Raw genomic sequence first — 72089 nt, forward strand, 5'->3', positions numbered from 1 at the left:
AAATCCTTTATATCCAAGTTAATGGAGTCTGAGACATTGTCTTACAGTACCATATCCATCACAGAATTGTGTACGTGGAGGGGGCTTAATAAGATTAACAGATAAAGTGACTTCTGGGTTGTTGATCACAATTCATGAACAGTGGGAAGGCCCTTGTGAAAACTGCCATCAGTATGTCATTCAACTCCAGGTCTAGACCAAGTCAAGCAGGATAGAAGCTTCCCAGACTGCCACAACTTATGAATATCTTGGATCTGTGGACCAAATAGGCATGATGGACTCCAGCCTCTCTGCTATTATTTTCCCCCTCACTCTCTCTGTTCCAGGCACACTCACCACCATAAATAATCAAACATTCTTAACTCGTCATATAAAACTGCTTCTGGGATGTTGCTATTCCTTCTGCCTGGAATGCTCTTCCCCACTTCCTTTAAGTCTTTGATCAAATTTCACCTTCCCCATGGGGCCCTCCCTGACTGTCCTATTTAAAATGGTAAGCCTTTGTCTTCCCCTTACCAGCATTCCCAAGCTCTATTTTTGGTCCTCCCAGCTCTATTTTTTCCTATTACTTTTATTAACTTCTAACATATTATATAATTTATATATTTAATATATTTGTTTTCTTGTTTGCCCCACTAGAGTGTAAACACCAGCCACACAAGCATTTTTTTTAACAGTTTTATTCACTGACATAGCCTCCATAATTAAACTGTGCTCGGCACATAGTAGGTACTCGGTAAGTTTCTGTTGCATGAAGAAATATATGACTGAGGACTCTGTGATGGTTAATTTTATGTCAACTTGACTGACCCACAAGGTATCAGGACATTTGCTGAAACATTATTCTGGTTGTACCTTGAGAGTGTTTCTGGATGAGGTTCACGTTTCAATCAGTAGAATGAGTAGACTTCCCTCCCTAATGTGAGTCAGCCCCATCCAATCAGTTGAAGGCCTACGTAGCCCAAATGGACTAAGACATTCCTTAATTTCCTTTTGTCTCAAATTCCTCATCTGTAAAATGGAGACAATGAAATTATAGCACCAACTTTTAGGATGTTGTGAAGATTAGAGTTACTGTAGTATTAAATGATGTATTATTATATGTAGAATGTTTAGAGTAGGACCAGGAACATAAGAAGCCCCTCATTTTAGCTTTTACGGTTCCTGTCTCAGAGCCTCAGTTTCCTGGACCCTGCAACAGGGAGGTGGCACTAGATGAGCTCTGGGTATCCCTCCCACGTTGAACACTCTAGGATTCGAAGACTCCATTTATTCCTTGGTACATCTCCCACGGAATTGGGTGGTACGTGGAGCATGGGCTTCAGTAGTCATGTGGCCTTGTCTCCCTAGAAAGCTGTCCGTCTACACCCAGACAGGCATCCTTTCGAGCCCTCTGTTCTCACTTGCTTCTCCTTCCCAGGTGCTGACTCACTGCATTGATTAAACAGTCTGCCACAGCTCAGTCCTTCCCTAGGACTGGATGTCCTAGTGGAAGGCATCCAGGTACCTTTGTTCTCTTGGGCTACAAGCCCCCCTTTCTCTCTTTTCCCCAAGAGAGATTTTAATATAAAGTATAATGTGTGTTGTTTATGCTTTCATTGATGCATGCATTTATTCCAAGACGATGCTTCCTTTGGTTAACTGTTAAAAAAACGTGATTTTATAGGAGGTTATTTTTTGACTGTGCCTACTTAAAGGAACAGAAAAGCAACTCTCTATAATTACTTTCAAATTCAGAAGACAATTCTACCTTATGAGAAGCTGAAAGAAGTGAGTGCCTTTATTTATGTCCACCTGGCTTTGAATGGGCTCCTTAAAAATGGTATTGATTCATGCTCAGAACCAGTAGAGGGATATGAAAAAAAAAATGGAACAAAATGGTTCCTCATAGGCTTCCTAGTTCTCTCTCACTGGTTTTTGGGTTTTGTTTTTTTTTTAAGAACATGAAATACAGTTCTGACTTTGGATATACTCCCTTTGTTCAGCATTATTGCCTTTGCCACCTGCCTTGAAATGGCCCTTCAAGGGTTTTGATAAATCAGTTGCAAAGGTGTCTGATTTCATTGTAACATCTATAAGTGCCTTTTCTGAAAGGCTCTTTTTATGCCACCTAGAGAAATTCACCTCAGTGAATCTTAGGAGAACCCTAAAATCAGCTATAATATATCAGAATGGGAGAGGGAATTATTTTTCTCTCCTATCTATACTTCGGAAAGACACTGAGGGCATTTCAGAGGAAGGAAAGCAAGTAATGAAAGGAAAATGATCCTTTTGAAAGAGACTTCTGCAAATGCCTTTTTCTTTTTTGCTTTCTTTTGATACCATGATGCTAAGGAATTTAAATGTGACCTTGGGGACCTAACCCAGCATCTTCATCAGTCATTCACCTCTGCTGAGGTGCTTTTCCTTTTCACTTCAGCCAGGTGAGTGAGTAGATGCTGCAGGGACTTATAGACACTGATCCCCCAAACCCATCAGCTGATGCTGGCATTTCTCCCTGTGTGAGCTCACCTCTAGGAACACAGGGCAGAGCTGCAGGATAGATGGCCCCTGGCAAGGCTGAAAGGAGTGAGGGGCACCATCTTATTCTCCAGGGTTCTTGGTGCATAATGGTATGTATATGCCCACAGATCATTAGATCAGCTTACAGATCACTGGTGTACAGTAGAGATCCATAGAGCTTTAACCAAGTGACTGGATTATACCAAATTATCTAGACATTGAGAAATCAACCAATCCTGGCTGGTCTGTGATTTTCCAATTGATGAGTCTGTGAGGGTAACACTGTCCAAATAGGTGGAGATGGAATTTTCCCGTAAGGAAATAGAGATCAACTATACTAAAAAGATAGTAATTTGGGGCCAGGGAATTAGGTAATCCATGGGACTGGAAGATGGACTTTCTTCTTTCTCAGACCAGGCTTCTGAGGTGGGAGAAAGCTTGGTTACAGAGGCACATCACAGCCTTCTTGCTCTTAGTGAAACGAGGCAGCACCTCAGCACCAAGCTTAGTGGCCATTTCAAAGAGTAAAGTCACCAAAAAAAAAAAAAAAACCACAAAAATGCACGTCACTAAATCACAAAAAAGGCACTTGTTTACAGTTTAAGAGCTAAAACATGACAAAGAGCATCATTATGTTTGACCTCAGCTGGGGACAGATGCATCGGATGACTCAGACATCTTGCCACTCCCTACATGTCTATGAGCTACCATGAAAGTGCCATGAGTGTTGATTTGGGGGTTACAACTAAATTTTACTGAGTAGACAGACTTTCAAATATTTACTTTATGAATAATGCGGATCAGCTCTACCTCATCCTGTATTTCAAAGGCTCCAATAACAAGCTCACTTGTTCTCTCTCCAGTATTGTATCCCATCATGTCCCTATACTTCACTCCTGCTAAAGTACTTAATCTTTCTGATTTCACTTCCTGTTTTCTTCCTTCCATATCTCTCCCTGTTAGTTTTATCAATTAAGAATCCTTTGGATGCAAGCAATATAAACTGACTTGGACTGACTTAAGAAAAATAAAGGAGGAGTATAGGGTAAGAAAAATAAAGGGGGAGTAGAGGGTATTGCCTGGAAGGGTGGCTCACAGACTCAAAGAAAGAACTTGACAGCCAAGAATTGGGAAGGCTGTGAACCAAGGCAGCTCAAAGATCCAAGCAAAAGGAGCCCATGAACCTTCTAAAAGGCTGTCTTTAAGATGACTCCATACCAATTTACCACCATAACCCTCTCTATCTTATGTCTCCAAGTTTCTATTTCTTAGGAGAGACATTCTGATTGGCCTAGCTTGAATAAGATGTCCCTTACCCACAAGGTGTCTTAATCCCAGTGGCTAAAGTAAGGTAGAATAATAACTGGCCTCACCTGACTCATTTGCCTACCACTTGAACCAATGTGGCAGAGTCTGTTACCAATGTAAGACTGGTATTGACGCTGCCCAGGTAAAGACAATAATTGCTACATTTATTTTTCTTCCCCATTTCCACAGCCTGTAACTCTATTCATCCTTCAGTTCTCATCTAAACACCATCCCTTCTATAGGGTCTTTACTGATTCACTCAGCTGAATGTGGTTTTCCTTTTCCCCTCTTTGAACCCAGATAGAACTTGGCATTCATCTTCTGGCTTTCATATTCAGCCCTATCTTATCATTCGTTTACTTCTTGTTCAGTGAGTAATTCAGGCATTAAGTACTTACTGTGTACAAGGATTATGCTAAGCGTGCTCTGGGCCTGTAGTGGGCAGGGAGCACGGCCTGCTCATGTTTGAAGTACCTGTAAAGACTAATAATGGGCCCAATAGATTCCACATGGAAATCACCCACACCTAAGGAGGCTGAGTTTATCCAGGAATGAGTCCTCTCATGAGGGCCATCTAGCTTGGTGTAGTTGACTTTGTGGCCAACATTATAATCAGTGCTATGAATAAATTTATTGATGTTAATTTACCCAGAAAAACCCTGCTAGAAGGATTAGATACAACACACTACATAGCAGAATAAAAATTTACACACAAACACACATGTATACATAATTTTTAATGACACCAGAGGAAAAATTCTCATAGACCTTCATAAAACATAGCACAAAAGCGAGCATAGGATTCATTCTCCACTTGTGTTAGGTTCCATTCATGAATTAGTCAAAAGCTAATCTACTTGTCAGGAATTAGCACACAGCAGCAATGAAGTAAGGGAATAAAATGGTTATACACACAAACATATATATCAGATTATAATCTGAAAAAATAAATAATCTCAATTTTAACAGTAAATAATTCTAATGAAAAGAGGAACTAGATATAACCTAGCCCTTGAGTTAAAGCCACAAAGACAAATTAGAACACAATGGATAAGAACGTATAGAAAGGCAAAACTATAGATATACTATGTAGGTTTGACTTAATTGTGATAGGAGTCGGAAAATCAGGCGAACATGACCAGGAAATGCTCTCCCCCAATAGAATGTCACACTCTCCTTTACATCTGCCCACACTCTGCATTTCTTCACGGGCCAGAGGATCAAAATTGGGACTCACCACAGAGAATATGTTCAAGTTCTTGAGAATAATCAAAGCTCTTTTCCAAGATAAAGGTATAATCTTTGTCCAGCAAGTCTGTGCTGAATTAAGTTGGTCTCTGGACAAGACAACAATTCCGCAGCTTAACCTTCTACCGCAGTGGGCCGGCTCAGCCTCTTTCATGACTGACCATTCAGAGCACATTTCGGCTAATAGTCTTGACTGTCTGCATTCCCTGAGGTTTGTACTTTCCCAAATGGACGGCACGTCAATGCCTACCAACAGCTTGCTTGAAGCAGCTGTAATTTGCTAGAAAGGGTCTAATGGACATAAGAAATGTCTTCTTTCTTCTAGGTCCTTTAAGTGAATTCCTTATCATAAAGCAAAGTACACGGACCACAATACCTCAGCTTCCTACAAAAATGCCTTTGTGGGTTTATACAACTCTTAACTTTTACAGACAGCTGGCCCAAGAAACATTTTTAAAACTGCATTTCTACCTTTCCTTCAAAATTTTTATCGAATGCCTTGTCCATTCGATAACCAATGTCCCTCATACAAATGTCTACAGGATAAATTCTTCTTTCAGTGGAGACATTTGTCTCTATAGAGTGATTATGACATCTTCTTGTTATCAGATAATAAGCATCATGCAACCCACCATCTCCCTTCCTTCCTCAGTTTCCAGAAAATTCAGGGGCAGAATTCAGTCATTGAGTTTATCTGTTGTAAAGTCATTTCCTTCTGAGGGATAAAGAGATTTGTATCCTCTTTTCCTCTCCCTTTATTGCCTTATTTTGTGCAGTATTTAATTTTTGAAGTGGTCTCAAATGCCTCTGTAATAGGTGGAGGATAAACTTTAAACCTACGCAGATCTAATTTCTGATCCTTCTTGCATTAATTCAAACTCCTGTAAAGATACAAAGTCAGGAATGATATCTCCTTGAGTGCTTATTCACTCACTATTCAGCGTTGGGAAAAAGAAAAAAGATAAACTGTGTTTTACTTTCTTAGAGATGCAGCCAGTAAGACCATTTGTCTGAGCATCAATAATAATTAGATCTTAATGGTAAGGATACGCTCCAAGAAACATTCTGCTCCCAAAGGAGCAGGTTTGGGTAATCTGAGCCTCAGATTCATTTTGTCATTTGCCACGAAAGTCATGCTGAAGTGAATACGAATGTTCAAAGTGATGTGGTAAAGGTACAGATCCTGAACTTGCGTCAAACCTTTGAGGGCTCTTCTCATTAATTAAAACCAGACCTATAGAACAGAAACGTTATGTGCTTCCTGTTTTATTATATTGTTATTACACATAATTATGTCTAATCCATAATTATACAATAATAATTTTGTAAATAAGGCTAGTCAGTAACTCACACAATTTCAGACCCTTTGCTAGCCTCTCTTGGCACTTAGAATAAAGTCTGAACTCCCTATCATGGCCAATAAGCCCGGCGTGATCTAACCCCTGCCTAGCTCTCCAATCTCATTTCTTCCCACTACCTCTGACCCACTCTGCTCATTGATACCGCAGTCCTTTTCTACTCCTTTAACTTCATGATGTCTTTCCCGTCGCAGGTCCTTATGTTGTTTACTGTTCCCTAGCCTTTCCCTTTTTCTCACATCTGTCTCTTCCAATCTCAGCTAGAATAACATTGCTGCTTCTGAGAAGATGCCTGGCCATCATCCATCATTACTCTGTCTTACTTCCTTCCCAGCTCTCACTGCATCTGTTATTTATCATCTCTCACCCCCAGTAGACAGAAAGCTCCATGAAGGAAGTGCCTTATACACACTTATATCCTTGCACCAAGCTCAGACCTTGTTCTTCTCCTTTGATTATTTTGTGGATTGATACAATTTGATCTCCACAACTCCCGAAGACAGAACAAGTCACAAATCAGAAATCACTGCATATTAGAACTGGAACATCACTTAGAGGTAATCAGGTCCCTCATTTCACAAGGAGAGAAATTTAGGCCTTGGGAGGTGAAGTCACAATGGTGAAACTAGACCAGGGCTCTACTTACGTTTCAGTAACTGATTTGTTTCCCCACTACATGTCACCATTGGTCTCTCAACAGATGAAACTTGGCCCACTTAGGGTGATCCACTTGTGCCAGTTGCCCAGGACTTTCCTGGTTTTAGCTCTGAAAGCCCCATGTCTCAGGAAACCCCACAGTCCTGGACAAATAACATGGTTGGCCACCCTAAATGGGCCAGGGTGTGTGTTGATACATCCTCTGTCCCCCCAGTGTATGTGTTACTATAAGTAATAAAGGGCAGGGGCCAGCCACACATGCTCAAATTGACTGAGATGGTATGTCCTTAGAAGCTATCATTAGCAACTGATTATTGACAGAAAATCAACATGCCCAATGTCAGAAGACAAGCTTTGAATTCAAAAACATTCCCTTTCTTATCAGAAATCTAGTTTCCAACAGTACATTCTCCTAGGACAAGTATGTCTTAGTCTGCTTAGGCTTCCGTAACAAAATATCATAGACTGTGTGACTTAACAGAAATTAATTTCCTACAGTTTTGGAGGCCAAAAGTCCAAGATCAAGGTTCAGTGTGGTCAGGTTCCAGTGAGGACTCTATTCCTGGCTTGAAGACAGCTGCCTTCTTACTGAGTCCTCACATGCCTTACTTCAGTGCACATGTGTAGAGAGATCCATCTCTCTCTTCCTCTTCTTATAAGGCCGCCAATCCTATCGGTTTAGGACCCCACCCCTATGACTTCATTTAACTTTAATTACCTCCTTAAAGATCCTATCTCCAAATACAGTTACAGGGGGGTTAGGGCTTCAACATACGAATTGGGGGGGGAGGGGGGGAACAATTTAGTCCATAGCAAAATGCTACCATATTTCTAAGTGTTGATCATATCAAGTCTGCAACTTATGAATTTACTTGGCTGTGTTAGCTTGTGGCTTCAGGTTCCCCAGCACTGAGAATGGTCCCCCAATAGCAGTGACAACTTGTTTGATGTTGGGTTTTAAACACAGGCTGGGTGCAGCAACAGGTTGGCACCCACCTCTTGCAGGCAAGAGAAGCCTGAAGAAGAGGGTTGGAAGGGAGAACAGAGAACTCCATGGAGCCTGCCCCAGTTAGCTGCCCAGAGTGGTATATTTCTGACAACAGCAGCAGTGGCAGCCCAGGGAACACCTGCCTCCTACAGTCTAGATGCACTTTTTACAACTTCAGTGGGTACGTCTGCTGTTGCTAGTGAAGGCTGGCCTGGTGAGGGGTGGGTCTGTGACAACCTCACACCTGTTTCCGTTTCCGTTCTCTGTATCCTTTCCCCTTGGCTTTGTTATTCAGGAGGGAAATGAAGGCCTCAAGTGTAGGCTCAAGCCCTGGCAGAATGTTTTAGCCCCCTTTCAACATCCATCTGGCTGAGCAAAGCGTTTGTGAAGTGCATCTCAAAATTCCATGGGCATGGAAACTACTTGGGGGTCTTGTTGAAATGCAGCTTCTGATGCCGTGGATCTGGAGGTCTGCCTTTCTGATGAGCTCCCGGGTTTGCCGATGCTGCTGGTCTGAGACCCCACTGTGACTCGCAAGGCTTCCAAAGATGTGAACACGCTGCCTCAGAAACACTCCTTAGATTGGTTTCTGGAGATGGAAGTAGCCCAGTAATTGCGCATGTAGATCTCTCTTCACTAGAGCTGCAAGCCTTGCTGCTGTTCTCTCCTTTGCTTCCTCATGAGATAACCTTTACCTGCAAACCCAACTTCTCTTCCCCAGATAGCCCGTGATCCTTGTCCTTTCTCCCCCTCCCTCCCTGATTCTCCAGGGAAAAGCATATTTGGAGTTCAATTGTGACTCACAGGACTTGGGCAGGACTCTGGGGAAAATGTGAAACAGTTAATCCCAAGCAGATCCTAAGTTGCTGCTCCAGCTCCAGGAGGACCCAAGGGCATTGCCAACTGCAGAATATCAATTTACTTCTTAAAACTGTTCTACCCAAAAGCAATCACACAGCAGCTCGCAAGATCCCAACCTGGAATGGCATACCTGAACACTTTGGGCTTATTTGAACTTCATTTTAACTTCTTCAATAAAACAATACACTCATAATTATATCAACACAGAATTCTTGTTTCCCAGTGAGTCAAGGGCTTCAAGGAAATGCATCCAAATTAGACTGTTGTAATAATTTCCTAAGCACAATGGTCTAGAGAAAGAAACATCCAAAAAATAGCTTGCTGACCAGCTTCCATATATGGTATTGGATATTTTCTGAAAAATCACAGATTTAAAAGAGGAAAAAAATCTTTCACCAAGACTTCAGCCAGCAAAGTCTGAAAACTAGGAAAACGTTATCTTCAGTGCCCTCAGCTCCCTCCCCCTGCCATACACCTCTTCGGAATGCTTTCTTTGACGAATACCCAGTTTCCTCATTCTGTTTTCCTCCCCACTGCTTACAACTTGCTCTCAAGAAAATCATGTATATCTGCATGTGAATTTGAACTATTGCTCCTTTTTTCTCCCACGGGTGTGTGTTTAAGCCTCACCTCTGACTATAGAAACAACCTGGTTGCTTTAGTAAATAATTTCAGGGAGGTAAGGAGGTAGCTCATAGCGTGTAGCGTCTTGCCCCTGTCTTTGAAAGCAGCAATAAGCATTGATTCTTATTTGACGTATTGTGCTGGCACCTCGGATTAGTGTTCTAGGGCTGCTATAACAAAATACCACAGACCAGCCGGCTTGAACACAGAAACTTATTTTCTCACAATTCTGGAGGCTGAAAGTCCCAGACCAAGGTGTGGGCAGGTTTGTTTCTCCCGAGGCATCCCTCCTTGGCTTGCAGATGGCCGCCTTCTTACTGTGTCCTCACATGGCCTTTTTTCTGTGTACGGGCATTCCCAGGTACCTCTTCCTCTTCTTATAAAAACACCAGACATACTGGATTAGGCCCCTACATTTATGAACTCTCATGGGGCGTTAGGGTCTCAACATGTAAATGCTGGGAGACACAACTCAGCCATAATATGCCTCTAGTTTTGCCCTCATCACTTATGACTGGTTAGTGTTTCCTTTTGGAAAATACCTGCGTCTATGCCTATTGTGTGCCATACTTCTGAACTTGTTGGCTGATGGATTCCTGGATGAGATGGCTGGTAATTCCACCCCAGTAAAGTCATCAAATGATAAGTGCCAGCTTGTTTCTATCGCCTTGGCTCAAATCTCTTCTTCTCTTTAGGACAAACAGAAGGAACCCTAAAAACATCAGTGTGACGTTATCACTCGCCTTGGAGAGTCTGCCTCCCAGTTGCCTGTTTGTTAGGACCTGCTGAGGTGGCAGTCACAAGGCCAAAGAAGTTGGTGAAACCAAGATAATTGTGTAGGTCGGTGTCCGTTTGCCCTCAAATCCATTCTGTCCTTCATCTGCTCTGCTCTGTGTTTTGGAGAACCCTATTTCCCAGGATCCCTTGCTCTCTGGCTCCTAGGTAGGTCTAGTCAATGGGATGCACTGGTGGAAGCCTGGATGGTGGGAGCTGGAGAGATGCCAAAGTATCCTCTCACTTCTCTCTCTCCACTTCCTGTCGGGTCTCTGGAAGTAGCAGTATCTCTTCCAGAGCTCCAGCTTCATAGGGCAGGCTTCCTCTCAGAGGGCCTGACTTTTGAACTCAGGGACACCACCTCTTCCTTGTGCCTTCAGCCCATAGAGTAGCAGCTTCCTGCTGTCGCTAATTTTTGAGTTGCCTCACTGCTCCCTTTTTACTTTCTCAGCTCTCCCACTCTGATATAACCAATTTCCCCAAACTTCCTATGCTCAAAGTCTTAAAGTGGTTCCTGTTTCCTAGCTGATACAATAATCGTTGTACCTACTTTGCACTGAGAGAGAGAGAGCTCAGCATATAATAAGTGCTTAAAACATAGAAACTGCTAAAAGAAACTGCAGAGCCGCTAATGAATTTTGTCATTTTAGAAGAGTAATTTTAAAAAGAATGAATTTCATCCATAAAATATTATTCAGAAATGGAATATAATTATAAAAAATATAATATATAATTAAATATAATTCTATGTACAATTCACCAATAATTCAAACCACCTCTGAAACCCAGTTTCACAGTTCTGACTTTGGTCTTTCCTAGAAAGAGAAGGATGTAGTAGAGAAGGCCCTGGACTTGGAGTCTGAAGGTGTGGCTTTCCACCAGCTACCTGTGTGATCTTGAGTTTCTCATTTTCCTTAATGGGCCTCGGCCTTTCCATCCGTAAACTCAGGTGGTTCAGTGTGACAATTTTTAAAGCCCCTGTAGCTCTAACTTCTTATGACTCTGTAACTGGCATAAGTTACTATTCATCTCTGGGGAGAGTGGGGAGTGAAATAACATTCTTCCTTTAAAAATAAAATGGCAGTGACGCTGAGGACTCACATGACTAGCCTGGTAAGAAATCCAGTTTTCTTCCTGGGGTTTTACTCATCAGATATTCCTAAGGATGACCCCCATTCTCTAGCAATGTTGGCTCAACTGGTCCATGCATTAATCCAGAATAGCAAAAGATGTGAATTGGCAGAGAGTCAATGATGGGCGAGTGGAGGAGAGGCATACCCAGAGAGTAAATGTGCAGTGAGGTGGATGAGAAATCAGTATATCTCCTTCAGATGGGAGGAGCTCAGCCTGTTAGGCCAAATGATGTATGAGGGGAAGGGAAGGAGTCATGTTTGAACAGGCAGTAAAGAATATTAATTCAGGCGTTTAAAGACAAGCAAACCTAGACTGAAATGTCGGCTCTGTTCTTTATCAGCAAAGGACCTTGGGGCTAGTAATTAACTTCTCTAAACCTCAGTCTGTAAAATCTGTCTCATGCAATGGTGCTCAACTGGGTGTGATAATGAAGCCCATCCTCTCTGGGGACAATGTCTGAAAACATTTTTGATTGTCAGAACTGAGGGTAGAGGAGGGAGACTACTGGCATCTCTGGGATGCTGCTAGCCATTCTACAATGCATAAGACAGCCGTTCACAATGAAGAATTATCTAGCCCCAAAATGTCAATAGTACTAAGGTTAAGAAACCTTGGTCTAATGGTAGTACCCACTTCATTTTTTTAATTGCAGTATTGTTGACGTACAATATTATATTAGTTTCAGGTGTACAACATACTGGTTTGACATTTATATACATTACGAATTGATCACCACAATAAGCCTAGTAACTATCTGTCACCATACAAAGTTATTACAATATTACTGACTATATTCCCTATGCTATACATTACATCCTCATGACTTATTTATTTTATAACTAGATTTTTGTACCTCTTATTCTCCTTCACCTATTTTTCCCAACCCTGCACTCCCCTGCCCTCTGGCAACCACCAGTTTGTTTTCTGTATCTATGAGTCTGTTTCTGTTTTGTTTTGTTTTTTAGATCCCACATATAAGTGAAATCATACTGTATTTGTCTTTCTCTGTCTGACTTATTTCAATTAGCGTAATACCCTTTAGGTCCAGCCATGTTGTCATAAATGGCAAGGTTTTCTTCTATTATGGCTGAATAATATTCCATTGTGTATGTATACCACATCTTCTTTATCCATTCAACTATCAGTGGACACTTACATTGCTTCCATATCTTGGCTTTTGTAAATAATATGCAGTGAACATAGAGGTGCACATATCTTTTTGAATTAGTGTTTTCATATTCCTTGCATAAACACCCAGAATGGGAATTGCTGGATTATATGGAAGTTCTAGTTTTATTTAAAATGGACCCTCCGTACTGTTTTCCATAGTGGCTGTGTCAGTTTACATTCCCACCAACACTGCACAATGGTTCCCTTTTCTCTGCATCCTTGCCAACACTTGTTATTTGTGATCTTTTTGATGACAGCCATTCTGACAGGTGTGAGATGATACCTCATTGTGGTTTGGATTTGCATTTCTCTGGTGATTAGTGGTGCTGAGCATCTTTTCATGTATCTGTTGGTCATCTGTATGTCTTCCTTGGAAAAATGTCTATTCAGGTCCTCTTCCCATTTTTTTACATTGAATTGTTTCTTTAACATTAAGTTGTATAAGTCCTTTATATATATTTTAGATATTAACCCCTTATCAGATATATTATTTGAAAATATATTCTCCCATTCAGTAGATTGCCTTTTCATTTTGTTAATGGTTTTCTTTACTATGTCAGAGCTTTTCAGTTTGATGTAGTCCAGTTTGCTTATTTTTGCTTTTGTTGCCCTTGACTTTGGAGACAGATCCAAAGAAAAATATTGCTAAGACCAGTGTCAAAGGACAATAGTACCTACTATTTCATGTAATAGGAGGATTAAATTAGATAATGGATTTAAGTATCAGTGTGCTCTATGACCAGAAAACAATTCATAAGATGGCATTGGTAAGTCCTTACCTGACAATAATTACTCTAAATGGATTTTAATTTCCAGTCAAAAGACATGGAGTGAATGGATGGGTAAAAAGACAAGAACCAACTATATGCTGCCTACAAGAGACTCACTTCATCTTTAAAAACACACATAGGATCAAAATGAAGGAATGGAAAAAGGTATTCTATGCAAATGGAAACCAAAAGAAAGCAGTGGTAGCTATACTTACATCAGACAAAAGAGACTTTAAGCCAAAAAATGGTAACAAGAAACAAAGAAAGTCATTATGTGATGATAAAGGGGTCAGTTCATCAAGAAGATGTAACAATCATAAATATATACACACCCCCCATCACTGCACCTGAATATATTTAGCCAAACTAATACATCTGAGGAAAGAGGTATACACAAATAAAATAATAGGAGGAGACTTCAGCACCCCATTTTCAACAATGGATAGATCATCCGGACAGAAATCCAACAGGAAATGTTGGTCTTGAACCATACTTTGGACCTAACAGACATATATAGAACATTCTATCCAACAGTACCAGAATATACATTCTTTGCAATTGTACACATAACATTCTCCAGGATAGATCACATGAGAGTTAATAAAACACATCTTAGCAACTTTAAGATTGAAATCATACCAAGTATCAAAAAGAAAATCAAAAAATAAAACAAATGAAATTGAAAGCACAACATACCAAAACCTATGGGATGCTGCAAAACAGTTCTAAAAGGGAAGTTTATAGCAGTAAATGCCTACATTAAGAAAGGAAGATCTCAAACAAACAGGCAACAAAATGACCCCCACCTTGGAAAAATTGGAGAAAGTGTGTGGATCAGAATTGCTTGTGATCACAGTGTTAATTCAAGCAAGAGATACAGCAAGAATCCATGCGCCCCCTCACCCCACCCCCTTTGAGTACTGAGGAACACTTAGGTCTCTTTCCTATGGAGAAAGACTCCTGAAAGCACTGATATTTGATTGAAAACCCCAGGAAAAGCCAGAGTGGGACTCTTTCACCAGTCTCCAGTGTGTTCCCCAAGTTTTAAGCCAAGGATTTACAGAGAAGGACTACACATACCTTGCTACTATAATACATTTCAAGTCAATCATCTTCTCTCCTTTCAGGATGTTTCAAATGACAGTGACAATGTAATGTAAAAAGCAATCATTACAGTTCATGTCACAACATTAAAAATATGAGCATAATAGGAAATGATCTCTATTAACTAGAGTTTGATCTCCATTTTTATTTATGCAGATACAAAAGGATATTTGGATTAGTAATTATGTTTTTGGCATTTCTTGGGGTTTCAAATTACTTACTGGAAACAGCCTGCTGAATTCAAATACTGGATTCTAAATTTCTTATTCATCTATAAGCCATTGCTCAACATGGATAATGGAAACGCTGTACCAGTAAGTGATGACTTGGAAGGGAAGCAGATGCAGATCATTGGAATTCAGAGTGGATTTTTGGGATTTTGGTAACAGCTTCTTAAGAAAACTTAAGTGGACTTTCTCTGTAACTGAGATGGACTTGGAAGTTTTAGTTTATTTTCTTTCTTTCTAACTTCTGTTATTATGAAACTTTATTTCTGGGGAAAATAATCTAGCATGTTTTTCAAGTCTTGCCAAGGATATGTTTGCTTTATATAACTTACTGCAGTATGCCTCAGTTCCGTTTTCAAGTTTCATTGTGCATGTTAACCATGTATAGCTCTATGTGTGTGCAGAGAAAGAGACAGTTTCAAAACTGCCTCAAGAAGATACTTAATGTCCAGCCAGATATAAGGTATGAGAGCCAATTTCTTAACAGGGAAATAGATAATTATGAGCACAGCTACAGCACTTTGGGGTTCCCTTCTCTCAAATCCCCTGGAAACATATTGTTATCGGAGCCCAGAGGGAGATTTTTGTCACCCCGACTCAGCATGCCCTCTACTAACAGGCCGACTCTGAGATAAGGGAAAGAATCCATTCCTCAAGCAATCTTCTACCTTCTGCTAATGATAATGGCGGCTCGTGTGTGCATGCGTGCGCATGCCCTTGCGCGCACGATACCATCCTCTGCCCAGAAACAGACGAAAAGATGCAATGCTACTCTTTGCCTCCCGTTCCAACTGGTTTCATGTTCCTGGGTGGGAGAGTGAGGCTTTTTTATCATTGGAGGGTCAGCTCTAGGCAAAATATTAATATCGTTGCATTTTAATTTTTGTCCCTTCTTTCTGCCACTTTCCCTTTCCCAATGTTCTGAACACACACTCTCCTTCCTGATCACAAACACCACTCTCCCTCCTTTCCACCATCACTAGTGGCCGGGAGGGGGTCTATTCAGGTACCCCTTCCTGTCATAGGGCTGACTGGTTGACTCAAAGCAATGGTACTCCATCTTTTCCCCACACAACACACCCGACGGGTGGCATTCACATATTAGACACACCCTGTTGAGGGTATGAAGGGTTATGAATAATTCCCAGCCCACTAGGTAGCTGTAACTCCTCCCTTTTCTCTCACAAGCATAAAAGAAAATCTAAATGCAAGTGAATAAGAGAAAATTATTGCAGGGATAATATTGAATCTCTAATTCACAAAAGAAAGTAATTTGCAAGCTGTTTTGTGATTAGAGACAATACTTCTGTCCCGCGGTACCACTGTAAGCCCTTGTGCTGACCATCTCCATCTGCCTTTCCAGATCCTCTCCCCACCCTTCCCCACCCTGCTTTATGCCCTGGGAGGGGACACTTTTGGACTATTTCACCCACCTAACTTTGTCCACTGGCCAATGGAGACAACATCAGGATACTGGAGGGCAGGAGGAAAGAGAGGTTGGTGTATTCGTTGTCATTCTTTCTCTGCTGCTTGAGGTCCTCTTCCCAAGGCCTCCCAACTTTTGGTAGGCAGCCCTCTTCCATATCTGAGTTGCAGCTATAGGTGTCTCAGGGATCCAGGAATGGTTTCCTGCCCCTCATCCCAGGGGAGCAAAGGGAGGAGGTGGGAAGGAGACCTCCCTGTTACAAATGCCGGGGGTATTTAGCCAGCCCTTATTGGTTCCTCTTAACTTTGCTCACAACTTTGCAATAATTCCCAGCTGAGTGTGCCACCATACTATCTCTCTCTGGTCAGGATCCCAACTAATCTTGTGGTTGAGAACTTGTTAAATAAGTTTATTACTACTCCTAAGAGTTCTGAGGCTTAATAGGACACTCTTGTTGTCGATAGCATAAAGACTGAAAAACCCTTGGTGGCCAAATGGAATAGCTATCAAATGGAGGGCTTGTCAGCTTTTGACAACTAAAGGTGAGCTATTTGGGTGCAAGATATACATTCTTCACTAATACTGCCTATATAGCACACCTCTTCCTAAACTCTTAGGACACTCCAGGAAACACATACATACACAAACACATAACGATTATAATTTATAACGATTATAATTTTCACATTCTAAAAATATAACTATCACTATTTGCCAGACTTTGGACAATGACTTTGTTCTTGTCCTGACTTTGTGTCTTGTGTAAACTAATATCATTACCCAGTACTTAAAAGCGTGATACTGACTTTAAAGTCAGACGGACTTGGTTGGAGGCTTAGATCCACCACTAGCTACTGTATACGTATACACTAGTATATAACTTTTCCATACCTTAGTTTCCTGAAAGTACCATGGTGATAACAATGTTCTCATAGGATGGTTGTAAAAATTAAGTGGGATACTTGTCCTGCTTTTTAAGCATAGTGCCTGTTGCATAGTTACTGCTAAATCAGTATTAGCTAAACAAGCATATAAAAAAGACTGCATGGATTCCATAAGCCCCTTGAAGGTAACAGCCTGTCTTCACATCTTTGTGTTTTCCTCAGTGTAAGTCCAATACATATTGAGACAAATGAATGATGAGTGGATGGATGGATGGGTGGGTGGATGATGGACTGATGATGGATGGGTGGATAAGACTGGCCTCAAATAAAAATTTCTTCAGGCTACTTAGACATTATTAAGATTTCCAATTAGTCCTTTGGTTCTCTGGATATGAGGTTATTTTCTGCTTAATCATTCAAATCATGTCTGTGCATTCCTGTGTTTACAGGTTATTTTTTCATTTTTCTTTCAGCGAGGAATTTAAATTCCCTCCACCGTGGTGTGAAATCCTCATTTCAGTTCTTTGGGAGCTTCACACAGGTATTTGTCCCCCTTGAAGATTATTTTTGTGTTCCTTTAAGCAGAAAGGGCACAGTTTCTGCCAAAGCTAACAGCCGGGGATGGAGGAGATCCTTAGCTGACTAAATATTTCCACAACAAAAGTTGGGAAATTTAACCCTGAGGGTATTGGTCTTTCTAACCATTCCGCTATGGATCAACAATTAGGCCAAGTTCACCTATCAGTGATGAAACAGCCCAGAAAGAATTTCGGCTTTCATTTTTGCCAAGCAACAAAATAAACAGAAAAATATCAAAAATACCACAGAAAAGCCCGGATTATTTATTCCTACATCTATTACTGTTTTCCCTCTTAACCAGTCAGAAATTACTTAATCCAATTAAATACATTTTTTCGTTACCTACCACGTGATGGGCACTCTGTATATCTGTTAAAATAATTCTTTTGCAACAAAATTTGGTTTAATTAAAACAATCCCTATGATTCATTTGCATTATTTGACATAAGTAATTTTTTTCTTTTTTTGGAATGATCCCATCTGGTTGAATGCACCAGTGACAATGGCTTAAGTTTTTCCAAAGTTGGGAGAGTAGACAGTACATGGATTTGGAGTCACTTTTTAATCTTAGCTTCACAGCTACCAGGTCTATGCTTGAGCAAGTTGTCTTGTCTGTGTGAGTTTCTTTCTTCCACTGAGAAATGGGTGTAATAGTATCTCCCTCGCTACCAGGAGCTGAAGAATGAGTGCAACAGCATGAGTTTTCCAAAATATGTCAGTTTCCCCGATCACTTTGTACTCTTAACACATCTTGCATGGCATCTAGGACAGGCTGGAACAAAAGCAAGCACTATATAGATTTGACCTGATTTATTTTGTGAATCTTCAAGTCCTACAAAAGAAATAACTTGGGCTTTGATATGAGATTACTAGAACTTTTGATGGCAGGAAGAAAAGTGCTTGTTGGGATCTTATATGCATATTTATTTTGGATTAGTGGATTATTAAAAATAGCATAATGGCCAATGTAACCCCTTAGTGCCAAGAGGTTATTAATATATGAAGTTCGAAGGATTTTTGTCTTTTTCTTCCAGTTGAATAGAAACTCTGACAGCCCCTCTTGGGAGAATGTGCTTTGAGCAGGGATGGCTATATGCACCAGAGCCCAGACCTCCCTGGTAGACATTGAGAAGTACATTACTCAGGATACTCTGGTGCCAACTCTGGAAACCAAATCAGGCTACCTGAAATCACACAAGAATTTCCTAGAAAAAACTATTAGATAGCTCACAACATTGAGGGCCTGGAGAGCTGACCTCAGAAAATGGGCGGAAACCAAGGGAGGCTGGGCACCATTAAAATCCTGTGACAGGAACAGTCTTTCTGGACTGCTGCCACCAGCCTTGACACTACTGGCTAGGCTCCTGCACAGCTACCATGTTTAATCTTGGACCTCACCTGTATATATGTCACATTCTTGATAGAGTCCTGGGTGGGAGCATCTGATTGGCCAGTTTAGGTCATATGACCATGTGCTAGAAGAGGGACCAAGTTCTGTAATGGAGATGAAGGGAGGAGGGACCCTGATATCAAGCTATCATGATTCTTAAAAACAGGTCAGATGGTACAAGGCCGGGCAGCCAAAAATAAAAAGTATCTACTACAGAAAGTTCACCTCATTTTTCCCCTGCATTGCTGTTTCTCGTTACTACAGTGGCTGGTCCTGGCTGTTTGGGGGCATGGTCCTCTCAAGAACAGACATACGGGGGGTGCTGGGAAGATGGCGGAAGAGTAAGACACGGAGATCACCTTCCTCCCCACAGATACACCAGAAATACATCTACACGTGGAACAGCTCCTACAGAACACCTACTGAATGCTGGCAGAAGACCTCAGACCTCCCAAAAGGCAAGAAACTCCCCACGTACCTGGGTAGGGCAAGAGAAAAAAGAATAAACAGAGACAAAAGAATAGGGACGGCATCTGCACCAGTGGGAGGGAGCTGTGAAGGAGGAAAGGCTTCCACACACTAGGAAGGCCCTTCGCAGGCGGAGACTGCGGGAGGCAGAAGGGGGAGCTTTGGAGCCGCGGAGGAGGACACAACAGGGGTGCGGAGGGCAAAGCAGGGAGATTCCCGCACAGAGGATTGGTGCCGACCAGCACTCACCAGTCCAAGAGGCTTGTCTGCTCACCTGCCGGGGTGGGCAGGGCTGGGAGCTGAGGCTCGGGCTTCGGTCAGAGCACAGGGAGAGGACTGGGGTTGACAGCGTGAACACAGCCTGAAGGGGGCTAGCGCGCCACGGCTAGCTGGGAGGGAGTCCGGGGAAAAGTCTGTACCTGCCGCAGAGGCAAGAGACTTTTTCTTCCCTCTTTGTTTCCTGGGGCATGAGGAGAGGGGTTTAAGAGCACTGCTTAAAGGAGCTCCAGAGACGGTCGCGAGCCGCGGCTATCAGCACGGACCCCAGAGAAGGGCATGAGATGCTAAGGCTGCTGCTGCCACCACCAAGAAGCCTGTGTGCAAGCACTGGTCACTATCCACACCCACCTTCCAGGGAGCCTGTGCGGCCCGCCACTGCCAGGGTCCTGGGATCCAAGGACAACTTCCCTGGGAGAACGCACAGTGCGCCTCAGGCCGGTGCAACGTCACACTGGCCTCTGCTGCTGCAGGCCCGCCCTGCATCCGTGCCCCTCCCTCCCCTCCGGCCTGAGTGAGCCAGAGCCCCCAATCAGTGGCTCCTTTAACTCCATCCTGTCTGAGCAAAAAACAAATGCCCTTCAGCGACCTACACGCAGAGGCGGGGCCAAATCCAAAGCTGAGCCCCTGGGAGCTGTGCGAAGAAGAGAAAGAGAAATCTCTCCCAGCAACCTCAGAAACAGCGGATTAAAGCTCCACAATCAACCTGATGTACCTGCATCTGTGGAATACATGAATAGACAACGAATCATCCCAAATTGAGGAGGTGGACTTGGAGAGCAAGATCTATGATTTTTTCCCCATTTCCTCTTTTTGTGAATGTGCATGTGTATGCTTCTGTGTGAGATCTTCTCTGTATAGCTTTGCTTCCACCATTTGTCCTACGGTTCTATTCATCCATTGTTTTTTTTTAAATTTTTTTCTTAATAATTAATTTTATTAACTTTATTATACTTTACCTTCTTTCTTTCTTTCTTTCCTTCCTTCCCTCCTTTAGACAACGAATCATCCCAAATTGAGGAGGTGGACTTTGAGAGCAAGATTTATGATTTTTTCCCCTTTACCTCTTTTTGTGAGGGTGTATGATTATGCTTCTGTGTAACATTTTGTCTGTATAGCTTTGCTTCCACCATTTGTCCTAAGGTTCTATCCGTTCCTTTTTTTTCTAAATAATTATTTATTATACTTTATTTTATTTTACTGTATCTTCTTTATTTCTGTCTTTTTTCTTTCCTTCCCTCCTTCCTCCCTCCCTCCTTTCTTTCCTTCTTGCCTTCCTTTCTTCTTCCTGTCTTTCTTTCTTCCTTCCTTCCCTCCTTTCTTTCTTTCTTCCTACTTCTACTAATTCTCTCTACTTTTATTCTGAGCTGTGTGAATGAAAGGCTCTTGGTGCTCCAGCCAGGAGTCAGGGCTCTGCCTCTGAGGTGGGAGAGCCAACTTCAGGACATTGGTCAACAAGAGACCTCCCAGCTCCACATAATATTAAACGGCGGAAATCTCCCAGAGACCTCCATCTTAACACCAGCACCCAGCTTCACTCAACGACCAGCAAGCCACAGTGCTGGACAACCTATGCCAAACAACTAGCAAAACAGGAACACAACCCCACCCATTAGCAGAGAGGCGGCCTAAAATCATAATAAGGCCACAGACACCCCAAAACACACCACCAGACGTGAACCTGCCCGCTAGAGAGACAAGATCCAGCCTCATCCACCACAACACAGGCACTAGTCCCCTCCTCCAGGAAGCCTACACAACCCACTGAAACAACCTTAGCCACTGGAGACAGACATCAAAAACAACGGGAACTACGAGCCTGCAGCCTGAAAAAATGAGACCCCAAACACAGTAAGATAAGCAAAATGAGAAGACAGAAAAACACACAGCAGATGAAGGAGCAAGATAAAAACCCACCAGACCTAACAAATGAAGAGGAAATAGGCAGTCTACCTGAAAAAGAATTCAGAATAATGATAGTAAAGATGATCCAAAATCTTGGAAGTAGAATGGACAAAATGCAAGAAACATTTAACAAGGACCTAGAAGAAATAAAGATGAAACAAGCAACAATGAACAACACAATAAATGAAATTAAAGATACTCTAGATGGGATCAAGAGCAGAATAACTGAGGCAGAAGAACGGATAAGTGACCTGGAAGATAAAATAGTGGAAATAACTACTGCCAGACAGAATAAAGAAAAAAGAATGAAAAAAACTGAGGACAGTCTCAGAGACCTCTGGGACAACATTAAACGCACCAACATTCAAATTATAGGGGTTCCAGATGAAGAAGAGAAAAAGAAAGGGACTGAGAAAATATTTGAAGAGATTATAGTTGAAAACTTCCCTAGTATGGGAAAGGAAAAAGTTAATCAAGTCCAGGAAGCACAGAGAGTCCCATGCAGGATAAATCCAAGGAGAAATATGCCAAGACACATATTAATCAAACTGTCAAAAATTAAATACAAAGAAAGCATATTAAAAGCAGCAAGGGAAAAACAACAAATAACACACAAGGGGATCCCCATAAGGTTAACAGCTGATCTCTCGGCAGAAACCCTACAAGCCAGAAGGGAGTGGCAGGACATACTGAAAGTGATGAAGGAGAAAAACCTGCAACCAAGACTACTCTACCCAGCAAGGATCTCATTCAGATTTGATGGAGAAATTAACACCATTACAGACAAGCAAAAGCTGAGAGAGTTAAGCACCACCAAACCAGCTTTACGACAAATGCTAAAGGAACGTCTCTAGACAAGAAACACAAGAGAAGGAAAAGAACTATAATAACGAACCCAAAACAATTTAGAAAATGGGAATAGGAACATACATATCGATAATTACCTTAAATGTAAATGGACTAAATGCTCCCACCAAAAGACACAGATTGGCTGAATGGATACAGAAACAAGACCCATATATATGCTGTCTACATGAGACCCACTTCAAACCTAGAGACACGTACAGACTGAAAGTAAGGGGATGGAATAACATATTCCATGCAAATGGAAACCAAAAGAAAGCTGGAGTAGCAATTCTCATATCAGACAAAATAGACTTTAAAATAAAGACTATTACAAGAGACAAAGAAGGACACTACATAATGATCAAGGGATCGATCCAAGAAGAAGATATAACAATTGTAAATATTTATGCACCCAACATAGGAGCACCTCAATACGTAAGGCAAAAACTAACAGCCATAAAAGGGGAAATCAACAGTAACACATTTATAGTAGGGGACTTTAACACCGCACTTTCACCAATGGAGAGTTCATCCAAAATGAAAATAAATAAGGAAACACAAGCTTTAAATGATACATTAAACAAGATGGACTTAATTGATATTTATAGGACACTCCATACAAAAACAACAGAATACACATTTTTCTCAAGTGCTCATGGAACATTCTCCAGGATAGATCATATCTTGGGTCACAAATCAAGCCTTGGTAAATTTAAGAAAATTGAAATTGTATCAAGTATCTTTTCTGACCACAACGCCATGAGACTAGATATCAATTACAGGAAAAGATCTGTAAAAAATACAAACACATGGAGGCTAAACAATACACTACTTAATAATGAAGTGATCACTGAAGAAATCAAAGAGGAAATAAAAAAATACCTAGAAACAAATGACAATGGAGACACAACGACCCAAAACCTATGGGATGCAGCAAAAGCAGTTCTAAGATGGAAGTTTATAGCAATACAAGCCCACCTTAAGAAGCAGGAAACATCTCGAATAAACAACCTAACCTTGCACCTCAAGCAATTAGAGAAAGAAGAACAAAAAAACCCCAAAGTTAGCAGAAAGAAAGAAATCATAAAAATCAGATCAGAACTAAATGAAAAAGAAATGAAGGAAATGATAGCAAAGATCAATAAAACTAAAAGCTGGTTCTTGAGAAAATAAAGAAAATAGATAAACCATTAGCCAGACTCATCAAGAGAAAAAGGGAGAAGACTCAAATCAATAGAATTAGAAATGAAAAAGGAGAAGTAACAACTGACACTGCAGAAATAAAAAAGATCATGAGAGATTACTACAAGCAACTCTATGCCAATAAAATGGACAATCTGGAAGAAATGGACAAATTCTTAGAAATGCACAACCTGCCAAGACTGAATCAGGAAGAAATAGAAAATATGAACAGACCAATCAAGTACTGAAATTGAAACTGTGATTAAAAATCTTCCAACAACCAAAAGCCCAGGACCAGATGGCTTCAGAGGCGAATTCTATCAAACATTTAGAGAAGAGCTAACACCTATTCTTCTCAAACTCTTCCAAAATATAGCAGAGGGAGGAACACTCCCAAATTCCTTCTACGAGGCCACCATCACCTTGATACCAAAACCAGACAAGGATGTTACAAAGAAAGAAAACTACAGCCAATATCACTGATGAACATAGATGCAAAAATCCTCAACAAAATACTAGCAAACAGAATCCAACAGCACATTAAAAGGATCATACACCATGATCAAGTGGGGTTTATTCCAGGAATGCAAGGATTCTTCAATATATGCAAATCTATCAATGTGATAAACCATACTAACAAATTGAAGGAGAAAAACCATATGATCATCTCAATAGATGTAGAGAAAGCTTTTGACAAAATTCAACACCCATTTATGATAAAAACCCTGCAGAAAGTAGGCATAGAGGGAACTTTCCTCAACATAATAAAGGCCATATATGACAAGCCCACAGCCAACATCATCCTCAATGGTGAAAAACTGAAAGCAATTTCCACAAGACAAGGTTGCCCACTCTCACCACTCTTATTCAACATAGTTTTGGAAGTTTTAGCCACAGCAATCAGAGAAGAAAAGGAAATAAAAGGAATCCAAATTGGAAAAGAAGAAGTAAAGCTGTCACTGTTTACAGATGACATGATACTATATCATATAGTATATATAGAGAATCCTAAAGATGCCACCAGAAAACTACTAGAGCTAATCAATGAATTTGGTAAAGTAGCAGGATACAAAATTAATGCACAGAAATCTCTGGCATTCCTATATACTAATGATGAAAAATCTGAAAGTGAAATCAGGAAAACACTCCCATTTACCATTGCAACAAAAAGAATAAAATATCTAGGAATAAACCTAAGGAGACAAAAGACCTGTATGCAGAAAATTATAAGACACTGATGAAAAAATTAAAGATGATACAAATAGATGGAGAGATATACCATGTTCTTGGATTGGAAGAATCAACATTGTGAAAATGAATCTACTACCCAAAGCAATCTATAGATTCAATGCAATCCCTATCAAACTATCACTGGCACTTTTCACAGAACTGGAACAAAAAATTTCACAATTTGTATGGAAACACAAAAGACCCCGAATAGCCAAAGCAATCTTGAGAATGAAAAACGGAGCTGGAGGAATCAGGCTCCCTGACTTCAGACTATACTACAAAGCTACAGTAATCAAGACAGTATGGTACTGGCACAAAAACAGAAATATAGATCAATAGAACAGGATAGAAAGCCCAGAGATAAACGCACACACATATGGACACCTTATCTTTGATAAAGGTGGCAGGAATGTACAGTGGAGAAAGGACAGCCTCTTCAATAAGTGGCGCTGGGAAAACTGGACAGGTACATGTAAAAGTATGAGATTAGATCACTCCCTAACACCATATACAAAAATAAGCTCAACATGGATTAAAGACCTAAATGTAAGGCCAGAAACTATCAAACTCTTAGAGGAAAACATAGGCAGAACACTCTGTGACATAAATCACAACCAGATCCTTTTTGACCCACCTCCTAGAGGAATGGAAATAAACACAAAAATAAACAAATGGGACCTAATGAAACTTCAAAGCCTTTGCACAGCAAAGGAAACCATAAATAAGACCAAAAGACAACCCTCAGAATGGGCGATAATATTTGCAAATGAAGCAACTGACAAAGGATTAATTTCCAAAATTTACCAGCAGCTCATGCAGCTCAATAACAAAAAAACAAACAACCCAATCCAAAAATGGGCAGAAGACCGAAATAGACATTTCTCCAAAGATATTCAGAATGCCAACAAACACATGAAAGAATGCTCAACATCATTAATCATTAGAGAAATGCAAATCAAAACTACAATGAGGTATCATCTCACACCAGTCAGAATGGCTATCCTCAAAAAATCTAGAAACAATAAATGCTGTAGAGGGTGTGGAGAAAAGGGAACACTCTTGCACTGCTGGTGGGAATGTGAATTGGTTCAGCCACTATGGAGAACAGTATGGAGGTTCCTTAAAAAACTACAAATAGAACTACCATATGACCAAGCAATCCCACTACTGGGCATATACCCTGAGAAAACCAAAATTCAAAAAGAGTCATGTACCAAAATGTTCATTGCAGCTCTATTTACAATAGCCTGGAGATGGAAACAACCTAAGTGCCCATCATTGGATGAATGGATAAAGAAGATGTGGCACATATATACAATAGAATATTACTCAGCCATAAAAAGAAATGAAGTTGAGCTGTTTGTAATGAGGTGGATAGACCTAGAGTCTGTCATACAGAGTGAAGTAAGTCAGAAAGAGAAAGACAAATACTGTTTGCTAACACATATATATGGAATTTAAGAAAAAACAATGTCATGAAGAACCTAGGGGTAAGACAGGAATAAAGACACAGACCTACTGGAGAATGGACTTGAGGATATGTGGAGGGGGAAGGGTGAGCTGTGACAGGGTGAAAGAGAGGCATGGACATATATACACTGACAAACGTAAGGTAGATAGCTAGTGGGAAGCAGCCACATGGCACAGGGATATCAGCTCGGTGCTTTATGACCGCCTGGAGTGGTGGGATGGGGAGGCTGCAAGGGAGGGAGACGCAAGAGGGAAGAGATATGGGAACATATGTATATGTATAACTGATTCACTTTGTTGTAAAGCAGAAACTAGCACACGATTGTAAAGCAATTATACCCCACTAAAGATGTTTAAAAAAAAAAAAAAGGACATACAGATATGTACTTTGCAAAGACTAAGAATGGACATAAACTTTGTAGAATGACCTGCCTCTGCATCCTGCTTTTAGCTGAGTCTGAGCTCTGAATTCCTGTCATGTGCAGAGACGAGCGTTCTCTGGAACCCAGCAAGATTACCAGTGAGCACATGCCCAGATCACAGTGGGAACCCCATGATGGAGATATTGCCTACTGACTTGCCCAAAAACGAAAAATGGGATATGAGCTGCTGAAGTACTCAAGGACAGCATGTGAAAAGCTTCTTGTTTGATTCTAGGCACCAAATAATGTTTATCTGTTTCCTTCATTCAGGCCACAGAGGATCAGTTTTGCCAAAGGAGGAGAAGCGGCTAGAGGCAAAATAGCAGCCAAGTGAAAAGTCCTTTGAAGAGGAGTGGATAGAACCACTCCTTACATTTGGAGTCAGTCAGGCCTGGCTGCAATCCCAGCCCCCAAACACTTCCTAGGACTACAGTCTTCAAACTCCCTGATCCTCAGTATCTTATCTATAAGATAGGGGCTCCCCTGGTGGCGCAGTGGTTGAGAGTCCGCCTGTCGATGCAGGGGACACGGGTTCATGCCCCGGTCCGGGAAGATCCCACATGCCGCGGAGCGGCTGGGCCCGTGAGCCATGGTCGCTGAGCCTGCGCGTCCGGAGCCTGTGCTCCGCATACGGGAGAGGCCACGGCAGTCAGAGGCCCACGTACCTCAAAAAAAAAAAAAAAAAGATAGGGATAGAGGAGATCGGATCAAATGGCGGAGGAGTAGGAGATGGAGCTCACCTTCTGCAACAAGTAGACCAAAACTACATCTACATGTGAAACGATTCTCACAGAACATCTACTGAACACTGGCAGAAGACCTCAGACTTCCAAAAGGGTAAGAAAATCTCCATGTAACTGGGTAGGACAAGAGAAAAAAAAGAGAGAATGTAATCAGGATGGGACCTGTACCCCTGGGAGGGAGCCATGAAAGAAAGGTTTCCACACCCTGGGAAGTCCCCTCACAGGCAGGGAGATCAGCCAGAGGGGGAACTTCAGAGCCTTGGAGGAGAGCACAGCAACCCGTCTGCAGAGAGCAAAATGGAGAGAGACCTGCACAGATGGTCAGTGCTACCCAGCACTCCTCAGCCTTAGACCCTCCTCTGCCGTGGCGGGGTGGGGGCTGGGTGCTGAGGCTCGGACTTCAGAGGTCAGACCCAGGGAGAGGACTGGGGTTGGCTGCATGGAGACAGTCTGAGGGGGCTAGGGTGTGGTGCACACACCCAACAGAGTACGTGAAGAAGCCTGGGCCCACCAGAGAGGGAAGGCGCCATTGTTGGGGGGCACACAAGGAGAGGGGCATGTCCACCATAGGAGGGTCTTTCTCTGCTTGCGCGCTCTCAGGTGGCAGGGCACTGCCTACACGAGCTTCAGGGGTGGGTGCAAACTGCTGCTGCCATCTCAGATTCCAGAGGTGGGCGCGGGCCGCTACTGCCACCAAGAGTCCCATGACTGGGTGCCAACCACTTCCCCTGCCTCCCTGGGAGTATGTGCGGATCACGCACCTGCACACCCCCATCCAGCAGATAACAGCCAGCACACGCGAGGAAGGAGGTGGCAAGCATCCAAACCAAAAACAGCCCTCACGCCAACATTAAACCCACACACGCTACGCAGGGAAGCTCCTGCATATCAATAGCCCTCCAAGACTACGGTAGATAGTTACTTCTCCTAAACTCACAGAGGAAGAGGAATATAAGCAAAATGAAGAAGCAGAGGAACCACTCCCAGTTAAAGGACCAAGAGTATTCCTCTGAAGGAACAAACAGTGAAACAGACCTCTTCAGTCTAATAGACACTGAGCTCAAAAACGAGGTAATGAAAATACTGAAGGACTTAAGAAAAATCTATGGAGAGAAATGCAGATTACTGTAAAAAGAAACCAGAAACTATAAGGAGGAGCCAAGAAAAATTAGAAGATTCATTTCCTGAGACAAAAGCTGAGCTAAAAGCAATGAATAGTAGAATGAATAAGTGCTCTGGAGAATAGAATAATGGAAATTACCCAATCAGAACAGCAGACAGAAAGCCAATTAAAAAACAAAAATGAAAACAATATAGGAGACCCATGGGATAATATAAAGCGTGCCAAGCTACGCGTAATAGGGATTACAGAGGGAGAAGAAAGAGAAAAGGGGATTGAAAATGGATTTGAAGAAATTGTAGCTAAAAACTTCCCAAACCTATAAAAGGAAACATTATCCAGAGACAGGAAGCACAGAGGGTCCCAAACAAGATGAACCCAAAAGACCTACACCAAGACATAATAAAAGTGGCAAAAGTTAGAGGGTTCTAAAGGAAGCAAGAGAAAAACAAAGAGTTCACTATAAGGGAACCCCCATAAAGCTATCAGCTGCTTTCTCTACAGAAACGCTGCAGGCCAGAGGGAGTGGCAAAATATATTCAGAGTCTTGAAAGGGAAATCTGCAACCTAGAATACTCTACCCAGCAAGATTTTCATTTAGAATGGTGGGAGAAATAAAGAATTTCTCAGACAAGCAAAAATGAAAAGAATACCATAATACTAAACCTACCCTAAGAGAAATATTGAAAGGTCTTCTCTAAATAGAAAAGAAGAAAGAAGATATAGGAAGGAGGAAATCACAATTGGAAAGTAAATCACTTAAAATAGGCAACAAATTTGACCTAGAAGAAATGGACAACTTTCTAGAAACACAGAACCTACCAAAATTGAATCAAGAAGAAATGGATAATTTGACAGATGAATCACTAGAAGCGAAATGGAATCTGTAATAATAATAAAAAAAACCCTCCCTACAAACAAAAGTCCAGGACCAGATGGCTTCACAGGAGAATTCTACCAAACATACAAAGAATAACTTATACTGGTCCTTCTCAAACTCTTTCAAAAAACTGAAGAGGAGGGAACACTCCCAAAGATGTTCTATGAAGCCACCAGATACCAAAACCAAAGATACCACCAAAAAAGAAAATTACAGGCCAACATCTTTGATGAATATAGATGCAAAAGTTCTCAACAAAATATTACCAAACCAAACCCAACAACACATAGAAAAGATCATACACCACGATCAAGTTGGATTCACCCCAGGCTCACAAGGATGGTTCAACGTACACAAATCAATCAATATAACACATTAAGAAATGAAAAATCAAAAACCACATGATCAGCTCAATAGATGCAGATAAAGCATTTGACAAAACTCAACATCAATCCTTCATAAGAACTCATACAAAAGTGGGTATAGAGGGAACATATCTCAACATAACGAAAGACATTTATGACAAACCCACAGCCACTATAATACTCAATGGTGAAAAGATGAAAGTCTTCCCACTAAAATCTGGAACAAGACAAGAATGTCCACTCTCACCACTTCTATTAGACACAGTATTGGAAGTCCTAGCCACAGCAATCAGACAGGAAAAGAAATAAAAGTTATCCAAATTGGAAGGGAAGATGTAAAAATTTCACTATCTGCAGACGACATAATAGAAAACCCTAAGAACTCCACACAAAAACTACTAGATCTAATAAATGAATTCAGCAAAGTAGCAGAATACTACTACAATATACAATACAATATTTGCAAATGACACAACCGACAAGGGCTTAATCTCCAAAACATACAAACAGCTCATACAACTCAAAAAGCAAACAACCCAATAAAGAAATGGGCAGAACACCTTAATAGACATTTCTCCAAAGAAGACATACAGATAGCCAGTAGGCACATGAAAAGATGCTGAACATCACTAATTATTAGAGAAATGCAAATCAAAACTACAATGAGGTACCACCTCACACTGGTCAGAAAAAATCTACAAACAACAAACGCTGGAGAGGGTGTGGAGAAAAGGGAACCCTCCTACACTGTTGGTGGGAATGTAAGTTGGTGCAGCCACTATGGAAAACAGTGCGGAGGTTCCTCAGAAAACTAAAAATACAGTTGCCACATGATCCAGCAATTCCCACTCCTGGGCATATATCTGGAGAAAACTGTAATTCAAAAAGATACATGCACCCCTATGTTCATAGCAGCACTATTCACAATAGCCAAGACGTGGAAACAACCTAATTGTTCATCAACAGACGAATGGATAAAGAAGATGTGGTATACTTATACAATGGAATACTACTAAGCCATAAAAAAGAAAGAAATAACGCCATTTGCAGCAACATGGATGGACCTGGAGATTAGCATACTAAGTGAAGTAAGTCAGAAAGAGAAAGACAGATACCATATGATTTCACTTATATGTGGAATCTAAAATACGGCACAAATGAACTCATCTACAAAACAGAAACAGACTCACAGATATAGAGATCAGACTTGTGGTTGCCAAGGACGAGGTGGGATGGGAAAGGGATGGACTGGAAGTTTGGCTTGGTAGATGCAAACTATTACATTTAGAATGGATAAACAACAAGGTCTTACTGTATAGCACAGGGAAATATATCCAATCTCCTGGGATAAACCATAATGGAAAAGAATATTTTAAAAGAGAATGTATATATGTGTATAACTGAGTCACTTTGCTGTATAGTAGAAATTAGCACAACATTGTAAAGCAACTGTACTTCAATTAAAAAAAACAACTATTGTACATCCATACAGTGGATTTCTATTCAAGAATAAAAAGAAATGAACTACATACCTGCTCCAACATGGATGAACGTCAGCTCATTCTTCTAAGCGGAAGAAGCCAGGTGCAAAATTCCATTTATATGACATTTTTAAAGTGACACAATTGCAAAGGCAGAGAATCAGATCAGAGGTTGCCAAGGGCTACGAATCAAAGGAGAGGATAAAGGACTGACCACAAAGGTGCACATGGAAATATTTTGGGGTGATGGTAGTTACATAAATGATTGTTTGTCCAACTTGCCTGATGGCCCATGAGTGGTGTTGCACCAGCAGACGACAGGTTCCCCAGCGAAGGCAGAATCAGACTAATAGGCAGCTTCTGGAACTATGCTGTTAAGTACAAGGCCCGGTACAATAATTATTCATTGAATAAATTAATACACTTATCCTTCAAGGAAAAAAAAAGTGCTTGTCAAAACTTATGTAACTGTCCACCCAAATTTTTGATTTTTGCCTTTATAAATTTCACTTCAATAAACTTGACTTTGGGGGAAACAAAATAAAATAAAATTAAAATTAAATAGGGATAACGTATGCCTAAAAGTGGGTGGTTGTGGGGATTAGAAATCATCTACTGAAAGCATTCAGCCAAACTCCTGCTCAGCCAATGCTTGGTCCTCTCTGCTCTTCCTCACTCACAGAAGAAAACAGAGAAGTCAGCATAGTTACTCAACTGTAAAACACGAAGTTTCAAGAAGCCGTTTAAGTAAAGTCAAAGGTCAGATTTCAATGGTGAAATAAAACACCAGTGTCAAGAAGAAAGGGCACTGAGGAGGGAGGCAGGGCTGTGGCATCAGCATAACTTCTGTATCAACACTGAAGCTCTTTAGTGCTGGAGTCACCTGGCGAAGGCGAGACTAGGAGAGGAATCAAAGACAAGAGAAGTCATTTTTACGGTGCACATATGGTGCTTTAAGCTGGACGCTCCACCCACATTATCATACTGAACTACACCCCAGGAAGTAGGTCCGTTATTACCCCCACTGTGTGGATAGTGAAACTGAGGCACAGAGAGGCAGTGAGTAGGTTTCTTCTAACCTTTGTTTTCCCGTTGAGGTGGCAGAAGATTACTGCATCCATCAGTTCCAGAGTTTATATCTCTTCCCCTCAAGAAAGCAACCAGCCTGGGGTAGGAACCACTTAGTCCCATTTCAGTTTTGGAGATTGGGTCAGGTGCCAACCGTGGTCTAGACAACACGGATGAGGACAGGCAGAGGGAGAATGGGGTCCACCTGAAAAAGCATAAGGGCTCTGGTGTATCCAGGAAGATGGCCGGGGTGGGTGGGAACACTGCATCAGCAAGTCCAGGAGGCCCCGTTCACATTTTAATGCTGTTAAGAAAATGAGCCAAAAATTAGAGACAAAGCAATAGGATACCTGCATGTGCCCTCAATGTCACCCTTAGCCATTGTTTAACTGGCTCATCAAGAATTATTTAATCATCTAGGTAGGACAGGAGTTGGCAGAACTGTGAGCCTCGGCCATATGCGTTTGTAAATGAAGGCTTATTGGAACAGCCATGTCCATTTGTTTAGGTATTAGCTACGGTTTTTGTGTTACACTGTCAGAGTTCAAAAGAGATCATACGATCTCGAAAGCCAAAACTATTTCCTACCTAGCTCTTTAAAACATTTGCTGCATCCCTGACCTGGGAGAATGTACCTGTATTTGAATTTGCTATTTACTAGTATTTGATTAGAGCCCGGATACTCTGAAGTTATATGTCTGCTGACTGGTCAATTTCTGTAAGGTAGAAAACAAAACCAGAAGTCTACAGCTTTATTGCTCTGTAAGACATTAAGCAGTTTTATAATCTATTAACAAATTCATTTCAGTATCTCTTTGACTGACTGACTCTATAAATTCCCTTCCTCTGATTCTCCTTTGAACCAGATTTGCCATCCTAATGATCTCCTCATGAATTGATAAAGTGAATTTTTTTTTTTTTTTTTTTTTTACAGTATGCAGGCCTCTCACTGTTGTGGCCTCTCCCGTTGCGGAGCACAGGCTCTGGACGTGCAGGCTCAGCGGCCATGGCTCACGGGCCCAGCCACTCTGCCGCACGTGGGATCTTCCCGGACCGAGGCGCAAACCCGTGTCCCCTGCATCGGCAGGCGGACTCTCAACCACTGCGCCACCAGGGAAGCCCGTGAATAGATTTTTGATTCATGTTCATTCTATTTCATATGAGTCAGCTTTGGGAACATTATACTTTGACAACTCCAAGGGATGGCATGGAATACAACATGAATGGTGATAATTCTTAAAATAGGGATGGTAGGTACCCTGTTGGTACCCACTACTATACTGTAGCTCATTTAATCCACGCAACAGTCCTATAAAGTATGTTAACTTACAAAATGGAGAAATTAAGGTAATAGCAAAAGCTACCTCATAGGGTGATTCTGGCGGTCAAAAAAGATAGTGCAAGCGTTTAGCAAAGTACTTAGTGCCTAATACTCATTCATTAAATGCCAGCTATGATTATTAGTATTGATGGTATTATCCTTTGTATGCGTTGTTTCTTTGGTTGAAAGTAACAAGTGTTTGACTCCTACCAGCTTTAGCAAATAACAAGAAGAAGAAAATAATTGGAACAAACATCTTGAATGCACAGAATCCAAGGAAGGGCTAATAAGCAGCTGACCCGCAGGGCTCTCTTCTCTCCACAAGGACTGAGACTCTGAGAGACAAAGAGCCTGCCATGTCTGAAGATTCCAGTGACTGGGTTTGGTAGGGCTGTAAACCCTGAGCAGGTAGGGAGTTGGCCTCATTTCTTCTACCCTGTAAAGCGAAGCAAAGACTATAATGTCCTCACCTTTGTGTCCCCGTGTTGCTCAGCATGGTACCTGCCCCATGGTACATGCTCGATAAGAGTTTATGGAGCTAGATTACCAGCAGGTAGACAGGGATGATAAGCAGATACGACTGGCAAGAAAAGTCGAGATCATCTACAGAAAGAGTAATATATCTGACCTGGTAGTGTAGAGGGAGGCCAGGTTAGGGTGGAAGGGGGCTTAAGTGGTAGCCTAAGGCTACATTTCCTCTTCACAACTATACAATGAAATCAAGGTAATATTCCCAGCACCGGAGCATGCAGAATTCACTTCTGTGTTCTGGCTTTGTCATTGGGATCCTCCTCTGCTTTTGGGAGGAGCTGGGAGACAAGACCTGCTCCCCTTAACCCCTCAGGGCACCAAGCGGCCAGTTTTATTGCATTATGGGAGCTGTCTACGTCAACTGCACTGACAAGACACGCCAGGCCTCTGCACACATTCTGATCCTTCTAATCCCTTTAGCTCCATCACCTGGACGTGTTATTTGAAATTGATTTTTAAACGTCTGAGTAATTGAGGTTTATGTGTAGTTGCCTCTCAGCCACAGAGGTAAGCTGAGGCTGTTTATATCCTCATTAAACGCTGATTAAGAGTGATTGCATTACTGGAGGCCCCAATTGATGCCATTCCTCAGGGCTCCCACGCGAGAACAGCTTCCATACTTGGCAGATGTGAGCGTCTGGAGAGCAGAAATAGTACAGAGTTGGGCTTTGCATCCCCTGAGTGTCTTTGGCAGATGATCAGCTCTAACAGGAGGCAATCTTCCAGGCCGCCCATGGGTTCCATCTCTGGGACGTGTATAAACCATCAGGTTCTGGTGAAGGCAAAATACCCACTTTTTTCCCCAGAAACATGGGACTCTCACTGGAGTCAATCTTATGACCAAAGTTTTGAGGTAGGAAGTCTAATGGTCTTTTAACCTTAGGCAAGTCCCAGAGCCTCTCTTTCCCTCTTTCCTCTTTTTATTTTTTTCTGCCCAGTGTCCCACTCACCGTGTGTGTGTGTGTGTGTGTGTGTGTGTGTGTGAGACCCTGGGCTCGTTCTTTACCAAACAAATTGCCTTCAGATTTGGCACAGACCAGGGAACAAAAGAGACTAATAGGAAGGGTTGTGATCTTAAAAATATCCTCTGTCTTCCATGCTCTTGAGAGTAGCTTTGCCACCGCCCATTCCAGGAGAAACAGAGTTTTGGGGTTGGAAGTGATGTGGAGAGACAAGCTCTGATGCTGACGTCAGAAAGACCCGGGTTTGAATCATGGCTCAACCGTTAAAAGCTGCATAGTGACTGGCACAATCCCGAATGTCTCTTGGTTCATTCTCTGCATCTGTGAAATGGGGATAGCAAGGCCTACTTCATAGGGTGAGCGTGAAGACATAATGAAATAAGGTGTATAAGGGACTGGGCATAAAAAGAGTTCACTCAATGTGAGTTTGTTTTTCCCTGAAGGGATTGTAGAGGTCATCAGAATAATAATAATAGTACCCCCACCGCCTGGCCCTTGCAGATCTTTTTTTTCAAGTCTTGCATTCTCCACTATGGATCATGTCCTCTAAGTTCTATGAAAGAATGTTAACAAAATTCTGAAGAGAAAAGGAAGGCTGAAAAGGCAGGACTGAGATCTCCAACCTTCGTTAGGACATACACTACCTGCAGTAGCTCACTTTTTATCTATTTATATATTGAGACTCTATGTAATTTTTACATCGAAAAATGTACACTACTTTGAAAAGAAGAATTGACTACCGTTAGAAAATTCATAGAGTCCACAAGGTAAAGTTAAAGCTCCCATTTCCTATCATACTGTAATGCCCTCTCACCACACCAGGTGGCAGAAGCTCCTTGGCATGTATGTGAGGAAATCTCACAACCTGTCTGGACTAGTGTATCACTAAAGCTTTTGCAACAGAGAAAGGAAGATGCACACAGGTCCAGATAATAAGGGTTAAGTCTCTAGGACTTAAAGTTCCTCTCTTTCTTTTAAGCCAGACCTAAAGCAGCAGAGGTCTCATTGCATTTGGGCTTTTCAAAGTTGTCCCTAAAACACTGTTAGTCTCTACTGCAGCACTTTGCACAGAGCTAGGCATTTGGTAGGAATTCAGCTTGTGTTAGTCAACAGAAGAGTCTCCATTCCAAGTAGATCAGACCTCTCTGTCCTCGTGGCCTGTGCTGCTCTGTCCTCAAAGACCCAGCAAGTGTATGTTTTGCACTGAATGTATGCCAACAGAACTAAGTAAGGAGAAGCTGCCAGGGTCGGGAGGTAGCAGGGAGGACCTCACAGAGGGGGCGAGAGTGAAATGGGCCCTGCCAGAGGGTTAGGACCTGGAAGGGCAGAGAGAAGGCAAACGATTCTTGGTAGGATGCAGAGTCAGAGCAAAAGCGAGAAGCAGGACTGAGCAGAGTATGTGAGTAAGAAAAAAGATGACTAGGCTTTGAGTGCATGGGATTCAAGAGAAATGGAAACATGTGGCTCCCTGGATGATGCTAGAAAATGTTGGGTCCCTGTCCTCAATTTTGATCAGAGACTTCACAGTTACCATTAAGCAGTGCAAATAGAGATCTTCTCTCCCGTTATTTTTTATTTTTTTTTTTTTATGCAGTATGCGGGCCTCTCACTGCTGGGGCCCCTCCCGCTGCGGAGCACAGGCTCCGGACGTGCAGGCTCAGCGGCCGTGGCTCACGGGCCCAGCCGCTCTGCGGCACGTGGGATCTTCCCGGACCGGGGCACGAACCCGCGTCCCCTGCATCGGCGGGCGGACTCCCAACCACTGCGCCACCAGGGAAGCCCTCTCCCGGTATTTAACCAGAATCTGTGCCACTTCCACAACTGAAATGAGTTAAGTAGGGGCAAAAGGTTAGTCCAATAAATTTATTGGATCTTTTTATGCAGACACTTAAAAAAAAGTGGGCTCATTTAACCCAAAGAGCAACCCTATTTACACATTTATTATTCATTCAACATAAATGTATTCAGTGTTAAATTGTTCTGGGCTCCGGGCATACAGCAGTATGTAAAACACCCCAAGTCCCCGTCCTTGTGGAGCTTATATTTACAGGGGAGAAAAGAACAATAAATAAATAACATGTGGTAGCATTAAGAAACATGATGTCGGCGTGTTCATCCTTCCCTCGGAGAGAGGAGACTGAGGCACGGAGCGCTTACACAAAACGCCCAGGGTCACCACCCCCCTCCACCTGGGTCCACAGCACACCCAGACATAGATGTCTTTCAATTCTGTCTTTTTAACCACATGGCTATTCCTCTTATCCTCTGGACATGACTGGAAAATTTCTAGCCTTTTCCCTTGAAATGCTTTCATCCTTTAAGCCAAAGGAACTAGCCAACATCCACCTAACGCCTCCGAGAAACAGGTCAGGCCCGTGCCTGCCCCCAGGATGATTCTGAGTCTACAGAGCTAACTTCTTTCGGGAGCCCTGAACACTACTTCATTTTCCCTCTTTAGATCAGATCACATCATCGCTTTTAACCCATCTCAGCTCAGCTCGAGGTATTCATTTACAGATTGCCCTGATTTCACAGTTTTTCTGGTTCAGTCACTTATTTGAGCCTTTGTGTGTTCTGCCCCTCGCCCACTTCTTAAAGGAACATGCTCATAGATCAAAGCAGACGTAAACACTTTAGAGTTGGAATCTATACAACTAGGGACAAAGGGTTCCCCCCTGCAGGCTCTGTCCTGGGAGTCAGCTTCCCAGTCCAGCATCTTTAATGAGGGTTCAATCTGAGACCAAGGCAGGATTTCCTATGAAAATGAAGAGCCTCCAACCCCAGAACAGAGCAAGTGGTATATAGTGTTTCTCAAAATGCTTTCAAATTACTTACGTATTATTTACATATGCATCTCTCTCTTTCTCTCAACATAAACAAATGTCACGGAAAGAAAACAATTTGGGGTCAGCCAGATGGTAGGTACAATGGGAGTGTGTGGGATCCTATGTCCGCTGGGGAACAAGAGGAGGTTCGCGTTCCCCCTCAGTTGTAATTTTCCTTTGTTCGTGGAAGCATGGCATGCACATTAAAGGGGTCCCCTTCGAGAAGAGAAATCTTTAAAATAAACAAGAGAGAAAAATCCTCCCTTCTCTTTAGCATTTTTTTACGGAAAAAAAAAACATGCTGAGACACGCAATATTTTTAGAGAACAAACCTTGTGTTAGACCTAACATAGAACATTCAAAAATCTTGTCTCTGTCTACAAAGACTGGTCTCCTAGCAGACCTGCGAATTCTATAGAAAATATCAAGGAAGAGAGTCGAGTACAGAAACTGAAAGCAAAGAGAATGTCCACAGCATCTCCCAGCTACTGTACACACTTGTCTTCGCGTAACTGTAAGCGGTCCTAAAGAGGACACAGACCCATCGAGAGCCACCCCCTCAAGCCCCACCCAGGCACAGCCTCAGAGCCACCAAAGTGGCCAACCCTGTCCCCTTCAATGGTCTCAACTGCAGAGGGAATAAAAGCTCAGCTCCTCCTTCCAACCTTTAAAGCTTCCTCCTTTCTGGACTGCCCCTTCCTGAAATGCACCCTCAGTCTGTCCTGTAACTCAGGCTTTAACCACCCCCAAGGATATCACTGTCTTGCAGATTCTTTGTATATTTTCCTACCTCTGTACTCCTCCCATTATTCCCACTCCTGAAATATCTTCCCTCTTCAACTGTCCCCCCTTTCCACCTATCAAGTTCACATTGCATTCACCATGATCCAACGTTCAAACCTGCCAGAACTTTCAGTGAAATCTCTTATTCTACCCTGACTCTATAGTGAGGTGACTTTGCAGCATTTAGCAAATTCTGCTCTCTGTGACTCTGTCTCCACAGTGTGAACTCGCAAAGGACAGGCACATTTCTTACACAGCTTGGCATCTCTCATAGTATCTAGCACATTTCTCACTACATGAAAACCTAAAAGATACTGGCTTAACTGAATTCGGGAGGTCAAGGACAAGCTCAGAAGGATAGCTGTATTTATGACGGTAATATTATTGACCCAAATGTCCATCAGTGGAAGAATGGATGAATAAACATCCTATAACCACTCAATGGAATATAATACAGCAGTGAAAAGACGTACAGTTGCAAGCAGTAATCTGGATGAATCATAGGAATGTAATATTAATAAAAAGAAGCCCCCAGATTACAATGTGACACACTTTACATAAACTTAAAAACAAACTAAATAAAATACATGCTTTTATGCATGCATAAGGATTTAACAGAACCACATAGAAAGGAAAGCAAAAGAAAGATGAACATAAAATTTGGACTGGAGTTGGCCTGGCATGAACCAACGATGAGAGTGTGTTGTGAGTTCCGATGAATCCAATGCACCTGAGGTCTGTTTAAACAGCAACAACAAAAGAAAGATAAATTCTTGGCACTTAGCCACCCATGACCCTTTGGAAAAGAAACTTTCCTATACACCTGTGGAACATCTTATTTTGTTATCAGGAGAAAGAGGAAGAAGAGATGTGGTTTTTCTCAGATTTTCTTCCAAAATGATCTTCACTAATCCTCACATGGCACACACGTAACATCCCTTCATCTACTTCAGATGCTTGCACATTCTTAAGACACATGTGGGCACAAGATTCTCAATAAGAGCAAAGAAATGAGTCACACAGGACTACACTCATGCATTTTTCATTCAACAAATATTTATGTATCAGGCCCAGAGCTACACACTGCTAGAGAATGGTCTTCAGAATCGGTATGAACCCTCTCCTCCTAGAATTTAGAGACTAACGGAGAAGACAGGTGATGCACACAGAAATGCATGAATTGACGACATAATCACAGGCTGAAGAGTTCAGTGAAGAAGAAGAGAACTGGGGACCAAGAGAGAACAACCAGAGCTTTGTCTTTTTTGTTGTTTGAAACAGTGTTTTTAAGAAAGGATAAAGAGAAAGTGATGCTGCTGGGGTGGCCTGCAGCTGAGCATCTGTGCCCCTGCCTGAACACACACATCTGTCGATGTAAAGCATTGAAGCATCACGATGGGCTTATGAAGTTCTCTCACCATCCTTGCCAATGTGGCTAATGTTCCTGATCTCCAACATTCAAGATTCCTGCTCAGCGTAGCTGGGGAGGAGAAAGGTAGGATACCAGGACACAAAGGTAGGTCAGAGTAATGAACCTGGATTTATTATGGATTTGATGGAGGAGCCATTTGGTGGGGGGGGGGGGGGGGCGGCTTAAGCAAGAAAGTGACATGTTCTCATTTATATTCTTCAAATTTTTACCCTGGCTGTTGTAGGAAAGATGAAGTGACTAGGGGAAGAGGTAGAAGCAGGAAATCCAGTTGGGAGTGCAGAAATAAATCTGGAGAAGAAAGGCAGTGCCAGCAGCTAGGATGGTATCTGTGGTGATGGAAAAAAGAGGGCAGGATTGGGGTATGTTTTGGAGATAGAGTCAATAAATCTTACTAAAGGATGGAAAGTGAGAGTTAAGGGAAAAAAGAGAAACCAAAGATGATTCCTAAATTTGGGGCTTAAGAAATTGGATATTTTATGGTAGTATTTACTGAAATTTGAAGGAACTGGGTAAAAGGAGGATTTGGGGGGAGAGGACACTGAAAAGTTGTATTCTGCTTTTGATAAGTTAAATTTTGAGATACTCGTTAAACATTTAAATGTAAATTCAGGTAGGAGGGTGAAATTTTAACTCAGGAATTTTGAAGAAATCAGGGCTAAAAGACATAGATTTGGGAGTCAACTCTATAGATGGTATATTTAAAGCCATGGGCTAGAGATTAGCTAAGCACAGAGGGCAAAAGAAAAGAAGAGACCCAGGATGAAGCTCTAAATACTGACCACTCCAGTATGTAGAGGTCAGTCATAGCAGAAGGCAGAAGAGAGACTGAGGGAGAGCTATGTCTGAAGTGAGAGGAAATACAGGACAGTATGGATCCCAGAAACCAAGAGAAGAGAGGGTTTCAGGAAGTAGAGATGGTCAGCTGTCAAATGACGCTGAGACATCAAGTGAGGAAAGCGACATGCCTATTGGTTGTGTTAACATGTACCTCACGGAGTTGTCTTCATGGAATGTGGGAGCAGGAAACCCAATGAGGGAGTTCAAGAGAAAAGAGCAGATGAGGGAGTAGAGTTCTCTTAGGAATTACACTACATGGGGCATTTTATAAGACAACCAATCTATAGCATTAACAAGTGCGTGGCATAGAGAAAAAATATATATATGTGTTCTAGACTGAACTCTATTTAAGACTGAATTCTATTTAAAAGATAAAAATCGAATGCAATGTAGGAATCTTGTTTGGATTGTTATTCAACTAAACCAACAGAACAAGATATTTTGGGAATAATTGAGGAAATACAAATCTAAACTGGGTATTAGTTGATAGTAAGGAATTTTTGTTAACTGTGTTAGGCATGATCGTGTAATCATGGTTATGTAAGAAAATGCACTTAAGAGATGCACTGAAATATCTACAAATGAAATGTCATAAGGTCTGACATTTGCTTTCGAGTATCAAAGCAAAAACTAATGAAGGAAATATGACCCAAAGCTAATAATTCTTAAATCTGTATGGAGAGTACATAGGGGTTCATTTTATAGTTCTACTTTTATGTATATTTGAAATTTTTCATAATACAAGGTACAAAACAGTTGTACTGTGAAGGAAAACAAAGAACTAGGACAGTAGCTAGAGGAGAATGTAGGTGGAGGAAGTTTTAGATTTTTTTAAATGACTTTTTTTTTTTAAGAGCAGTTTTTGGCTCACAATAAAATGGAGAGGAAGATACAGAGATTTCCCAAATACCCCTGCCCCTCACCCAGCCTCCCCCATTATTAACATCCCCCACCAGGTCCCTTAGTTACAACTGATAAACATACAGCGACACATCATAATTGCCCAAAGTCTGTAGTTTACCTTTGATGGTGTACGTTCTATAGGTTTGGACAAGTATAGAATGACATGTCCATCACTATATCATACAGAATATTTTCACTGCCCTAAAAGTCCTATGTGCTCTGCCTGTCTGTCCTTCTCCCCGCACTGCCCCTGCCCAGCCTGTGGCAACCACGGATCTTTTTACTGCCTCCATAGTTCTGCTTTTTCAGAGTGTCATATAGTTGGAATCATATTGTATGTAGCCTTTTCAGGTTGGCTTCTTTCACTTAGTAATATGTATTGAAGATCCCTCCATATCTTTTCATGGTTTGATAAGCTCATTTCTTTTTAGTGCTAAAAACGTTTCATTGAATGGATGCACCAACTTATCCATTCACCTACTGAAGGACATTTTGGTTACTTCCACTCTTTGTCAATTATGAATAAAGCTACTATAAACATCCATGTGCAGGTTTTTTGTGTGGACATACATTTTCAACCTTTTTGGGTAAGGAGCACAGTTGCTGGATCGTATGGTAAAAGTGTGTTTAGTTTTCTAAGAAACCACAAACGATCTAAAGAGGCTGTACTATTTTGCCTTTCCACCAGCAATGAATGAGAGTTCTTGCTGATCCACACCCTTGTCAGCATTTGGTGGTGTCAATATCTGGATTTGGGCCATTATAATAGGTATGTAGTGATATCTCATTGTTGTTTCTTTTCTTGTCTTGTCTTGTCTAATTGCATTAGCAAGGACTTCCAGTATGATTTAGGGGACAAGCTTGCCTTGTACAACATCTTAGTGGGAAATCTTCAAGTTCCTCACAATTAAGTATGGTGTTAGCTGTAGGGTTTTTGTAGATAATCTTTATCAAGTTGAAGAAGTTCATTTCTATTCCTAATGTACTGCAAGTCTTTTTTAAATATTTTAATTTTATTGGAATATAGTTGATCTGAAAGTTTTTATCATGAATCGGTGTTGGATTTTGTCAAATGCTTTTTCTGCACCTATTGATATGATCCTGTGATTCTTTGTCTTTAGCCTGTTGATATGATTGGATACATTAACTGACTCTTGAAAAGTTGAAACAGCCTTGTATACCTGGGATAAATTCCACTTGGTCATGGTGTATAATTCTTTTTACACAATGTTGGATGTGATTTGCTAATATTTTGTTGAGGATTTTTGCATCTATGCTCTTGAGAGATATTAGTCTGTAGTTTTCTTTTTTGTGATGTCTTTTTCCAGTTTTGATATTAGAGTAATGTTGGCCTCCTAGAATGAGTTAGGAAGTGTTCCCTGCCCTCCTATCTTCTGAAAGAGAGTGTAGAGAATTGATATAATTCCTTCCTTTAATATTTGGTAGAGGTCACCAGGAAACCCATCTGGGACTTTGAGGGAAGTTTTTAAACTGTTCTTTAAAGAAGAAACACTAGACCATTTCCATGATGACAGTGATCCAGGAGAGAGAAGCTGATGATATAGGAAAGACAGGGAACCATTACGGTCTCAAGTGCCTAAGGAGACCAGAGTGGGGTCAATCAAGCTGAAGTGCCAAAGTTGGCCTCTGAATCTTGAGAACAGAAAAGAGAGAGTATAAGTACAGAAGCAAGTGAAGCAGTGGATTTGGTAGTGGAAAAGAAGATGCAGTTCCCTCAGGTGGAGGGAACGTTCACAGTGATCCAAGAAGTGAGGTTATCAGCCAAGGAACAGTCCATGGTAGCAATGGAAGGTGAGAGGAGAAAGGAGCACGTATGACATAGATAATTTGCAAACAGGAAAGTGCAGTTAGATTGCCAAGTGGTGTTAAGGATTCATTAGAGAGGTTGGGTCATGAACTGCAGTTGAATAGAGTCAGCACTCTTGGTGGTTTCCACCAGCAATCCAGCTTGTTCAAGTGAAGTCATAAAGTAAGTTGGTAGTTGGTTCTAACCAGCTTGGGACTTTGCTACATATGTACATATATATTAGGAATAATAGAATGAGGGAATTAAGATGTTTGGAAACAACCAATTATAAAGATGGACAATGGGATTTACACTATTTAAGGAGGAAAGTACGGACATGCAGGAGGGAGGTTACGGGGAGTGAGAAGTATACGTGAGCTCCATGGATTGGAGAGTTTGATGTGGCCTCCACATTTATTGAGCAAATGCCACACGCCTGGCACTGTTGGAAGCATTCTGTATGAATTAACGTACTGAATCATTACAGTAACCCTAAGAGGTAGTTATTATTGTTTACTATTAAAAGTGAGTAAAGTGAAGGAAAGAAAGGTTAAGGAACATGTATACACACCCACCGCTGTTCAGTGCTGGAATCTGAAGCCTAACAGACCAGGTCCAAAGCCCACATGGTACCACTAATAACATAGCCTCATTTACAATTTCTGGAGTCAGTGTTACGAAGTAGGCAAGCTGGAAGGCCAGGAGGTGATGGTCAGAGAATGACATGCTTGAAATAGGGAGTTAAGGAGTTTAAACATGAGAAAATGAGGCAGAGTAGAAAAAAAGACCACTAGAGGTTTGAAGGTTAAGAAAATAAGAGGGACTTTTCTGGTGACGCAGTGGTTCAGAATCCGCCCACCAATGCTGGGGACACAGGTTCGATCCCTGGTCTGGGAAGATCCCACATGCCATGGAGCAACTAAGCCCATGTGCCACAACTACTGAACCTGTGCTCTAGAGCCCGCGAGCCACAACTACTGAGCCCACACACCACAGCTTCTGGAGCCCAAGTGCCTAGAGCCCGTGCTCCACAACAAGAGAAGCCTCCGCAATGAGAAGCCCGTTCACTGCAACGAAGAGTAGCCCCCACTCGCCGCAACTAGAGAAAGCCCATGCGCAGCAACGAAGACCCAACACAGCCAAAGATTAAAAAAAAAAAAAAAGGAAAGAAACTAAAGAGCCCAGGTATTAGGTGAAAGATGATCGCAGATATTGAGGCCTTCAGGAAGGGTGACAAGAAGTAAGGGAACAGATTTCTCTACTGCAGGACTTCTGAAACAGAGCCTTATGTGCCAACTGATTTTATGACAGGCCAAAAAGGAGAAGTTTGGAGCTTGTTTCTCATATTTATTCACCATGATATCCTTTCTCTCAAAACACATACTAATATATTCATAGGAAGTGGATCCAAGAAACAATGCAGAGAAACAAGCTCCAGGGCAAAGCCCAGATCATATCCCCACACACCTAACACTTATCCCCCTGAAAATTAACGAAGAAACAGCTATGAAAATATTCATACCCCACTGAGGGGCAAACAGGTGCCTCTGAAGAATTATTCATTACAAGACTCTGAAATTTTTTATCTTCCTTCAACTGAGCAACCTCTCTGTCCACACTGAGCTTTAGTCCAAATGGTCAAATGAACTGCAGGGCTGATTACCAGAAAAATCTCAGCTGCGAGCCATTCTTCCAAAGCAATCCTGGCCTGCTTTCCAGGCTTCAGAGTTTGAGATGAGGCAAATAATCTGCAGTCAGCATCTGACCTTCTCCCTTACCAAAGCCAACCTGAATACTTGCTTTCTGAGATTCACTCAGCATCAGCCATTTACAACTACAGAACTCTGTACTGCCCTGAACTTGGAGACCCGAGCAAATATTTCAAATAATAAACAAAAAGCAACCCGCTTTTTCCTCCCATTTCCTCTCTTAACGGAAACCTTTTAAACTGAGCTTTTTATTGGTTGTTACTGTCATTTGCCATTGTCTGTTCCCAAGATGATGGATCCGTCACTAAATCCACTTCTCCCTAAGCCTTGGTGGGAATTGAATTGACATTCAAGTGCAAACAGCCCAGCCACTGACCACAGGACAATTCCAGCCACCATGATTAATTTCAATCATTTGCAAACAAAAGGTGAGTGGTAAAATTAAAGTCAGTGAACAAAGAGGATAATATAGACATTATCAGGAGTCAATAACTCCCTCAAGCCACTCCCAACCTGCCCCCCACCCCCTGTTACATATCACTTCACCAACTAGAACACATTTTGCCTCCATAGTTTCTTGTGGTATCAAATTAGCTTACGAGGGCCATTTTTCATATTGCTGTGGGCTATATTACAATCACAGTGTAACTCTATGCTATGACTGCATTTTTATTGGAATTTCTAGAACACAATTATCTCTCCTTTCTGTTTCCACCAAAGAGGAGCCACAGAAAACATCTAATAAAAAGTATTAAACTGCATTTCACAGCACTGTGTCAATATAAATGCTTATCAATAATTTCTAGCAAATAAACACAGTGCCACTGGGTTCTTCACAATATTTTGTTTTTCTAACTGCGAACCACTGTAAATCTGTCTATCTATTATTTTGTTAACAGTCATCGACAGTGTGTTGGGAAAACTACACTGAACACAGAATTCAGCTCAATGATCTCAATGAATTCTGGTGTCAATATAGGATGGACTTAGAAGTGTCAAAAAGCTTTGTGGAAAGAAAGTGCACTTATATTCCTCCACAGGGAACTTTCTAAATCAACTTTTTAAAATCAACATTACTGAGATGCAATTTACAACAATAAAAAGGCTATATTTGAAATATACAATTCGGTGAGCTTTGACAAATATATAAATCTATGCAACCACAAGCAAAATCAGAATACAAAATATTTCCACATCATCTCAGAAAACCTCCTGGTGTCCTTTTCCGGTCAATGCCTACTACCGCCATAGGCAACTGCTATTCTAAATTGTCTCCATTGAATGTTTAGCCTGTTGTTTTGCCTGTCGCTCATTTTATATAAATGAAGCAATATAATATGTCCTGTCTTATATCATGATTCATCATACTTTTGAACTTTATTTTGTTGTTTAGCTTTTACATTTAAGTCCATGTGCCATTCTTTTTTTATAATATTTTTTTTGATGTGGACCATTTTTAAAGGCTTTACTGAATTTGTTACAATATTGCTTCTGTTTTATGTTTTGGGTTTTTGGCCTCTAGGCATGTGGGATCTTAGCTCCCCGACCAGGGATCGAACCCACACCCCCTGCATTGGAAGATGAAGTCTTAACTACTGGACCGCCAGGGAAGTCCCCATGTTCCATTCTGAATAAATCTTTTTATATGGTGTGAGGGCATGTTTGAGGTTCATTTTCTTCCCATAGGAATAAAAAGTTTTCTTTCTGTGTAGAATGATGTTAGCGCCTTTGTTGAAAATCAACTAACCATATGTTTGGGTCTATTTCTAGAATATCTGTTATGTTCCACTGATCTGTGTATTTTGTTTGTTTGTAGATCGTTGCAATAATGATTTTATTGACTCTCATAATACAAACCATGCTTTTATATTTTGTTCTGTTTTTAAAGTACTAAAATCACAACGGAATCTTTTTCCTTCTTCCCTATCCATTGGTCACTCCTAACTGGTCTTTGCTTCTTCCCAACCCAAAAAGAGCAATCTTACATTCCAAAGATTTAATGTATGGAATGCAAAGCCTACATTGTCAGAATTCACAAATTCTAAATTTGTTCATGTTTTATATTAGAGAAAGGAACTAATATTCTAGATTTCTACATGTATCTCATGAGCTGTTCGATTACCTATTTTTTATTTTTACTAATTACTATTTTTTTTTACTAAATGTGTATGTTTACCCAGTATTACACTGCCTTGATTACTGTAGATCTGTCGTGAGTCTTAAAATCAGATAACATAGGCACTCCAATTCCTTCTTCCTTCTCAAGGTCATTTTAGCTATTCTAGCTCTTTTGCATTGCTATATAAATTTTGGAATTATCTTGTCAATTAAAAAAAAGGCTGGGGGGCTTCCCTGGTGGCGCAGTGGTTGAGAGTCTGCCTGCCGATGCAGGGGACACGGGTTCGTGCCCAGGTCCAGGAGGATCCCACATGCCGCGGAGTGGCTGGGCCCGTGAGCCATGGCCGCTGGGCCTGCACGTCCGGAGCCTGTGCTCCACAGTGGAAGAGGCCACAACAGTGAGAGGCCCATGTACCACAAAAAAAAAAAAAAAAAAAAAAAAAGGCTGGTAGAATTATGATTGTGATTTTGTTGAATCTACACAACAATATGTAGAGAATTGACAATACTGTATTGTCTAATCCGTGAGTATATTTCTCTATTGACTTTACTCTTAATTTCTCTCAGCAATGTATTGCATTCTTTAGAGTTTTTGTACATACTTGGATATTTTTATGGTACAATTTTTAATTGTTTAAAATTTTATTTTAAATTGTTTATTGTGAATATATAGAAATACAGTTGATTTTTTTATTATGACTGTGTCCTGTGACGTCATGAAATTCATTCATTCATTCATTCATTCACATAGCCATTTTTTAAGATTATTCAGGAAGACGATGGAATGACAGCCTGAAGAATATCTTTCAGGTCTGGTGATGACTAATTTTCTCAGCTTTTATTTTTATGAAAATATCTATATTTCACCCTTGTTTATGAAGGATTTTTTTCTCTGTATATAGAATATGTGATGTCAGGTTTTTTTTCTTTCAGCCTTTAAAAAATGTCATTCCTTTATCTTCCTACTTCTCTTGTTTCTAATAAGGTCAGCTTTCATTCTTACCATTCTCTTGCATGTATCTTGCTTTGTCTGCTTTCAAGATGTTCTGTTTCTTTATTTTTTAATTTCTGTTTGAGTCTGAGTGCCTAAGTGAGACTTTCTTTGTATTCTTCTTGTTGTGGGTCCCCCAAGCATCATGGATCTGCAAGCCAACGTTTTTCAACAAATATAGGAGATCTTTGGCCACTAATCTTCAAAGTTTCTTTGCTGCTGAGACTCTAACTACATGTTCCATAAAATGTCCAATATTATTCCAAAAGTTCCTAATGTGCTACTAATTTTGTTTTAGTCTTTTATTTTAGATTCAGTTAAGGCAGATCTAGAGTGAGCCTTATTTTAAAATATGGCCCTTTTTTTTTTTATTTTATTTTTGGCTGCAATGGGTCTTCGTTGCTGCACGCAGGCTTTCTCTAGTCGCGGCGAGCTGGGGCTACTCTTCATTGCGGTGCGCGGGCTTCTCGTTGCGGTGGCTTCTCTTGTTGCAAAGCACAGGCTTCAGTAGTTGCAGCACACGGGCTCAGTAGTTGTGGCTCGCGGGCTCTAGAGCACAGGCTCAGTAGTTGTGGCACACAGGCTTAGTTGCTCTGCAGCATGTGGGATCTTCCCGGACCAGGGCTCGAACCTGTGTCCCCTGCATTGGCAGGCGGATTCTTAACCACTGAGCCACCAGGGAAGTCCCAGCCATTACTTTTAAGGTAAGGCTTTTCTGATGTCTTAACTGGATGCTGGAGTGTTAACGAGGTTTCTCCATTCTAACTGGGCTGAACCTCCAATGTTTCTCAGCACTGACTGGTAACTAGAATCTCTGGTCTCTTCTCAATGCCATTAACAGACACTTTTACATATGCCTCCATGTAATCTCACTCTGCACACATGCAGCCTAGTCTTCAACAAGGAGTCACAAGGAACCGCTGTGCAAACAAACTTTTACCACCCCCCCAACGTGCAGCTTTCTCCTCTATGACGTCTTACCCTACAGAATACAGCTTTTAGCTGCCCTGAATTCTCACCTTGTAAGTTTTCTCTTTTTCAGGGATTGCACTTTTCCATGCCTGTTATCCACTACCTGAAAACAGCTGCCTTGTATATGTCATTCAATTTTTTGTTTGTGTATCTGTGTGTTTCGGTTGTTTATAATAGGAGGACTAATTTGGTACCAATTACACCATCATGAACCTCCAAGTGGAAGTTTCATTCTGTGTGTGTGTGTGTGTGTGTGTGTGTGTGTGTTGTTTTAAAGCACACTGTGTCTAGAGAAGAGATTCCAAACCAAAATCATTATTCACTTGCTATCTACTCCTTCATTTTCATATAAGCTCTACAAAAGCCTAAGATAAGATGATCAAAGCCTTATCATGAGAAGAGAAAGGGAAAACTGAGAAATGTTTTTAGCTTGTGCCCTCAAAATGACTATGTTTCTATATGTATACCCCATCCCCTGGGGCAAAACAGTCTATAAATTTTCTATAGAGTGACTCACTTTTTGTTTTCTGTTGTCAGTCTTCTCCGGAAATTCTAAGAGTCCATCAGTCTGTGCAGGACAGATTTACTATTTTTGTGTCTTCTAGACTTTCAATAGCATTTTCCCTTTTTGACAGTTCTGGGTCCTCTTCCTTGAAACGTCAGTGCTTCTTCCTAAACCTTAAATCCAGAATGTTGTAGGAGAAGGAATGAGTGGCTATTGCTTTTGAGCATGTTGTTTGAATAGAAAATACCAATATTCTCGAAGTATCTTTTCAAGCTATAAGAATAAGGCCAACATTCTTGACCAGGTGGAGTCTCTCCTACTGTGGTGTTCTGTTTTATTTCGACTGCCAGGGTATCGTTGGATACGTTTTAGGACATTTGTTTTACGCAGGTTTCAAGCAGGAGCTAATTATGCTGACAGGCACCTACTCATCAGTAGATAGTGGAGGGAAAGCCAGCGAAAGACAAGGGACGTTGAGTATCTTCATCAGGCCAGATGGTCAAACCAGAAGGTTGAGCCACCTGAACACACTGTATTTGTTTTATTGCCCATTAAGCAAAGTGAAATTTTGCAGTAGTATTTAACAATGTGGGTTTTTTTCTCCCTCATTGAAAACCACCAGGCCTAAAATGTGTCAAATGAAATTTCAACTCAGAGCACAGTCTGTGTTCCAGGAAATGCCACTAAGGGTTTTGAAGCAGCTGTCACTGTCATTGCAGCTTTACGAAAGCAAGATTATAGAATTCATCGAGGAGTCCCTGCCCGAGCAGATGAGATAGAAATATGGGAAATCTCCAGTGTTGACTTTATTTTTACTTCAGCTCCAAGAAGGAGACCATGGGAGTTCCCCCTAAAGTCATCCTTACTAGAAAGAGATGTAAACAGAAATTCTAAGCCTTCATATCACCTGGGACTGAAATAGACCCAAACTGCAGCCATTTCCTTTGAGCTGCTACTGCTCTCTCTGCCTGCACCAGAATGACAATCGTGGGATTTATGTTACATAGGCCACACCTCCCGAAAGTCTCTGTCCTTCTCCAGCATAGAGAACACTTGTATTCTTTTCATGTTTCATGTTGATGTTCTCAAAAGGATTGTCCCCAAGAGGATGCTCAAATTGGCTTCAGAACGCTGTGAAATGTCGAGAGGGTTCCTAGGATCTGAGTATCACTGTTTCCTGCTGCTCTCCGTGCCACGTGTTTTGATCTTTCTTGTAGAGCTGCTGTTTCCCAGCTGCCCCTTTCCCTCTTTCTGGGACTGCAGGGTCCTTCACCAGCTCGTCCTCTCAGTCACTCTTCTCTTCAGAGTGAATCCTTAGTCATCTTTAAGCTGCTTCGGATACTAACTTTAGGTAAATGTCTAATGTGTACGAAAGAGAGGAAAGTTTTCTTTCTTTACACGTCCAGATTTTTGAGTCGGAAATTTAAATTTCTATCCAAAGACCAAGAGGCTCCAAATGTCAAGTAGTGAAAAGAAAAACCTTTTTCTGAAGTTTCAGCCAATTCTCCTGCTCAGAAAATGTAGACGGACTCCGTATTCCTGAGTGTGGAGTCTGGCTACAATCCTACCTGGGCAGCTCATTCTCAGAGGCTATTTACTCTCCTACCTCATCCTCGTCAGCGGAATTCCAGGTTGAAGAGAGAATAAGAAAGCAAATACCTAACTATGAATTTTATGTGCCACGTTAAAATGCAGAACCTGATTATTCATGCTGAACCCATCCTCACTGACCACTTTCAAGTTTCTGCTGCAATTTAAATAAACATTCTGGCACCAGCCAGTGTGAGACTCGTGCTAGGGACACCAAGATGAATGAGATGGTGCCCTTGCCTGCAGGATGTCCACACAGAATTCATCCGTCCCCCAGCTGACAATAAACCCTTAAACTTTTTAATAAGTCTATTTGAGTCTACAAGAGAAAGGAATCTCCAGAAAGGAAAGCCCTCTGCTGGACCACATTATTTTTATACTGCCAGATGCTTGATGCCTCCCTGCCTCCATCCCAGGAGCTCCAAGGCTCAAATATGATTTGCCACATTTGTCCTAGCTCAGCTTTCAGGTGAAATTGCACTCATCTTTGCCATCTAGTGCTCCACCAGCATCGTACTACCCGACCACCCTGCTCCAGAGCAGGAAATTGCTTCTGCTTTCTTAGAAAATAGAGACCAGCAAGGGATGCTCTGAAATCATCTTAGGATTTCATAGACTGTATGAGTAAGGAAAGCAATGCAACTTAAATATCTGTGCAATGCCCTTGCCTGGTTAGCAAGACACTGGTGCTAGGCACTAGAATAGATGCAGGCATGAATTTCCCATGAAGCTCATGAGCCTTACACCTCAACTCCCCTCACCTGCATGGTCTTGGGAGAAGTCCTAATAACGTCTCATGGTCACTCTGTATTTTTCTCTCTAAACAAAAGGCTACCAGGGCTTCCCTGGTGGCGCAGTGGTTGAAAATCCACCTGCCAATGCAGGGGACACGGGTTCGAGCCCTGGTCCGGGAAGATCCCACATGCCGCGGAGCAACTAAGCCTATGTGCCACAACTACTGAGCCTGTGCTCTAGAACCCACAAGCCACAACTACTGAAGCCCGCACGCCTAGAGCCCGTGCTCCGCAACAAGAGATGCCACTGCGATGAAAAGCCCGCACACCGCAACGAAGAGTAGCCCCCGCTCACCGCAACTAGAGAAAGCCTGCGAGCAGCAGCGAAGACCCAACGCAGCCAAAGATAAATTAATTTAAAAAAATGAATCATTGCAGTGAATAAAACTCCAATCTGCATAAGTCTTAAAAAACTTAAAAAATTAAATTAAATTAAAAAAGGCTACCAAAGTTGGATACGTTTCTGTTCCCACAAAACCTGTATCTGTGTTTGGGTATGTATAAAAACAAATCAGTAAGAGATAGTCTCCATCCTTAAGGAGCTTAATTTTAGCAAGTGAAAACTGAAAACCTGAATGCAACAAAATAAGGGGGCCCCAAATATAAGGCAATGCTTCCATTTTCCCACTGACAACTTTTTTGGTGAATTTTAATCTTTAAGCGCTTAGAGAGATGGTTGAAATGACCAGTATTTCATTTTTAATTTTACTTACAATAGCTATTTAAATTCATGTTACCTCATATAGTGATCCAGAAATAGTACTTTTTCTACACTCAAATTTCATGGGACAATTTTATTCAAACTTTTCCTATGCAACTTTGATGTCAGCAACTTAATCATCACTAGTTTCCCTTTCTGAACCATCTAACAAAGTTTTCTTGCACCGTATTCACTGCTAAGTTGCTTCAACTATAGCACTTTTTGATTCCGTGCATAATTGTGCCACTGAAAATTTTATCCTATGCCACCAGAACCAACTAGCATAATATAAGAATGTGGTTTTCATTTACCCTGTGGACATATATTTGAGATTCCTACAACTTATAATGATGATGTATCTTTTCGAAATAACTTTCTTAAAGTTTTGGGGTTTTTAAAAATAATGATAGCCACCATTTGCAATTGTGGAGACTTTCCCCTCAGGAATACTCACTAAATCTGTGTTGAATCCCTGCTTCCATCAGATGAACCTTTATAAAAATCAAGTGTGAGCACTAAGGTTGTTTCAGGTTAACAGTGATTTTCAGACATAACTATAAATTGGAATCACCCAAAGAGCATTTAAGAAAACACTAATGCCTGAACCCACTTCCACAGACTCTGATTTAACGTTTTGGGATGCAGCCTGGACACTGGAAGTTTTGAAAGTTCTCTGGGCGATCTGAATATGCAGCCAAGGTTGAGATGCCCTGTCTTTCCCAAGCAATCGTCTGTTATTCAAAATAAAATAACGGGGAGAAGGACAAACATTTTAACATAGAGACTTCATAAGGACTCAAATATGACATAACTGCCTCTTTTCTAAGTGATAATTCAAAGGAATATAAATGTCATGTATATAAAGACATATATGTTTTATGTATACATAAATATATATACATATATAAATGCATTATGCATATGTATATAATATGTATGTATATAAATACATTATGTGTATATGTATAATATATATACATATAAACATATTTGCATAATGTTTTTATATATCTATATACACACACAGGAACTTTTTTGTTTTTTGTGGTACGCAGGCCTCTCACAGTTGTGGCCTCTCCCGTTTTGGAGCACAGGCTCCGGACGCACAGGCTCAGCGGCCATGGCTCACGGGCCCAGCGGCTCTGCGGCATGTGGGATCTTTCCGGACCGCGGCATGAACACGTGTCCCCTGCATCGGCAGGCGGACTCTCAACCACTGCGCCACCAGGGAAGCCCAGGAACTTTTTTATATGACAGATTTTTAATATTTTAAAAGTTACACTTATTCTAGACAAAGCTTAGAAATAGACTATCTGTCTCAGTTGAGGATTCAAAGATGGAGGAAACTATAATTTCAGTCAGGAGAAGGTGACATCAGTAGATTCACCTGGATAAAGAGTGAGGATTCATGTAAGCAGAGCTATTAAGAGGAGGCAGGTGTACCAGGCAAAAGAAATGAAAATATAATACTCAAAGGCCCCCAAACTGTGGTATCTTTGAGATGGCCATGAGAATTCCTTTAAAGACTAAAGACATACGTTTTCTTTGATGAGCAAAGCTACGTGCCTGGCTTCTAGAGACGACAAGCACTTCAAGATGACTTATTTGGTAGCTTTGACCAGGGAAGGATAGAATAACACTACATCTGGAAATGATCATCCAATCACTGAGTGTGCTATCTACTGCTTTACCCATGACATAAATGCAATTTCCTGTCTGGACAGGTCTGAGTTCATGGGTAATGTCTTCCTTTGGCCATTGGGGCATTGGAAATTTGTCTCCTTTTCTGCCTCTTTGTTTTGGTTTGTAAGACCAGTTGACAGCAAATGATACAAAAAGCAAGAGTTGATCAGGCTAAATATCTAAACTGAGAAAGTCACACCAAGCTTAGTAACTCCTAATATGACAGCAGATGTGTCTAGTTGAAATTCATTTAGGAAGAAGAAGAAAATGAAACCAAATGCTGTGGGACAGCTATATATTGATTTTCTTTGTAAAGGGTAGAGACAAGGAAAAAGGACGAAAGTGGGTGTGATTCATGATGAATCTTGGTATCCAACTCAACTGGCTTCATCCACAAAAAGAAGTAAAAGGGGCAGAGTTCAAGCTTTGAAGAGGTAAAAACTTGAAACAGAAAGGTAATGTACGTTTGTAAAGCTTTACATTTTTCAAAGTCTTTACTGAATCTTGAATGTTATTGTTATTTTATGAGATGTTCTTGTTATTTTATGAGATGATCTGTCAAGAATTGTTATTCCCATTTCCAGGAAGAAGTAGAGGTCAAAGAAGTTGAGGGACTTTTCCAAGGTCACAGAGCAGGAGAAGACCCAAATCCCCCAACTCTCAGTTCTGTGCCTTTTCTACCACCCATAATAATAGATCCCTACAGTTTATGTTTTTCTTCTACCAGTAGAACTAATTTAATGAATACCCATTAAGGTCACCTGTCCAAAGGATGAGAAAATGTAGGAACTGATTATTTTCAAAAAACTAAGGGGTTTGTCTTTATTTTTAAAATTGTGTATACTTATTAAAGAAATATTAATGGACTGGGAGAAAACATTTACTAATGATGCAACTGACAAGGTCCTAATTTCCAAAATATACAAAGAGCTCCTACAATTCAATAACAAACAAACAGCCCAATCAAAAAATTGACAGAAGACCGACAGAGACATTTCTCCAAAGAAGACATACAGATGACCTACATGAAAAGATGCTCATCATCACTATTAGAGAAATGCAAATCAAAACTACAATGAGGTATCACTTCACACCAGTCCAAATGGCCATTATCAAAAAGTCCACTAACAATAAATGCTGGAGAGATTGTGGAGAAAAGGGAGCCCTACTACACTGTTGGTGGGAATGTAAGTTGGTGCAGCCACTATGGAAAACAGTATGGAGGTTCCTCAAAAAACTAAAAATAGAGTTGCCATATGATCCAGTAATCCCACTCCTGGGCATATACCCAGACAAAACTATAATTTGAAAAGATACATGCACCCCTGTGTTCATAGCGGCACTGTTTACAAAAGCCAAGACATGGAAACAACCTAAATGTTCATCATACAGATGAATAAAGAAGATGTGGTACATATATGCAATGGAATATTACTCAGCCATTAAAAAGAATGAAATAATGCCATTTGCAGCAAATGGATGGACCTAGAAATTATCATACTAAGCGAAGTCAGACAGAGAAATACAAATACCATATGATATCACTTATATGTGGAACCTAAAATACTACACAAATGAACGTATCTACGAAACAAAAACAGACTCACAGATGTAGAAAACAGACTTGTGGTTGCTGGGGGCAGTTGGGGGGTGTGTGTGAGGAAGCAAAGGACTGGGAATGTGGGATCAGCAGATGCAAACTATTATGTATAGGATGGGTAAACAACAACATCCTACCGTATAGCACAGGGAACTATATCCAATTTCCTGTGATAAACCATAATGGAAAAAAATATGAAAAAGAATATAGATATGTATAACTGAGTCACTTTGTTGTACAGCAGAAATTAAACACAACATTGTAAATCAACTATACTTCAATAAAATTTTTAAAAATTGGATAATATAACAAATCACTATAGTTCTATTAATAATAAATTTTCACTCGTCACATTTTTTGCATATCCTTCAGTCCTTTTATTCTATTTACAATTGTTATTTTTTAATGTGAAATGCAACACTGTTTCACTTTTATCATAGCATAAGCATTTCTCCTTGCTTTTATCCAGATTTCATGAATATTAATGGCATTATAATAGTAGCTCTCACTTATGAAATGTCCACCATATTCCAGGCACAATGCTACAGCCACTGTTAGAAACCACAATGACCTAATTAGGCAAGAGTTGTATGATTAAAGAAACGAGAGCAACCTCCCTGCAGGAGATGTTGTGGAATTCAGCCCCCAGGGTTCTGTTAACCCCACTCTCCTACACAATTTATAATCAGGTGGATATTCCCTGATTTATTCAAACATTCCCACAGAGTTGAACATTCAGATTATTTCTAATATTGCTTATTACAAGTGATACTGAAATAAATATTTTAGGGCTGGTAATACTTTCTCAATACTAATACTAACCAAACATTTCCATAGAATAAATCATAGAAACATAATTCTATGGAGATTAAAGAACATAAACAATTTAATGTGATTTAATTGTCATTTTCCCTCCAAAGCATTAAAATAATACCCATGTACGTTCCCAGCTGGGAGTCGGAATGTCCATTTCACAGGATTTGTACTTACATCAAAGTTTAGGTTAATATTTCCTTACTATTTACTGTCTGTAAATTTTCTGGTAAAAAATAGTAACTATTTTTTATAGTTTTAATGAGGTAAAATAGATATTAAAAAACTGCACATATTTAATGCATAGAGACAAATGAGTTGAACATATGCATAACCCCATGATACCATCACTAAAATCAAAGTGATCAACATATACATCACCTCCAAAAATTTCCTTGCATACCTTTTCTTTTGTATGTGTGTGGTAAAAACACTTACCATAAGATCTACTCTCTTAAAGTTTTAAATGCACAACACCATATTGTTAGCTAGAGGTAAGATGTTGTACAGCAAATCTCTAGAACTTTATTCATCTTGTGAAACCATAACTTTATACCCACAGAACAACAGTTCCCTATTTCCTGCTCCCTCCATCCCCTGGTAACCACCATTCTATTTTCTTGCTTCTATCACCTTGAGTATTTTTACTTCATATAAGTGGAATCATGCAGTTTTTGTCTTTCTGTGACTGACTTATTTCCCTTAGCATACTATCTCCCAGGTCTAGTCATGCTGTCACAAAACGGTAGATTGCCTTCTTTTTTAAGGCTGAATAATATTCTGTTGTATGTATATACCGTGTTTTATTTATCTATTCAACTGTCAAAGGAAAAAGAAAATGCAGTATGTACATATAATAGAATATTACTTGGATTGTTTCCATATCTTGGTTATTGTAAAAAAATGTCGTAATGAAGCTTGGAGTGCAGGTATCTCTTCGAGATCCTGATTTTGACTCTTTTGACTACATACCCAGAAGAAGATAACCACAAGGCAAGACGATGAAATTAGAACCCTATCTTACACCACACACAAAAATCAGCTCACAATGGATTAAAGACTTAAACATAAGACCCCAATATATAAAATTCCTGGAGGAGAACATGGGGGGAAATCTTCATGACCTTGGTCTTGGCAATAATTTCATGAGAATGACCCCAAAACCACAGGCAACAAAAGTGAAGATAGGTAAGTAGGACAACAACTTTCTGCACAGCAAAGGAAACAATTAGTAGAGTGAAAAGGCAACCGTAGCATGGGAGAAAATATTTGCAAACCATTCTCTGATAAGGAGTTAATTTCCAAAATATATAAGTAACTCCTACAACTCAATAGCAAAAAAATCACATAACCTTATTTTAAAATGGGCAAAGGACTTGAATAGACATTTCTCTAAAGAAGACATGCAAATGTCCAACAGACATATAAAGAGGTGCTCAACATCACAAATCATCGGGGAAATGCAAATCAAAACCACAATGAGATATCACCTCATACTTGTTAGGATAGCTATTGTAGGGGAGGAAAAATATCTTTTTCCTCTACCCTTCTAAGTTCTTTACTGGAACCCCTGTAACAAAAGGGAGACTACCAAGAGAAAAGCATACAAATTTATATTAAATAAGTTTTATGTGATATGGGAACCTTCACAAGGAAACAAAGACCTAAAGAAATGGTTAAACCTGACTGTTTTTCTGCTTAGGTTTGGTGAACAGCTGTGGAAACATATCACAAAGGACAAAGGTGAGCTAAGTATAGTAACCTAGGAAAAATTTAGTAGAGACCGTTCACTCAGATTCCTCTCTGTGTCCCTTTATCTTTGAAGATAAGGATGCTGCTTCTCTGAGTATAGGAGGGCACCTGTCACATGAGGATTTTATAGCATGCTTCAAGGGAAGGTCAAAACTCCTTCCTACCCATACCATTTCTCAAATTCTTTCAGCCTGAAATATTGAATATGCCAAGGTAGCATATGTTGGGGTAGTGTGTCCTGAACTCCATCACTATGATAAACAAAAACAAAAGGTAACAAGTGTTGGTGAGGATGTGGAGCAAAGGGAAACTTTTCCACTGTTGGTGGGAATGCAAATTGGTGCAGCCACTAAAGAAAACAATATTGAGGTTCCTCAAAAATTAAAAATAGAATGATCATATGATCCAGCAACCCCACTTCTGTGTATTGCTATTTATTAAAAAAAAATATATATTGTGACCTAAGTTGTCAGCATCAGTGCTTGCCTTTTCCTCCCAAACATATTTTTATCTCTTTTACTTAGGATTTTTCTCTCTACTTTTCTTATCATCATGAACAAAAATAGTTCGTAATCCACTATTTGCAAGGCTTTATGTTTGATGCAATTTGGGGACAGTTAGATATACAGTATAGCCACCAGTCTGGAAGAGCTTAATGTTTAGTTGACACATAGGAAGAAAACTGGGAAAACATCGCCCAGAGAACTCCTAGTGTTTCTCACTCCTTCTCTCCCTCTCTTCTCTTCTGACAAGGGCAAATTTCCTCCCCTCATCCAACCTCCTTCCAAACTGCTGAGTCATGTTCCTGAATAATTATGAAACAGACGCCAAATTCCAGGAGATAGATATGGATATATATGACTATGTGGTTTTTTTTTAATTGGGAGGGGGTGAGTGTGAGAAGGGTGCCTGGAAGGTCTGCTCATCATAGAAGTAAAGATTCTGGAAAACTCCTTAGTATAACAGATGCTATTCATGAGGATATTAGAATAAATTCAGAAGCTTTCCCTAGTGAAGTGTAGCCTTAAGAAGTGCAGGACTTAGTATTTAGAAGATGGTTCCAGGAAGGCATGGGAGGAAGTGGAGCAGCAAGATGGGGAAGGAAAGCCACTAGGGTATGCAACTGAGCAGGTGACCACTGTGGGTAACAGGTTCAATGCTACTGGAGACCTTCTGAGAGACTGTGTGGGACATGTTTGAAAAGTATCCCACTGCAGGGTGAGCAAATGCAGTATTTGTCAATTCCTATCCCCCGCTTTTTGAGGATAGCTCCTGGGATGTTAATTTCCCAACACTCTGACCCACACTGCACGTGGACCAGAGATGCACCCAGGTCTTAAAAAGTTAACACCAGAACTGCTGAACAACCATCGACAGGAAGACACTAGAACTCACCAAAAAGGATACCCCACATCCAAAGACAAAGCAGAAGCCACAATGAGACAGTAGGAGGGGCACAATCACAATAAAATCAAATCCCATAACTGCTGGGTGGGTGACTCACAAACTGGAGAACACTTATACCACAGAAGTCCACCCACTGGAGTGAAGGTTCTGAGCCCCACGTCAGGCTTCCCAGCCTGGGGGTCCAGCAATGCGAGGAGGAATTCCTAGAGAATCAGACTTTGAAGGCCAGCGGGATTTGATTGCAGGACTTTGACAGGACTGGGGGAAACACAGACTCCACTCTTGGAGGGCACACACAAAGTAGTGTGCGCATCGGGACCCTGGGGTAGGAGCAGTGACCCCATAGAAGACTGAAGCAGACCTACCTGCTAGTGTTGGAGGGTCTCCTGTAGAGGCGGGGGTGGCTGTGTCTCACCATGAGGACAAGGACACTGGCAGCAGAAGTTCTGGGAAGTACTCCTTGGCGTGAGCCCTCCCAGAGTCCGCCATTAGCCGCACCAAAGAGCCTAGGTAGGCTCTAGTGTTGGGTTGCCTCAGGCCAAACAACCAAGAGGGAGGGAACCCAGCCCCACCCATCAGCAGACAAGTGGATTAAAGTTTTACTGAGCTCTGCCCACCAGAGCAACAGCCCGCTCTACCCACCACCAGTCCCTCCCATCAGGAAACTTGCACAAGCCTCTTAGATAGCCTCATCCACCAGACGGCAGACAGCAGAAGCAAGAATTACAATCCTGCAGTCTGTGGAACAAAAACCACATTCACAGAAAGATAGACAAGATGAAAAGGCAGAGGGCTATGTACCAGATGAAGGAACAAGATAAAACATGAGAAAAACAACTAAATGAAGTGGAGATAGGCAACCTTCCAGACAAAGAATTCAGAATAATGATAGTGATGATGATCCAGGACCTCAGAAAAAGAATGGAGGCAAAGATCAAGACGATGCAAGAAATGTTTAACCAAGATCTAGAAGAATTAAAGAACAAACAAACAGAGATGAACAATACAATAACTGAAATGAAAACTACACTAGAAGGAATCAATAGCAGAATAACTGAAGCAGAAGAATGGATAAGTGACCTGGAAGACAGAATGGTGGAATTCACTGCTGCGGAACAGAATTAAAAGAAAAGAATGAAAAGAAATGAAGTCAGCCAAAGAGACCTCTGGGACAACATTAAACGCAACAACGTTCGCATTATAGGGGTTGCAGAAGGAGAAGAGAGAGAGAAAGGACCAGAGAAAATATTTGAAGAGATTATAGTCCAAAACTTCCCTAACATGGGAAAGGAAATAGCCACCCAAGTCCAGGAAGTGCAGAGAGTCCCATACAGGATAAACCCAAGGAGAAACACGCCGAGACACATAGTAATCAAATTGACAAAAATTAAAGACAAAGAAAAATTATTGAAAGCAGCAAGGAAAAAACGACAAATAACATACAAGGGAACTCCCATAAGGTTAACAGCTGATTTCTCAGCAGAAACTCTACGAGCCAGAAGGGAGTGGCATGATATACTTAAAGTGATGAAAGGGAGGAACTTATATTCAAGATTACTCTACCCAGCAAGGATATCATTCACATTCGATGGAGAAATCAAAAGCTTTACAGACAAGTGAAAGCTAAGAGAATTCAGCACCACCAAACCAGCTCTACAACAAATACTAAAGGAACTTCTCTAAGTGGGAAACACAAGAGAAGAAAAGGACCTACAAAAACAAACCCTTTACAATTAAGAAAATAGTAATAGGAACATTCATATCGATAATTACCTTAAACATGAATGGATTAAATGCTCCAAACAAAAGACACAGGCTTGCTGAATGGATACAAAAACAAGACCCATATATATGCTGTCTACAAGAGACCCACTTCAGACCTAGGGACACATTCAGACTGAAAGTGAGGGGATGGAAAAAGATATTCCATGCAAATGGAAATCAAAAGAAAGCTGGAGTAGCAATATTCTCATCAGACAAAATAGACTTTAAAATAAAGAACGTTACAAGAGACAAGGAAGGACACTACGTAATGATCAAGGGATCAATCCAAGAAGAAGATATAACAATTATAAATATATATGAACTCAACATAGGAGCACCTCAATACATAGGCAACTGCTAACAGCTATAAAAGAGGAAATTGACAGTAACACAATAGTAGTGGGGGACTTTAACAACTCACTTACATCAGTGGACAGATCATCCAAACAGTAAATTAATAAGGAAACACAAGCTTTAAATGACACAATAGACCAGATAGATTTAATTGATATTTACAGGACATTCCATCCAAAAACAGCAGATTACACTTTCTTATCAATTGAGCACGGAACATTCTCCAGGACAGATCACATCTTGGGTCACAAATCAAGCCTCAGTAAATTTAAGAAAATTGAAATCATATCAAGCATCTTTTCTGACCACAATGCTATGAGATTAGACATGAATTACAGGGAAAAAAATGTAAAAAACACAAACACATGGAGGCTAAACAATACATTACGAAATAACCAAGAGATCACTGAAGAAATCAAAGAGGAAATCAAAAAATACCTAGAGACAAATGACAATGAAAACATGATGATCAAAACCTATGGGATGCAGCAAAAGCAGTTCTAAGAGGGAAGTTTATAGCTATATAAGCCTACCTCAAGGAACAAGAAAAATCTCAAGTAAATAATTTAATCTTACACCTAAAGGAACTAGAGAAAGAAGAATAAACAAACCCCAAAGTTAGCAGAAGGAAAGAAATCATAAAGATCAGAATAGAAATAAATGCAACAGAAACAAAGAAAACAATAGCAAAGATCAATAAAACTAAAAGCTGGTTCTTTGAGAAGATAAACAAAATTGATAAACTATTAGCCAGACTCATCAAGAGCGAGAGGACTCAAATCAATAAAATTAGAAATGAAACAGGAGAAGTTACAACAGACACCGCAGAAATACAAAGCATCCTAAGAGACTACTACAAACAACTCTATGCCAATAAAATGGACAACCTGGAAGAAATGGACAAATTCTTAGAAAGGTTTAACCTTCCAAGACTGAACCAGGAAGAAACAGAAAATATGAACAGACCAATCACAAGTAATGAAATTGAAACTGTGATTAAAAATCTTCCAAGAAACAAAAGTCCAGGACCAGATGGCTTCACAGGTGAATTCTATCAAACATTTAGAGAAGAGCTAACACCCATCCTTCTCAAACTCTTCCAAAAAATTATAGAGGAGGAACACTCCCAAACTCATTCTATGAAGCCACCATCCCCCTGATACCAAAACCAGACAAGGATACTACAAGAAAAGAAAATTACAGACCAATATCACTGATGAATATACGTGCAAAAATCCTCAACAAAATACTAGCAAACAGAATGAAACAACACATTAAAAGGATCAAACACCATGATCAAGTGGGATTTATCCCAGGGATGCAAGGATTCTTCAATATATGCAAATCAATCAAGGTGATACACCACATTAACAAACTGAAGAAGAAAAAGCATCTGATCATCTCAATAGATGCAGAAAAAGCTTTTGACAAAATTCAACACCTATTTATGATAAAATCTCTCCAGAAAGTGAGAACAGAGGGGACCTACCTCAACATAATAAAGGCCATATACGACAAACCCAAAGCAAGCATCACTCTCAATGGGAAAAACTGAAAGCATTTCCTCTAAGATCAGGAACAAGACAAGGATGTCCACTCCCAACACTATTAGTCAACATAGTTTTGGAAGTTCTAGCCACAGCAATCAGAGAAGAAAAAGAAATAAAAGGAATCCAAATCAGAAAAGAAGAAGTAAAACTGTCACTGTTTGCAGATGACATGACACTATACATAGAGAATCCTAAAGATGCCACCAGAAGACTACTAGAGCTAATCAGTGAATTTGGTAAAGTTGCAGGATACAAAATTAATGCACAGAAATCTCTTGTATTCCTATACACTAATGATGAAAAATCTGAAAGAGAAATTAAGGAAACACTCCTATTTACCATTGCAACAAAAAGAATAAAATACCTAGGAATAAACCTACCTAAGGAGACAAAAGACCTGTATGCAGAAAACTATAAGACATTGTTGAAAGAAATTAAAGATGATACCAACAGATGGAGAGATATACCATGTTCTTGGATTGGAAGAATTAATATTGTGAAAATAACGATACTACCCAAAGCAATCTACAGATTCAATGCAATCCCTATCAAATTACCAATGGCATTTTTTACAGAACTAGAACAAAAATTCTTAAAATTTGTATGGAGACACAAAAGACCCCAAATAGCCAAAGCAGTCTTGAGAAAGAAAAACGGAGCTGGAGGAATCAGACTCCCTGACTTCAGCCTATACTACAAAGCAACAGTAATCAAGACAATATGGTACTGGCACAAAAACAGAAATACAGATCAATGGTACAAGATAGAAAGCCGAGAAATAACCCCATGCACCTATGGTCAACTGATCTATGACAAAGGAGACAGGATATACAATGGAGAAAAGACAGTCTCTTCAATGAATGGTGCTGGGAAAACTGGACAGCTACATGTAAAAGAATGAAGTTAGAACACTCCCTAACACCATACAAAAAAATAACCTCAAAATGGATTAGAGACCTAAATGTAAGACCAGACACTATAAAACTCTTAGAGGAAAACATAGGAAGAACACTCTTTGACATAAATCACAGGAAGATCTTTTTTGATCCACCTCCTAGTGATGGAAATTAAAACAAAAACAAACAAATGGGACCTAATGAAACTTAAAGCCTTTTGCAAAGCAAAGGAATCTACAAACAAGACGAAAAGACAACCCTGAGAATGGGAGAAAATATTTACAAACCAATCAACAGACATAGGATTAATCTCCAAAATATATAAACAGCTCATGCAGCTCAATATTAAAAAAACAAACAACCCAATCCCAAAATGGGCAGAAGACCTAAATAGACATTTCTCCAAAGAGGACATAACGATGGCCAAGAAGCACATGAAAAGCTGCTCAACATCACTAATTATTAGACAAATGCAAGTCGAAACTACAATGCAGTATCACCTCACACCAGTCAGAATGGCCATCATCAAAAATCTACAAACAACAAATACTGGAGTGGGTGTGAAGAAAAGTACCCTCTTGCATTGTTGGTGGGAATGTAAATTGATACAGCCACTATGGAGAACAGTATGGAGGTTCCTTAAAGAACTAAAAATAGAATTACCATATGATCCAGCAATCCTACTACAGGGCATATACCCAGAGAAAACCATAATTCAAAAAGACACATGCACCCCAATGTTCACTGCAGCACTATTTACAATAGCCAGGACATGGAAGCAACCTAGATGCCCATCGACAGACGAATGCATAAAGAAGATGTGGTACATATATACAATGGAATGTCACTCAGCCATAAAAAGGGACAAAATTGAGTCATCTGTAGAGACGTGGATGAATCTAGAGACTCTCATACAGAGTGAAGTAAGTCAGAAAGAGAAAAACAAATATCGTATATTAACACATATATGTGGAACCTAGAAAAATGGTACAGATGATCCGGTTTGCAGGGCAGAAATTGAGACCTAGATGTAGAGCACAAATGTATGGACACCAAGAGGGGAAAGCAGTGGCGGGTTGGGGGTGGTGGTGTGATGAATTGGGCGACTGGGATTAACATGTATACACTGATGTGTATAAAATAGATGACTAATAAGAACCTGCTGTATAAAAACATAAATAAAATTCCAAAAAAAAAAAAGGTGCAGATTTATGCCAAATTCAATTGCAAATGGGACAGTGTCTATTAGGCCACAGGAGAAACAAGGTTGCTGGTGGGGAAGGGGAAGGTTTTCCTGACTGTAGTCATTACTGAAAGCAAGGACAGTAAGTGGGGCTACTTTGATGTTTTAGCATCCCAGAGCAGCCTCCGGAAGATAAGCACCCTTGCTTTTACAAGGGCATGGATTAGTACCCAAAAATCAGCACCTGAAAAAGAAATTACCTAAACGTGGGGTGATGTCAGTTATTTTGCTGTTATTTGAATGGTGATGAGGTGGGAAAGGAGGAGCGAGTCACTTAGAAGAGGGGAGAGGGAGAAGACAGTCCAGGGTCTGTTGCTGTACTGGACAAGTGAGGGAGCATCTGGGGAATGGGGCATAGGAGTCAGGGATAATGGCCAGAGGCAAAGGAAAGAGACAGGCTGGGAAGAGATGGAGATGGGGACACAAGCCTTTGTGAGGGCGGGAACCCCCGGGACCCATCACAGTGCTTGGTACAAGGTCATGCCCGCCACAATCCCTCTACCCCTCATTCCTTAGTTTACAAACTTTTACTCATCTTTCAAGTATCTGGTTGCATGTCTTAAATCTCTCTTCCTCAAAGAAGCCTGTCTTGACCCCCGAGGGGACAGATTTGCTACTCGTCTTAAGCTCCTCCTAGGATGCTCTATGTCCAGTACCATTCCAGCATATTTCACACAATATATTCATGCTTTCATTGTCTTTCATCCTCTCTAGATTGTGAACTCATCCCCAGGGCCTGACACATAAGGGCTTAAGAAATATTTGTTGAATAAGTGGAGTGGTTTATGCAACTCGGTAATTCCCTCTATGATCCATCTTTGTGATCATGAGGGTGTGAGCAGCCCAAGGGGAAGGCCTTGTGGGACTCATATTCACAACCAAGTTCCTAGTATTGTGCCTGGGACCCAGCAGGTGCTCAACAATATGGCTGAACAAACTGAACCTGTGGAAGCACAAGGATGTGACTGGGCAAACTCAGGCAGTTGACTCTACCTACTTTCCTTTTTCTTTTAAAATTCAAAACCCAGATTTTCCAAAGACTACAAAAGCAAAGTCCTACAGACAGTTTGTGCCTGGTTTGCCAGTTCTGGTGAAGCCCACAGAAGGGGAATTAGGAGGTGTTCTAGAATAGACAGCCACACAAAAATACCCTTTCCCTCAGATAAGCTTTGCCATTATTGATTTTTCACAACTTTTCTATTTTGCAGAGAAAATGTAATGCTGAGCAAAAATAGTTTTTAGGTGTGCTCATTCTGGCCTATTTGTTTGATTGTTTAATTAAAAGCCCAATTATTTTCCATCATTTATGGCTAAACGCTAGATTCTATTCAGTGATGTGATCAATATTATATAGAGAACTCAGGATGTTAAAAATCTGGGAGAAGCTAGTGTGGGACAGTAAATTCAAATCCCTGAAGAGCTGAAGTTTTTAGCAATTTTAAAAGATTTTAAAATCTTTAAAAAGATTTTAAAATCTTTTTTTTTTTTTTTTAAAGATAAGAGCCCTCCTATAGCTTCATAAAGAATACAAGTCAGACCTGCCTTAATGAACTACACATTAGCCAAGGTCTGGATGTTAGATGCAACATCTGTTATCCCTTAAGGTAACTGTATACTTAGAAATGTACCTAATTAGCTAACGGATCGGTCTCTGGCATTGACATTTCCAAGGATAAATCCTAAAAGGGGAATAAATAAGATGTTTGCTGGAAAGGAGGAATGCACAATTATATAATGTAAGGAAAACACCTAGATCAAGCTCTTTGTAGGCCTAAGCCATAATCTTGTACACTTGTGTGCTTGGATTTCTGTTTGTTTTATTTTTTAATTAATTTATTATTGTTAATCATACAATTAGTCAATTCATACATTCTTACGAAAATTCAAACAAATAAAAAACTCTACAAAAAGGTCATCTTTGCTACACCAATCTCACAGTTTTCTCCACAAATAGTTTTATGTACGTTGGTATATGTACGTCCAGATATTGTTCTATACATTCATATGTATGTAGGCTTCAATTTAGAATTAGATATTTTTTGTTTTGCTTTTTTTTACATAAAGGGCATTCAATTGTAAATTGTTTTATAAATTGCTTTTTATTTCAAACGAGTATATGTCTGACGGTATATCTCATTCTTTTTCATTACTGCACAATACTTTATAGAATGTATGTGGTATATTTCATTTAACTGTACCTTACTGATGGGACATTTAGTCATATTCAGTTTGTCACTATAATAAACAATATTGCAATATATACATCGCATTGTGTACTCATGGAAACATTTTCCTAGGAAAATCCTTAGTTTTACAATTGCCAAATAAGAGGATATACATATTAAATTTTATAAACATTGTGAACTTCTTCTCCAAAAGAGGCTGTGTCAATCAATGTCAGCACCAAAAACAGTGTATAGAAAAATCTTCATGATCTTCTTCTTCCCCAGCCTCCTACATTTTTTCCTCCTTGTTTTCCAAATTTATGGCAAAAAAACCCCCCGATATTCCATTGTTGTTTAATTTGTATTTCTCTAATGATAAGTTTATGTCTTTTCATATATTTCTGGCCATTTGCATTTTTTTCCTGTGTATTACCTGCGTATATTTCTTTGCCTCTTTATCTTTTTTTCTTATTGATTAATAGAAACACTTTATATATTTTAAGTATTTACCTGCTACACTGAAAGAAAATGTTTGCAACATATATGGTATTGAGTTTTAACTTAATGTCTTGTTAATTTGTATAGAGTCAAATTAATCAACCTCTGTGTCTAACTTAAACTTTTCCATGCCCCAATATTTACTTTTAATTCTTTTCTATATTTCCTTATTTATGATATTTTTACATTTTTATCTTTAATTTATCTGGAATTAATTTTGCACACTTTTAGATATGGATCTAATTTTCTTTTTTCTCAGATGGCTGGCCAGTGGTCCCCAAAGCCTTTTCTCAGTTATGCAGAACATTATCTCTAGGATATATTTATCTCTGGTTTATCTCTGGATTCTTTTGTATTCCACTGAACTTTTTAAAAAATCTATTTCCATTCCAATACAATATCTTGTTTACTATACTTTTACAGTATATTCTGAGGTCTAACAAGACATATCCCCAACATTGTTTTCCTTTTAAAAAAAATGATTTACTTATACATTTCCTATTGTACAAGGACTTTAGAATTAATTAGTTGAGTTCAATAGAAATTTGATTGGTAATGCACTAAATGTTTAGATTAATTTATGAGAATTTATTTAGTCTTCCTAAACACAAACATGGCATATTTCTATTTCATCAAGTTCTCTTCTCCATCCCTAAGTTTTATAGTTTTCTTCATGTTCATATTAGAAAAGTTCATATTAGAAAAGTATACTTTCTAACTATCACTAATGTACAGAAATAGATATTTAGATAGATGATAGATGGATAGTATGCATTGAACTTGCTGAAGTTTTTTGAGTTCTAGTAGAAGATTCAAAATATCTGACAACTACTTAGGTTTTCATGTCAATTCCAAATATCAGCTGTATCTCTTTTTAGTAGTTATTGCTTATTTTCCATTATTGTATTGTCTAGAACTTCCAATATAACGTTGAATAGTAGTAATCTGAATAGCCATACTTCTCTTATTTCTGATTTTAATAAGAATGCTTCTAATATTTCAACATTAAGTGATATGTGTGCTACGGTTACAGTCTAAGGTTATTAGTCTTTGTATAGTTTGTATCCCACAAATGAATGCAACCATGTGTGTGTGTGGAGGGGTGGCTTTAGTCTCACAGGCAGTATTGGAAAATAATTAATTTTGGAAAGTTTCCCAATCTTTAGTCACATCCTTTATAGAGCCCCCCAAAAGCACTTTGTGAAGAGAGCCCCAATGACCATATTCTACCACTTCTTAATGTTCCAAATTGTTTTCCCATTAACCCACGGATAAATAAACATCATTCCCCTTTGATTAAAATCACCAGAATTGACCCCATTTGTGTTGTTTCTTTCTACGTTTCAAATCTGTCAGCACTTAAACTTTACGCAGCTTTAAAGCACCCCATGTCATCACTGCATGAACCCCTCCAGGCACCATTCCCAATCCCCTAAGAATCGTTCTTCCACCATTGTTATGACTCTTGAATTTTTTTAAGAACTCCCCTGAGCTATGTCCAGATAGATCTGACAGTTATCTCCCTGACCCCAGAGCACCTCTGCTCTCCACATCTCACCATTCTAGGCAGCTAGCTTTGATGTGTATATGACCTATTGTTTCATAAGTTGTCTATCTGGGTGATTTATTCTGCACCCACATAGTATCACTCATTGCAGGCCTGGCACTATACTAGAATATTTAGTGGATAACAAAGGCATAAAAGACATTGCCCTTTTTCTACAATTGCTTATACTTTAACTGTTTTAAAAAATGCAAGCAAGATCTGTTCTGTGGCTAGAAAATTCTTCTTGGAAGGGGGGCATTCTTGAATTAGGTCTTAAAGAGCCTAGCAGACACAGATCAGGTAAAGAAGGTCTGGAAATGTGTTTATTTTTTAACTAATTTATCTTCATTAGTGTGTCTGTCTTAGCTGCAATCTGATTGGGACACACATTACTACCTGTCTCTCCATATCGAAGCCCTCTCTGTAAATCACTTCCACATAATCAGACACTTAGTCACGTACTCTTATCTCCTTCTCACTCATATTCTGACAGGTGCCAAGCCTGCCTAGGGTATCTCCATAGAAAGTTCATTTCTATAATCACATTCGCCCCCACCTGAAGTATTGTAATCTACATCGAAGTGGCCTCCCCACCTCCAATTTCTCATCTCTCCAAGCCATCAAATACACAGCTACCATCTCAATCTTAGAGAGAAGCTACAAGCATGCCAATCCACTTCTCAGAACCTTAATGGCTCCCCATTGTCCACAATGTCACACTATTTAAAATCTTGGGTGACCTTTCCTACCTCCTTACTAAGAGCTGGTTTTCTATAATCCGACCACATATAACTGTTCAACTAAGTCCTATCCGCTGAAATAGCCTCCTCTCTTATTATTCTAATACCTAATCCAGTACCAAAACATTTTCTGCATTATTTCCATCTCTCCTTAATTCCACCTTTCACTGGATTTTACAGCCCATTTATACTATGTATGGCAATTAAATTATCAACTGCATCGCTGTTATATTTTCTTAGGATGATCACAGTGCCTAGAACACAGGAGGGCCTTTGTAAATTCCTTCGGAATTGAATTGATCATGCTGAATAATAACAAATGACCAGAGGTCGTAAGTCTTCCTTGGACTGGAGAAATTTCCATTCATAATATTTTGTGTTCGTGCTCCAGAAGAGTATGTATAAGCCAGTTCTAGGCACTGAGTAATTCAAAATAAGAATTGTCAGCTTTTCCTACAATGTGCCTAGACCTATCCTTGTTTATTTTTTTCCTTTATTTTTCCTAGATTATCTACAACATTGCCCTTCCCTTGTCTTTAGGGAATGCCACAGCTTCTTTCATTAGTGTTCTAATTTTAATTAAAAAAACAACTATTCATTTGGAGAATCAGTTACATTTCTTTTCTTTTCAAACTTTAATAATACTCAGTGTAATACACAGTTCTCAGAACAAGATAAACATCCTAAACCTACAAGGAGTCAAAGAGAACACCTTGCACCTATTTAAATGTTAATCTAGGTGTTATTCAGAGATGTCGCACAGAGAATGGACCCTGCCAGACCATGCCAAGGACACTGGCTTTTACCCTCTTCCTTCTAACTGTGCCTCAATCCCAGA

This window comes from Phocoena phocoena, chromosome 16, assembly GCF_963924675.1.
Source record: "Phocoena phocoena chromosome 16, mPhoPho1.1, whole genome shotgun sequence".
In the NCBI taxonomy this organism is placed as follows: domain Eukaryota; kingdom Metazoa; phylum Chordata; class Mammalia; order Artiodactyla; family Phocoenidae; genus Phocoena; species Phocoena phocoena.